The sequence below is a fragment of the Euleptes europaea genome, chromosome 11, assembly GCF_029931775.1.
Source record: "Euleptes europaea isolate rEulEur1 chromosome 11, rEulEur1.hap1, whole genome shotgun sequence".
Classification (NCBI taxonomy): Eukaryota; Metazoa; Chordata; class Lepidosauria; order Squamata; family Sphaerodactylidae; genus Euleptes; species Euleptes europaea.
This window is the reverse complement of record NC_079322.1, coordinates 39,735,092-39,807,180: the sequence shown is the minus strand read 5'-3', so window position 1 is coordinate 39,807,180 and position 72,089 is coordinate 39,735,092. Positions and strand designations below refer to the sequence as shown.

The 72,089-nt window shown below is 42.5% G+C and overlaps 2 protein-coding genes across 2 annotated transcripts; both read left to right on the top strand.

Moving 5' to 3' along the window:
- Positions 1-27,243: 27,243 nt before the first annotated feature.
- LOC130484318 (beta-chimaerin) lies at positions 27,244-56,731 on the top strand. Its single transcript, XM_056857239.1, has 7 exons — positions 27,244-27,892; positions 40,455-40,539; positions 44,948-45,121; positions 45,410-45,487; positions 51,405-51,542; positions 54,681-54,786; positions 56,132-56,731. The coding sequence occupies exons 1-7, from the start codon at positions 27,464-27,466 to the stop codon at positions 56,301-56,303; spliced, it is 1,182 nt and encodes a 393-aa protein (XP_056713217.1). The 5' UTR covers positions 27,244-27,463; the 3' UTR covers positions 56,304-56,731.
- An 11,515-nt stretch (positions 56,732-68,246) lies between these two features.
- Positions 68,247-68,621, top strand: PRR15 (proline rich 15). The gene has a single exon (XM_056857242.1). The coding sequence runs from the start codon at positions 68,247-68,249 to the stop codon at positions 68,619-68,621; it is 375 nt and encodes a 124-aa protein (XP_056713220.1).
- Positions 68,622-72,089: the final 3,468 nt, after the last annotated feature.

Here is a 72,089-nt window from a genome sequence, read left to right as displayed (position 1 = left end):
TCATAAGCTCTGTAACAGTGTCAGGCAGAAGGGATTTCACAAATCCTTATGTATGCATCTTGTCAACAAGCAGAAGCAACAAAGTTAGCCAGTGTCTTTCTTATTGCTAAGGACGGCAATCGTTCATTCATTTGACTCCTTCTCACCACTATGAATGGCTGAGGCACTGACCGAAGGGAGAAAGCATACCTTATTTATTTATTTGATGCAGTGACCTGTCATTTGAATGCTGATGCATGCCATAGATAGTTGACAAGATTGCTAGTCACAGTATCCTGGAAAGTCTCAGTTGATCAATGAAATAATGAATTATGGTCTTCCAAAATGTCTGTGAAAATGGAAACTTGATTTCCCAGGAAGATCTTTTTTTGTGTGTGATCACTAAGAGAGATGGCAAGAAAGAGCTAACTGTCTCTTGAACATAAAAAATAGGACCAACAAGTCCTAGGGCATGAGACAGTATGCTAACATTTGTTATCATTGGGCAGTTCACCTGGAAGAAGTATGATTACTGCTTACAAATTGCCCATATCATTAAGATGTAGATAAAGGCTATGAGGGTAGATGACACAACTCACGAGGTACAGCTCTTGTAGCATGGTGGGATTTTAAGTTATCTTTCCTAGCTATTTAAAAAAGCCTTTATTACTGGATCACTTTGGAACCTGTTGGTAAAGGAAAGAAAGCAAAATAATGAGCACTGAATACTGAATACGCTGACATAAATATTAAAAATCTCAAACAAGATTTATAAGATCACATACTATCTTCTTATGTTTGTTTAAAATGCATTCTAAAAATCTAAGCTGCACAGTATCTGTCGCCACAACTGGGCTGTCCTTTTATCATATGAAATGATGTACTCAACAAACAAGGAAATCTTCATTGAACTCTGGTTTCCATAGAGTTAATGAACCTGGCATCTGCCTGGTTAATCTGTTATTAATCTTGAATGACCTTACTAAGAACTTACTACAAGATTTGAAGTGGGAAGCAGGATTTTCTAATCTGAATACAGAATTTTCATGCTCACCACATAGGTGTTGCAGCATAAAAAATAATAGCAGTACTCTCATAAAAATCTGGACATTGTTGTATACTGTGCTACTGTAACCATTTATCTCCTAGGTTTTCTTTTCTAGACCTAAAAATCCATCTACTGAATCTGTTTCAATAGTGCAATATCCAGTTACTGGCAGCCCTGAGTCAACCAATTACCCTGGAGGGCCAACAAACAGGGCATAAAGTCCAAGGCATTCCCTGATGTTGCCTTCTAGCACTGGTGTTCAGAGATGTACAGATTTTTTTTACATCAGCCAAATCAAATGATGCCTCAGTTTGAGAGACTCTTGTGTTGTTGTTTGCAAGGAAAACTTTCAGATTTTCCTGATTTAACTGATTTATGTGTTTACCTAAGGATTGAGCAAATGTTTCAATCCTGCTCCTTTTGGATAACAGAACAACAAACAGATTATTCAGTATTTGCTTCCCTGCCAGAAATACAATATCTTGTTTATATTAAGCATTACAGTATTACCAATCTGTACAGCAAAGAACATTAACTGAAGTATTTGCGATGTAAAAGCATCCTTTAGGGCAAATCTAGATGAATCAGTTTAAAAAATTGACAGCTCATAGTAAAATGTAATCAACAGGAAGTAGTTTTAACATTTAATATTCCTGTTTAGTAGTTGATGTATCAGATACTAGAAAATAATCTAGTAAAAGGACATATAACTGGCCAAACAGAACACTGAGACTAAGTAGATAAGTTTGAGGAATCAGAGTTCAAATATGCATAACAACAAATCCTTGGAATGTCTTTTACTATATGCTTATGTTTTAACCAATAATTAGAGACCTTGGAATATTCTCAACTCCACTGAAAGAGTCCACAATTTGGTTTGTTAAAGGGATACTAATCTATGGGCTGTGGTAGTCTTCTTTCCTCTTCTTCATATCTAGATACTTTGAAAGCATAAAACCTGACTGCAGTGCATGAAGGGTATATAAAACTATGAAATCCAGTATTAGTAAGAAATTTACATCAGATATCAGGAAGGTATGGATTCATACAGGAGACTGAAAAACAACTATTTTTTTACAAGCACCTCCTGAGTTGGTAGCTTTTGAACAAAACCCTAATGAAAAGGAACTTGAACCACTCTGGTTTCCTGTTGTGCTTCCTTACTATATCACCTCTTCCCTTCCCAGGACAAGAGAAGGTCTTTCTTTTGGCTTGTACCCAATTTATGCAGCTTCAGAAACTCAGCTTCCGATAATCTATCAGATACCGACGACACACCATCACCTCAAAGGAAAAAACTCGCTTTCCACTTCAGCACAGAAGATGCTACAAGGATCCGCACTAAAGGGGTTAATGAGAGTCCCTGGGTTAAAATTTGCAATGCTTTCAGAATGTAAGAACTAAACGTCAGGTCCAGCGCAAAACAACACAGCAATATTCTTCATCAGAGTAATATTCCTGGAATTAAATAAGAAAGAGGGTAATATAAATTCACACAGAGAGAAAGGGAGAGGGAGAGAAAGAAAACACATGAAGCTGTCTTGGAATACTGTGTAAAGTTCTGGTCACCACACCTAAAAAAGGATATTACAGAGCTTGAAAAGGTGCAGAAAAGAGCAACCAAAATGATTAGGGGACTAGAGCAACTGTCCTAGGGGAAGCGGTTAGGACGCTTAGGGCTGTTTAGCTTGGAAAGAAGGCAGCTAAGGGGAGACATGATAGAGGTCTCTAAAATTATGCATGGTTTGGAGAGAGTGGACAGGGAGAAGTTTTTATCCCCCTCCCATAATACTAGAACACAGGGTCATCTGCTAAAGCTGGAGGGCGAGAGATTCAAAACAGATAAAAGGAAGTATTTTTTCACACAACGCATAGTTAAATTGTGGAACTCCCTGCCCCAGGATGTGGTGATAGCTGCCAGCTTGGAGGGCTTTAAGAGGGGAGTGGACATATTCATGGAGGAGAGGGGTATTCATGGCTATTAGTTAGAATGGATACTAGTCATGCTGCATACCTATTCTCTCTAGTATCAGAGGAGCATGCCTATTATTTTGGGTGCGGTGGAACACAGGCAGGATGGTGCTGCTGCAGTCGTCTTGTTTGTGGCTTCCTAGAGGCACCTGGTTGGCCACTGTGTGAACAGACTTCTGGACTTGATGGGCCTTGGTCTGATCCAGCAGGGCCTTTCTTATTTTCTTATGTCTTCAGTACTGTCTATTCAGACTGGCAGTGGCACTTCAAGTGGAGGTCTTTCACATCACCCTATTACCTGATTCTTAACTAGAGATGCTGGGGTTGAACCTTGGGACCTTCTGCATGCCAAGTAGATTCTCTATCATAGAGCCATATCCCCTCCCGCAATAAGGGTTGCCACCCCGTTGTTGGCAACCTGTGGGAGGTTTCTGGGGGCAGGGACATTCAAACGTCTGGCACAAAACTGGAAGGGAAGTCATCACATTGGGATAAAACCATAGTGTTTCAGGAGAATCCCAGAACCTTGCCCTGACATGATGACGTCACTTTCTGTTTTGCACTAAAGGTGACATTGCATGTCAAAGTGACACATATCTTTCCCTCCCCCCATTTCCCTGCTCTACTCTCTCCAGTGACAGTGAGGGACTGAGGCTGAAGCAAGAGATTTGGCAGCCCTAAGTAAAGTTTATGTTGTCCAAACTGCATAGTCGAAGATAAATGTCCAGAATAGCAGATTCCAGTATAGGAACGTCCTGTGCAAATTTTAGTGTCCATGTAAATTAATTTGAGGCCTGGTAAAAGAGTTCACAGCCCCCGCATTCAGTTTGCTCTGTGCACGGCAGCATGATTCTTTCCCCACCTACGGCTTTGCCTGGTCCATCTGCATGACAACCAGCCACCCGCATGTGGGTTTATTTCAACTGGATATATACGTGTGCTTGACAAGGTCTGCACACGTTGGTCCTTCATTTTTATTGGTCCTTCAGCAAATTAAGTTAAAAAAAACAATGCTAGAAAGAGAATGGCTTTTAAAAAATACCTTACATTATTGAAATCGAATGTGGTACATGGGTCCTAATTCATATGTGTGTGGCACTTCCAGTGCAATCCTAAGTAGAATTACAATTCGTAGACTTCAAAGGGCTTAGAAGGAAGTAACACTGCTTAGGATGGCACTGTACATTTTCAACAGTTGATGGACCATGATTCAGCTAAACCTTTAGTGTTGTTTTTGAGAAATATGGACAATATTGATCCCTCCCCCTTTTCTTTATTGAATGACTAGAGCTTCATCACAGCCAAATCATTTCATTCATCCCATGAAGTCTCTTAAAAAATGCCCTGGTTTAAAAAAAATGTTGAAAATTCACGATATAGCACTCTTATTTATCAAAAGAAAAAGCCCTTAATGAAATAAGTGTATTGAATAAATTTTATTTGAAACATCTATTATTATAATAGCAGGGCTCTGTATTTCACAGTTCTAGCGCAACACATCTGTAGTATTGTATGGGGTACAATATTTGGTACTCCATGTCCCTTGGTTGTTGTTTTTTAAGCAGCTACAATTCAGCCCTGGTTTCATAGTTTAAAATCCTGTGAGAGATAAAACATGCTCTATAATCTCTCCCACTGAAAAAGTAGGATGTGAAAATATAACACTGGCTGGATTGTGGTAGCAAAGATAGGTTTAAGAGTATGTGGGCAATACCTAGTAAAATCTTAGGAGGTGACCGGGGTAAATGTAAAGCCTAGTGTTCAGCAGGGGTTAGGATTTCTGAACTCCTTTGCTTTTTTTTTTTAAAGCTAAACAAATTGCACAGAATGAGCGGACATATGATGCACGTTTGCACTGATTATGCTTCTGTTTCTTTTCTCTTCTCTTGCTATGATACCTAAGGTGACAATGTTTTTGATTTGCTTTTCTTATTTTGTGAATGTTTTATGCAACCATGATTAAAGATACCTGACTTTTGAATTGTACATTTTACAACCTTGAAGAAAATGTTTGGTTTGGGGGAGGATTTTTTTGTTTCAAATGCCTCTCTCACAAGGTTATTTGTAGTCACTGTGGTCCAAATTACAGTGATATATGGAAATCTGTGATGTGTGATTTATTGCAGTTATTAAAGTTTCAGTAATAAGTAGGGTTATCAAGTGCCCGTCAATCCACCAGCCTGCCCGCCGACCACCTGAGGGCCGGCGGGCAATGCGTGCCCGCACGCCACGCCCACATCACTTTCGGTTTTACCCAGAAGTGATGCAAACACTCTAGCAACCTCCGCCGAAACTCTGTGGAAACCATAGAGTTAGCTCTAGAGCAGAATCCCACAAATGATGTTCTTTTTGGTGCTTTGTATCCATGTTAACCCTACTAGATTTTATTTTCTTGTACATGTCTTTTTTAAATATTGTATTTCTTTGTGGACGATGTTTTGTGAAGGCCTATATCCATATACAAATAAATTTACTATGGAAACCATAGAGTTTTGGCAGAGATTGATAGAGCATCCGCATCACTTCTGGGTAAAACCGGACGTGATGTGGGCGCGTCAGCGGGTCGCGCACTGCTGAAGAGCTCCTGCCGGTGGAGCAAAGAGACCTGGTAAGCCTAGTAATAAATGTGGGGGCCACAATCTAGATTGGGATGGGGGGGAATGTAGGATGTTTAAGGGCAGAAAATTGGCATGGGAGAAATGAGTTAAACCTGTGATACTCACTCAGTGGCTCAGGAGACATATGTGGCTCTTTGAGATGCCTCTTGTCACTCTTCAGAACACTGTTCCCCAGTGGGGAACCTGCCCCATGTTTTAGGAAAGTGGGCAAGGCCCTTACCCGGTGGGGTTTGTGCTTGGCGGAGGTAATTTCTGCCAAGTATCCTCCTATGATCATAAGCTGTTTCTGAAAGCTGTTTCTACTCCTTGGTAGTCCTAACGGTAATGCCTCCCTGTCTCTTCTGAAGCACCTCCTGATTCATGAGGTGAAGGAAAACCAGGACTGGCCCTTTACTTTAGAGAGGAGATGCTCTGGGGAATGGGGATGGACCAAATGAATCCCAGGAAACATATTGTGAGAACCATAGCACAGGCACCCTGTTCGGGATCACTGGTCTACATTATGATGCATATGACACAAAAGTACAAGGAGGGAAGCAGGAAAACAAAGTAAATTTAGACTCTTAGTTATCTTGCATAAAAGTTACATAATGACCTGGTGTTATTACTGTGGAATGATATTTCTGGGCAAACAGGAGCCCAATTGCAGTTAGCGTCAATGAGGCAGGGGGAGGGGACCTCGCTGCCTCATCTGCCTCTTGGATGCAATCTGGAGAATGGCTACTGCAGGAGATAGTTCAAGGAGGGGTGGAGCGGTTATTGCATGCTTTTCAGTTCCTGTTCATTGTCTTCTCTGGAGCCAAGTGACCATTTTCCAAAGAGTTAATGGGGAAAGTCTGCCTAGTTCCAACCTGCATCACGTTGATCACTCATCATGGATTGCTGCATGCGTAACGATTGGTACTTTTTTGAGGAAATAAATTTGCATCTGTCAAAACATCTTAAGATCAACAATCAACACGGATGAAATAAAAATAACAAACTCTGTCTCTGACCTCATTGATGAAAGTCTTCCCTTGCAAGAATACAAATTCCTAGGTTTTTCATAGAGACAACAACCTTTTTTGGAAGGGAAGCAGGATGGATGAGAATCCAGTGATTCCTGTTACATATTCCTACATTTTGCAGGCTGTCATATAGACAAGAAGCACTCAAATGCAATACAAAGCAGATCACTGAAGCCTTACTACATTTACCAAAGTATAATAACACAGTGTAGATGTGTAGCAAGCAGACAGAGTTCCAAATTCATGGTAAAAACTTGTACATGACCTGAGAGACAGTGCAATCCCAAGCAGTTACACCCTTCTAATGAATGCACTGTTTAAATGTGGACTGTAAGACACTGATCCATAACTCCTAGAACAAATTTCAGTCTCTTCCATGGACTTAAGATGCCATGTGGTAGTGGCATAAAAACCCATAAAGAACCCTCTAAATAAATAAACTTGCACCAGTTCTTTGAAGTACGTCCTGCTTGTATTGTAGTTGAGGTTTGTGTTTTGTTTTGTTTTGTTTTACTGTTAGGCTTAATGGAGTAATAATGGAGAGATACTTCAACTGATTATGTTTGTATTGATTATGCTTGTATTGATTGTATTGATCAGGCTTGTAGTTGAGGTTTGTTTTTGTTTTGTTTTACTGTTACGCTTAACGGAGTAATAATGGAGATTATGTAAGTAATAAACTGATTATGTTTAGGAAGCAGCTAAAATCATAAAGCATTTGAGATATAGCAAAAAAAAATGTTTGGATACAGTCATAAGAAACAATTGGTACAACTGTTTGTCCCGATCTAAATATTGTTGTGTAGCTGGCTGCAAAGATTCTACACCTGAGAGATAAGGAACTATGAGGCCTACGCCTACCCCACTGGGAGCAGACTGCTGGGTATTCTTTCATTGTGGGGCCCTAATTCATGGCAGTCTGCAGTATAGGAGCGTAATCCACAGCAATCACAAGAGATTTGTCTTTGTAAGCATTTTTATGATACAATGATGCTGTTTTTCATTCTGACCTGTTTTTATTCATGGGAATTCATTGTTTTTTGTATACTTTTTCTTTTATTTTTATGCGTACTTTTTCTTTTTTATTTACATTGTTTTATTATTTACATTATTTTATTATTTATAGCCAACTTTTCTCACTGAGACTCAAAGTGGATAATGTAGTGCAAGTTGAATACAATCCAAAAATTTGCAGAAGTTATGGTTCTCTCAGTTTACAAATTAGACAACAGATTTATTTGGCATACCCTTTCATAAGAATACTACATGTGTTCTCATGCATTATGTGTACTCATGCATTATCATTTTTCATCATGGGAGTCACCTGGAAATGCACTCCCATGAGCAAACCCATACTATGTGTTCAATGCCAACCTTGGAACTCAAGCTCAGATCTCACCGAACTGTCAAATGTTAGGATAATGTGCTGCGTATTCTTTACTTCATAGGACAAGAAGTGAAATATTAATCTTTTAGTTTAATGTGTCAAAGTAAGTTCAACTTTTGAAAACTTAATTGTTCACATTATTTTAGACAACTGGGTCTTTACAGGGTTCTGATTTACATTTCTCTGCTTCACTGACTATGCAAATTTCAGTAATTCTTTGAACGCGGGACATAAATTTCCAGAGCATTGTTTTCTGTTAAGAGAGTAACTGATCACTTTGTATGTCCCTGTTTGATCTCTAAGGCTCTTTTGAGCTGATTTCCTTTCAAGCACTTGTCTGACTCTGCAAAACCTGGATCATGAGAAGCTGTGTGCCCTTCCATTTGGAAGCCTTTCTCTGACAATAGCCTCAATATGAAATTTACGGCCCTCTAGGGCATAAAGCTACCCGGATCTTTTGAAATTTGGGATGTTAGGTAAGAACCGTTTCCCTAGGCCAAAGAAAACCTGCTTCTTGATACTTAGGGTTGCCAGCCTCCAGGTACTAGCTGGAGATGTCCTGCTATTACAACTGATCTCCAGCTGTTAGAGATCAGTTCACCTCGAGAAAATGGCTGCGCTGGCAATTGGATTTTAAGGCATTAAAGTCCCTCCCCTCCCCAAATCCTGCCCTCCTCAGGGTCCGCCCCAAAAGCATCCTGCCAGTGGCGAAAAGGGATCTGGCAACCCTATTGATACTTCTTACAATTGTAAATTCTTATCAGTTACTATCTTAGGTAAGTGTGCCCAGGTACATGTTCTTTAAATTAAAATACATTTGAGTATGGGAATATGATCAATTTGATACCAGTGTACTGAAACTGAAATCCACCATTTAGCTTTCATAACAGGTCAACCTGACAAACCTCTTAATGCAAATCAGATGAATCTGAAAAATATCACACTGAATCTCACAAGAGTTAACATACGGAAGGGTTTCTACTCAGTTACTTTGTTATTGGTCTCTGTACAGGATATATAATTCAAGGCCTTTTTATCATGGTGGTTTAAAGAGGCACATTTGTCACAGCAGTTGCAAAATTTTGCTGTTGTATTAAAATTACTATGCTTAAAATGGAGATAAGTGAGATTTGAAGGGTGAAAACATACTATTTTCTAAACATTTTATCTAGACTAAGGCTGTTGTTAAAATGCATATGATGTTGGTGTCTATCACGTTCTAGAATGTTAATTCATTTGTGTGAACACAATTCACAGTGTTTCCTTCATGCTGTGTAAGTTCCCTATTAATTCCTTTGATCATAAGTATGTTCCCTCCTTGTTAAAGTGCTATCTCCCCAACAACTGAGAGTTTTAAGACCTTCCAGCTGGGACCCGTATATTGCATAGGTTGCAGACAGGGTATGACTCTGATGATTCCTGTTTCTAGTAATGTTTAGATTAGATCTGTCTTTCTAAAGCCCTTGGAAAACAGAAACGAAACCACAAAATGGCTGTAATTCACACAAGACCTCACAAGACATAGCTCTGCTCTTACTCATGCGCGGATGTCAGAGTAAGCATTTCATCTTGTTCCAAGACCTACTTTCAGAGCTGGGATGCTTTTTTTTTAACAGAACAAATGTATTCTGAAGAAGGCTATGGATATGTTTAACATTTGATGTTCAAGAGATCTTGATCGAAGAACTGATACAGTATGTCCTGTGAAAGCTTGATGTGTGTCAGGACTGGGGTCTTTACCCAGTCCATGTCAAATCACCAAGCAGGATCCAGAGTCATAAAAAAAGCTCACAGGTCACTATTGAGAAAGAACCTGAGATGCACCGAGTCACTAGACAGTAGCCGAGCTCACAGGGAAAATTAGAGTCAGGAATCAAGACAGAAGGGCAGCTGGTTAGTGCATTAGGACAAAGTAAGATTGACAGTTCATAAAACCGGAATCTCCAGCTTTGCTGCTGCAGGGAGCCAGTGGGCTGTGTCTGTGTGGGAGGAACTTCTCTGAGGCTCAGAGTTCCTTATAGCCCTCAGGAATTAACATGTTTGTAGCCTCCATGCCTCACTTCATGGTTCTACAGATCTTCTGATCTGGTTCAAGCCCCAGTACACAGAAGATACAGTACATCTCAAAACAAATTCTTCATCAAGAAAGTGCCTGATCATATGAACTGCTACACCATGTAAAATCTATTACAAATTTATTGCACTCTTCCTCTGTAGAGGCAGAGAATTGTGGTTCTCTTTCCATTTTACCTGCACAATAGCCCCATGAGGTAGAGTTGACTGAGAGAGACTAACTGGTCCTGTCAGCTTCATGGCTGAATGCAGTATTAAACCTGGCTGTGCATTTACATTTAGCTTCATCCCCAATTTCCACAGTAGCATCCTCATTCTGGTTGCTTCTAGCAGCTAGTCACACTCTGTATAGAAGGGGGGAAAGTAGGTAGCTGTGTTGGTCCATAACAACCCCCCCAAACACCCATGTAGTACCTTTTATTAAGACCAACCAAGTGTTTTACAAGTTCTCCATCTCTCTCTCTCTCTCTCTCTTCATCAGGGTGGATGTTAAAAAACAAAATGGGGGTGGGAGGGTCAGATAATTTAAAGGCCTCTTTGTCTGCATTCTGTGGAGGATACTTTGCTGGGCACAGAGTATAAGCTGGTATCAGATTTCACCCAGAACATGCCAGGAGGATCCACCATGTAGGAATCTCTGTGGGCATGACCCAGCAAATTGGACTGCTTTTAATTGTAAGGGATGGATTAGGGACTTGCTTAATAATGAGACCATGTTAAGTACCTTTTTAGAATACATATACATTGAAAAGTGACTGTAAAACTGTTCAGAAAAGGCTTAGATGCCTTTGTCTCTGTAAACCAAGCTTTATCTGTGTGTGCTAACGTCGTCTTTCGACATTAGAATTAATTCTATAAATCTGGCAAAATAAATTCTAGGCAGGATAGTGATGTCACTCCCTCGGTTCTCTCCATTGCCTTTTAAATCCCCCCTTTTTTTGTATTGAGAGCAGCCATCTGTTCCTCTTTGAACAATCATGGAAGCAGCTGTGCGCGTTGTGCCCTCGATAACAAAAGGCTCCACTTCATACCGAAGGGTAGCGGGCTCGAGGTTGCCGGGAGTTCTAAGGATGCTCAGGGTCAATTGACACCTGATGCCGTGCAGCACAGAGACAGCGCTAGGATTAGATGGCATCTGTGTTTCTCTTTGTATACTTCTTTTAGCAGCCAAGAGGTTCCATGGGGGGAGAGGGGAGAAAAAAAACCAAAAGCAAGTATTTGAATAGAACTCGTGTTTAAATTGAAAGCATAGTAAGCGGCCCTTAAAAGCTACCTGTAGCTCCTAACCCTTCTGAATCATCCAAACACACACAGTCCTAAAGTGGAATCTCAGCCCTTCAACCATTTGACTGTGGTGTTAAAAGCAGATGTACTAAGTAGAGATGTTAAGCCAAAGGTAGCCCCTCTCCCAAATGTGGGGCACTGTTTTGCTCCACCTAGGAGTCATTGAGAACACTGGATTATAATGTGTGACATGGCAATTTCTATATAAATAATAGAAGGATGTTTTTCAAATGGTTGTTTTTTTAGCTACTATGGCTGTAAGGATTGCAGGGGCTCGCTGGGGAAGGGGGGGGGGAGGCAGGACTTAAAGCATGAATTGGCAATGTATCAGCCTGGAAGGTTGGATCCTTCCCAACCCTGGCATCAGTGTTCCCCTGCCTCCACCCCCCTTTGCAGATTGGCTGGGGAAGATCTGAATGGACCTAGAAGCAAAGAAGCCTAGCTGAGGCCCTGAGATTAAGGGCTCTGATATAATAGTGCTTTTAATTGTTCTACAATATATGTACAGTTTATACCCATCACTTACAATGCTGCATTCACATGCATAGCTCCTTTGCTTAATTGCAGCACAGTGTAATCTATGCCTTTAACCCATGCAAAAAGGGCAAGTCCTTTGCTTCTCCAGTCTCACTTTTACATCAGGCCACAGAAATCTTTCTTTGGGTTCAAACTGATTTCTTTATCTCCTTTACTCAGCTCTCAAGAAAGTCTGTACAAGCATTCATGTGTGCTTATTTCTCCTCATGACATTTGTATAGGTTTCCTTCTCCCATCTGCCATGGATCAAACATACTCTCCTATTTTTTTAAAAGCATTCTTCATTTCAGATCTGCTGAAAGTAGTAAGCGGAAATCATGAGATCTGAAAATATAGGACAGGGAAGATTTCAGCCCTGAGGAAGCAAAAGTATGTTTTTTCGGCCTTTCTTCAAGCCATGGGACAAGGGGAAAAATCTAATTTTCAGTATTAAAACAGGCACCAGCAAGCCACATGGAAATTCATATTAGGCTGCTGGATCCTATGATAGCCTATCTGTAACAGAAAGTTATTCATTATATAGCTCATTCAGAAGTAGTTTACGTCACATAAATCCCTTTTCTTTGTCTTGTGATGTTAAAAATTCACTCCCCTTAAACTACCTTGCTTGGAGGGGAATTCTCATGGCACTATTTGTTATTAGTTCCAGAGAACGCCAAAACAGGCTTTCCATTCTGGCAGCTCTGCCTAAAGTTGCTTATACAATACTTTCAGAGGTCAGCAGATGCCGAAAAGCGGTTGGTGGCTCAGAACATAACTGCTATTTATGTCTGACTCTGTGATTTCTGGGAAATGTCTCAGAAAATGATCACCCTCCTCATTTGGTCATAATCCCATAGAGACTGGATCTTATGTGCTTTCAGTGGCATTAACTTTGGCATGCCAAGTTTGAAAGGAGTCTGGAGTATTTAGCAGGATAGTTGACTTGAGACTCCTCTTGAAGGAAGCTTAATCCTCACTATACACTGTACCAAAATAACATAGAGCCCTGAAAAGGGGCTGGGCCCGGGGAGCCAACATTCTAGAGGAGGAGCTGCCAAGTCTCCTGTGGATGACTGTTTTATCCCTCTTTCCTCCATGAAGCTCAGGGTGATGTACATGGCTCTTCCTTCTTCCATTTTATCTTCACAAGGGCCTAGTCAGTTTTACTAACCACTATATCCCACTGGCTCTGCAATAGCCCATTGTTACATCTGCCACTTCAGTCACACTCTGTCCTGCCTTTTGGTTGGCAATTGGGAGGATCCCAATTCATCTGTCAAGAAATTCAGGGCTGATCCCCAGCATGCAGCAAATTAATAAGAATAAGAATCTCAGCTGTGGAAGTGCACATATTACACTGAACTGTAACTGAAGCAGCTTGCAGTTTTCCAAGCATGTGTCTTACAGTGTGACAGCACCAAACCTCTGGAAGTGTTATGATCCTTGGGAAAGAGAAATGAGAATTAGCTTGTGACCTATAAAACCGCTGGGAAGGCAAAGCTTGGCAAATTGTTCTGGTGCCTTCTAGACTCTGGGGGTATATTACAAAGCATGGATTTGATCACCAAGGCCTTGCAACAATTAAGATGACACATTTACTGTTTGACTATTCTTTTTTTTTTTACTAATAAAATCCTAACTAGTTTTAGAATGACGTTTTCCACAGCAACTAACAATGCTAGCCTAAGCAGGTCTACTCAGAATCCTACTCAGATCTATCCAATGGAACTTACTCTCAGGAAAGTGTTCTCAGGATTGCACTGTGAGTTTACATCTTCAATGCATTTTTATTCCAGCTAGCACCTGGAGGTTGGCAAGCCTAATCAATGGACCTCCCTCCCTCATTGTTTAAATTGAGAAATAGCCGTTGTAGGTGAGTGATTCAGATTGGAGCCTACTGGAGAAAATATACAGGCACCGTTATAAAGACCTGTATATTTTCCCCAGCAGGTCTAACAGTAACCCTGGGAAATAGATTGAAACTGTGAAAAAAAGGGAGCAGATAATTTAATTAAAAAAAAATTCCCCTGCACTGCTGCCAAATCAGGTTAGCCCACGGCTGTTATTTGCTAGGAAAAAACAGAAGGCAGTCTATTTACTGACATCCCTGCATCTTGTCTAGTATGACCCTCAGTTTTGGCCAAGGTCATTGTTCATATTTCTCTGGTTGTCTTCCAGTGGGATGTTTACCAGAAATGCATATTCTGTAGAGAATTTTCATGTGTCAGTTTTTGCTCATCCAGGTAATATGTAATACAGTTCTACCATAACTAAAGTAATATATAAAGTGTAAGCCATTGCCTTATTTTGATTGCTGTAGGCAATAAAAAAACATTTATTCCCCAACTTTCCTTGTGGTTCAAGGCAGCTCATTGTAATTTGGTTGTGTGTGTGTGTGGGGGGGGTAAACTTTCCTGATAGAATGTGGCCTGACTTTTTTGATCCACACATCTGGATTGTGTTTACTGAGACCATGTTACTTCTTTCTATTCTCTTGTTTTATTTGTTTTTTTCCTATGAATTGTCATATAATCACAAGTCCCTTTCAGACATTACAACAATGTATACTAGGAGCCAATCAGATATGCATGGTCACATTTTATGTGAATAGAGCAATGAGTGGAGAGAAGTTTGGAGAGAAGCATATACATGTGGAAAAACCACATGTCCAGTTCACACAAAATGGCAATTATGTATCTTGGGAGCACATTCTCCCTTTGGTGGGCTCCCGATAAATGTGGTCGTAAATGTCTGAAATGGATTATTGACTCTTATAGGTGTGTTTACATCCAGATACCTGGATAGCAGATACAGAAACATCTGGACTGTAAAGATTTAATCCAAACTAATTTGAACATTTCCATCAATTCCCCCTGCTCAGATTCCCTTCATGTGTTCCTTGAAATCCCCAGTCCTTCAAGAGCAGCATTTCACAAAGATCAGTGGGGTGTGGTGGAAGAGGGGACAGGGGACAGCTTCATTGCATGGCTAGAAAATTTAGTTTGGATCCAATCTTAACCCACGTATCATGACTTCAGAGTATAAGGACAGGCTGTAACAATAAGAAAGCTCTTAATCTTAAAGTTGCACAAATGCCTTCCTTTATTTCTTATATTTCCTACTCCCTGTGTTTACTTTTTGTTATTATTTCTTGTTTCTTCTTGAGGAACAGTCTGGATTATCTGCAACATGTGACATAGGCATGAGGCATCCTGGTTAGGTGAGAATGGGGCTGATCTATGTTGGCACTATTGAGATATAACAGCTAACCACCATTTACAGCTACAATTTACAGTTTGTGGGCATTCTTGGGTTTCCCATGGTGTTTGTTCCCCCATGGCAAAATTATTGCTGAAAACATAGCTTCAAACCAGGATTCCAAACCACAGTCATTCAGATAACAGCAAACTATGATCTGAATCATGCCATTGCCTTCCAAACCACTAACTTTTAAGTCAATTAGAATCCACGTTATTTATCTAGCATGCAGGGGAAATGGGGGAGGGGGGAGAGATCCCATAATTTAACCACTCTTTGGCCTACTTGATAAGGTGGTTCAGATATACTAAAAAGTAAACCAACCCACATTAAACAATACATAAGGAGTGCAATGCCATCACGAATTGATGATACATTATGTGATTGTGACAATAATCAGAGAAACTATATTAAATGAATGCTGTACACAATACCATTCCTTCTCATATAATAGCTGATAATTTATTTCAGGAACAGTACTTCCTCAGGGCAAGGTGTGAGGTAGAAGAACAGGTTCAGTTCTAGAAATTATAAACAAATGTGAGAAGAGGAAACACAATTCACTTCTTCCCTTGTTTCCCTCCCCCCCTCATTTAGAACATCTACAACCATTCTTCATTGAGTAGATCCAGATCTCCCAGGTTGCTGTTAGTCACTCAAGTGCAGCTGCTGTACAGCCTTGGAATCTCTCAGGGTGGCCTTGGGTTTATCAAGTCCTTTGTATTGCAGATAGATAACCATCAGTAAAATGGGAATAATAGTCATGCAGTTCTCAAAAGCTATCATGAGAAAGAATGAAGCATGGCTCGTAGAGCAATAAAATTAACATGGTTTTAGAAGAAGTACAATGCAGGGGTTTTTTAAGTACAATACAGAAAAAGTAAAATTTGAGGCCTTAAAAGAGGATCCCATGGATTAAGGATAATTGAGTAATGAGAATCAGAACTATACACACACAGAGAGATAGAAGGTATGGGAAAAAGAGCTACATAAATATATATACACAGAATTATATTGCAATACAAAATACATAGACTCATCATCATAGTCAGACAAAGGTCATCATGACCACATTGGGGCAACTGGGATTGGATTGGAAAGGATCACCGGGAAAGTAGGAGGAAAGGAGATGAGACAAGGGAAATAAATAGGCTAGGCCTGCTGTTACTGTGTTAATCTACCAGCTGCTCAGAACTCACCATATAGGGCAGGCAGAGTGACACCATATGCGCCTCCTTCAAATCCATCTCCAAGACCTATTTTTGTTGTAATAAATTAGCCAAGATAAGGACCAATACAGGCAGTAATGAGCATACGTCAAAATTGTCATGAACATTCATTATGAATTGCAAATTAGAATCATGTGTAGTACACCAATCCAAACCCAAAAGATATTACTCCTCAAAGACTGCATACCATGATTGCCAACCTCCAGGTGGGACCTGGAGATGTTCTGGAATTACAACTGATCTCCAGACTAGAGAGATAGGTTCTCTTGGAGAAATAGCAGCTTTGGAGGGTGGCCTGTTTGGTATTATACCCTGCTGAGGTCCCTTCCTTCCTCAACACCTTCCTCAGATTCTAAACTTTTTTTTGCTATGGGGTGAACTCTATTCTTCTACCCCATCTTTATTCATCAGAGGCCACACATTCTTGCTTCTGAATTGAATTTAGATTGTCTCTAGGGTTACCAGGTATTTCCTGGCAACCGGTGGGGGGATTTACAGGCAGCAAGTACAGCCTGAGGCCTCCAGCAGCCAAAATGCAATGATGTCATTTCTGGCGTGCACCTCAGCAGGATATAATGCCATAAAAGGAACCCTCCAAAGCAGCCATTTTCTCTAGAGGTTCTGATTTCTGCCATCTGAAAACCGGTTGTAATCCTGGGAGATCTCCAGGTTGGCAACCCAAGTCAGGATTGCACTGATAGTAACCTAAACCAACACATAACCATTGTGTCTTTTATTTTCTCCTTTCAACACCACAAATCAGCTTTCACCCTTTTATCTGGCTCTGAGTTCTGAAGACTTTTATTTATTGCAAGTAAACGCTCACATTTTCCTTGCAATTCACGTGGATCTTTAAAAGTTCATATAGCTTTAAACTATTTCCTGAGCTATGATGAAAGTTGAACTACAGTACACTGGAGGATTGTACTGATTCCATACGTAGAATATTTTAGCCACCCACTTCTCCTGTTATCAAACCTCCAAGAGACTTTGATTTTTCTAGTCCTTTATCTTCAGCTTGTGTAATTTTATCCTGTTGATAGGCATGCATCTAATTCAGTTAAGATCATTTAAAAAAAAATTCAATTTAAAATACAATGTAGAATCCATGGATCTGAAATAAAGCTCTACACCCAGCTCTCTTACAGCTCTATTGCACGCCTTCGTAGGTTCATTTGAAAAAGAGGATAATCCTAAAATGTAAAATGTGTATGTGTGTGTTAAGTGCCGTCAAGTCGCATCCGACTCATGGCGACCCTATAAAATACAAACTCTTTTTTAATTATATTTATTCAATAAAATTAATAACAGCAAAAACAAAACATATAGAAAAACATATAGCAGTCTTCATAATTTAAAATACAATATATATCTATATGTAAACTTAAGAAAACACACCCTGAATTTCTATATTACAGCTTCACGGTTTAGTCCTCTATAAAATAGCTAGACTGTCATCGCGGAAAGTTGTCCTTTCCCACCCTTGATTATAAGATTTTCCATTTTATTTACAGTTCATAACCATAGCTCGTCTAGGTTCATTGTATCACCATTTTTCTGATATATTGGTAATTTAATTAATACATGTATTTCTTTTACTTTAACCAACCATTCATCTATCTTTGGAATCGTTTTTTGTTTCCAATGCCTGGCAATAGTCATTTTAGCAGCAGTTATCATGTGTAACCCCATACATAGTTTATCTTTAGTTTGGTTAGGGGCTAAATTTAACAAAAGTATCTCAGGTTTACATGGGATATCATCTCCATTCCAACAGACAGATATTTCACTATTTCAGTCCAGAACATTATAGCTCTCTCACACTTCCAAAATACAAACATTTATTCAGTTATCCAGAATTCCTTGTTCATGATATTTATTGTGTGTCTCCAGCCATCTACCCTCAGGCAAATGTAAACATATTAAATTATCACTTCAGTTTCTATAAACTTGTGATAATCTTAATGTTTTGCTGGTCGTTCACATCAATGAGATTGCATCATAAATGAAAGTACAGTTCAAAAGCCACCACTTTCTTATACATTTTATATTATTATTTTATTTTAAATTTATTTATTTAAAATATTTATATGCCACCTTTCCACCCAAATAGGGTCCCCAAAGTGACAAACATGGCATTAAAGGTTTTAAAACATCAGAAGCATTCTCATATAACATGTAAACATACACCACGTAACTAGGGAGGAGGGACAATAAATGTTTACTGTGGTTATTCCAAATGAGACAGAAAAGTGTTCACCTACTGGTGGAAGACGATGGCCATGAGACACAGATGAATCTAGTATGATTGCTACTATTAAATAACTATTGCTTTTATACATGATTTCCAAGATTCATTTGAAGGAATAAAAGGCTGTATAAAGTTTACCGTAATATGCTGAGACAAAAGTAGAATGAAGGGGAGGAGAGAGAGTCACTTGAGGTGAGGCTTAGCATCACAAAGACAGGATTACTCCTCCAGAGTGTCTGTTGGTAGAAAGTGCCAAGTTGCAGACGACTTATGGAAACCACATAGCATTTTCAAGGCAAGAGATGAACAGAGGTGCTATGCCTTTGCCTGCCTCTGCATTGCAACCCTGTACTTCCTTGGTGGTCTCCCACCTAAATATTAGCCAGAGCCAGCTCTGCTTAGCTTCCAAGGTCTGACAAGACTGGGTTAGCCTGAGCCAGCCAGGTCAGTGGCAGAGTGTCTGTTGTTGATGGTTTAAACCAAAGTATTTGGTTAACCTCACATAGCATGAGTCATCTTCCTTATCCAGAAATCTGTATATAAAGGCTCTGGGATTTAAATTAACTTGTGTGAACCTGCCTTGAATCATACTGTTGGCCTATCAAGGTCAGTATTATTTACTCTTGACTGGCAGTGGTTCTCCAAGTCCTCCACCTTTCATATTACGAACCACCTGATTCTTTTAACTGGAGGTGCCAAGGATTGAACCATGGATGTTCTCCATGCAAAGTGGGTGCTCTACCATGCCTTTCCATGGGCAGCCCATTCCTGAAGGGTGCGCTGTGGCCATAAGCGGCACAGCAGCAGCACCTCCACAGAGGCTTCTTGGCCTCCGAAAGTAAAAATAAAACAATTTAAAATGTAAAGTGGGGGAAATGCCCCATAGAAAACAGCGAGGTTACACCACCAAAAATGGTGGTGTAGCAACACTGCAACTGGAGGGAGCGTTCCCAGGGCGAAAGGGATTAGGATGCTGCCTAAAGGCAGCTCCACACACACACACCCCGGAACACCCCCAAATGCCTCCCAGGACACTGGCTTGGGGTCTTGCGCCACTGGCAATGCCAGGGGGCAGCACCAGTGGCTGAGCCCTGCGCAGCAGCATGGCATCCTGGGACTGGCGTGAATGCCCCCCATGCCAGCGTAAAGGCCCCTTATCCCAAGATAAATGGCCACATATGCCGGCGTGGGGTCACACGGGCTCCTATGCCAATTCGCCCACTCTTCAGGATTGCGGTCAAAGACTAATAGGATCCGTTCCTTAAATTCTCTAAACATCATTTACTAAAACAATTTAAAATTCAGATTGATGTGCCCAAATGGAAGGTCGAACTGCAATGGAATAGCACTGGTGTTTTCAAAGCACTAATGGCATCCATATATATTCAGTTCAAATTATTCACCCAAGACCATAAACCTCCCATTGACATTTCACATTAAGGAAAGGTCACACACAGATTTTTTATCAATAATTTTCAGCTTGCTGAATGTTCACAAGATATATAGCAACAAAAAAGCATTACCTTAGACTAAAATGCCCAAGGTATTTTACCCTCTCCCGCTTCATCATGCAGTCGTTCCACATTGCTGGGAAAATTGTGCAAGTAATGATATTGTGTGGATGGGTCCAGTCGCATGGATTTTTCAGAACAGGCCCAAGATAGTTTGGAACCAGAGACAGAAAACCCACCACCTGGTCCTCACCAAAACTGTTGGTGAAAGTAAATCTAGCCCTAATGCCTTTATAAATCACCATTTCTGTGCCCGCATTACACCATACTTGAATAGTGCAATCCTAACCAGAGTTACACTGGTCTAAGCCCATTGACTTCAAGGGCTTTAGCAGGGTGGAACTGTGTTTATGATTGCACTGTAAAATCCTAACAGCTCCACATGTGCACATAGTCCAAAAATAGATTTTTCAATAGTAATCATGAGGGGATAACCAGTTCGCTTTCTTACTACAACCAAAATATTAAACTAGGGCTGCCCCCCAAACATGAAGAAACAATCGAGAAATGCCATGTTCCTTCTGACTCTAGCCCACAGTCCAGGCCAGACCTTGACCATCTTTCTCCCTTCATCATATCTCAACAACACGCCAGGATACTCCCCTTTGCATCTCTGTCATCTGGCTGAACATCAGACATCAATTTTAAATTGACCCAATGTTATTACATTTAACATAAAAAAGTAATGAAATGATATAAGCAACATTGGCTCTTGGAACACTTTAATAACTGTATTGTACTCACAATACTGAGAACAATGTCGTGCTGTTGACATGTTTTCCTGATATGTATGTCGTAGAATAGTATAAATAGCATTTCTCTTTCACACACACACCAGTTGTTCCTCCACAACTGACACTCAGATCTTTCCTTCATCTCATTTTTTTTACATTTAACCCTCCCCCTATTAAAAACCACCCAAGAGCCAGCAAAGTATAGTGCTTAAGGGTTGTACTAGGCTAGTCAGTTTCTTTCCACCTAACCTACCCCAGAAAGTTGTTGTGAGGAAAGATAGTGCTGTAAGCTGCTTTGGGTCCCCACTGGGGAGAAAAGCAAGATCTAAATATCTTAAATAAATAGGTTTTGCTTCAGCATCAAGACTCACCTGATCCCTTGTGTTCACTGGATTTCATCCTTGCAGAGCAACTCAGATCCCACAGAACAACAACAAATGAACACATCCCTTCCTTTCCTCCTTACGACAGTGGAAGACCTTTATCTCTCAGACCCTAGAGAGCCACTGCTATTCAGTAGACAATATTGACATTGATAGGCCTTTGGCGACTTCATGTGAAGTGTAGGAATGCACCCAGGGAATGTGTGTGAAGGCCCGCATACTAATGTATCAAAAGAGTAGCTTTGTTACAGGGGTGGGGGAGAGAAAGCACATTGACCACTGTTGGGTGGGAGAGATGCTGTGTATGCCAAGCTCCCATACAAGTGGGATTTCTCATTCACTCAGATGAATGGAGCAGATTCATAGACGTGTGTATGATGATTCCCCCATTGAATTGAATGGCTAACACCTTACATTGACAGGTTCTCTGATATGTGCAGTAGAGCTTCAGTGGTGGCAGGAATCTCTCATGTGGGCAACAGAATTTCCTTGTATTTTAAGAATTAACTAGTTAATTTTGGAATAGCCATTTGTGCACATAGTGCTTTACTAAGTAACATAAGCAAAGAAGGCAGAGCCCATTCAAATATAAATTTTCACAGCTAGACAGGACGACCAAAAGAGGGACGAGAAGGGAGAAGAAAGGAAGTGTAATCATATGCCTCTCTTTATTCTACTCCTTATGTAATGGAATTTATAGAGGCTAAACTGGAAATTGAGTCTTGAATTATCTGGTTGATGGAAGAATTAAGCAAAGAGGCATCTATGGCTTGTAGAAACACTCTAAATATAGAGAGATTCTATCTTTGGCTTACAGTTTTTAGCCTTTTGGACATTTGTTACAAGCTAAAAATCTTCTCAGCTGCTACAAGCCTAAGCCATTACGTAAGAGACACATTAAACTTTGTGGGAGAATACTGTGCACTCCAAGATCTACAGTAGGATTCACAATCCAGTGTCTTGGACTTCAAGTGGAATTCTAAGGACTCTAACTTGAAAGTTCCACTGAAATGAGTAAACATACTGCTAGGATAAACAAGTTGTGCAGTCGCGTAACGCTGAACTCTGGGTTTAGATGAGTAGCTTCCTTGCCCTGAATCACAGGACTCTGCCCTTTTCACAGTTTCAAGAGGTATAGGGGACACGATGAATAGCACTTTTCCTCTGCTGCTAATTCATTTGCTCCCTCTGCCCAAACTGTCCCAAAGTGAACGGGGCCTTAAAAATAGATAGATCTCTGAAATGACAGCGGAGAGGAAAGTAGGGTTGGCAATGTGAATCTCATAGTACATAGCTCCTATGCTTCCTAAATGTGTTTGTGACTGAAGCCCACTAATTTTGCTTTGTCCGCACCCCTTCAATTGATGCTTAGTTGTTCTCACTCTGAGAGGGAGGGCATCTGGAGAGACGGGTGACTCCCTTCCTGTGGTCAGGGTAGGCAGGATCTGATAGGCATGGGGCCGTCAAGTTTGCTATTATAGAGAGTAACAATTGCCCCAATCAAGCAAGGCAGAAAAATGTACAGAAAAAAGGTTTCTATACATAAGGTCACTTTCGATGGAGATTCAAATCTTGAAAAGAGATCTGTATCACAATGTTCATCTGAGTCTCCAGTGAGCTGGCTAGAGATGATGCAGAGGTGGGGGTGTACATACCTATCCAGGAACACTAGAACAACTAGAGCAGGGTTTCAGAAGAAGAGTTAGTTTTCATATGCCGACTTTCTTTACCTTTTAAAGAGAATCAAACCAGTTCCCCTCCCCACAACAGCCACCTTGTGAGGTAGGTGGGGCTGAGAGAGTTTGGAGCAAACTGTGACTAGCCCAAGGTCACCCATGTGACCCAGTGTGACCCAGCATAAGTTAACCTATAGAACACTTTAATGTGGTGAGGTTTGTGTGTGTCAGCAAAGCTGAGAGCAATATTGTAAGGGGCCTAGTTGATTAGTTTGAAATGTGGTGTTGGAGGAGAGTTTTATGGATACTGTGGGTCACTAAAAAGACAAATTAGTGGGTTTTAGAGCAAATCATGCCTGAACTCTCCCTAGAAGCTACAATGACTAAACTGAAGCTATCGTACTTTGGTCACATTATGAGAAGACAGGGGTCACTGGAAAAGACAATAATGCTAGGAAAAGTTGAAGGCAGCAGGAAAAGAGGAAGACCCAACATGAGATGGATTGACTCTATAAAAGAAACCACGGCTCATACTGCAAGACCTGAGCAACGCTGTTAATGATAGGACGTTTTGGAGGGTCCCCATAGGTCAGAAGCAACTTGAAGGCACTTAACCCAAATACAAATGTTGTGAACCTTTCTATACAGATCGTTTCCTTATAGAAAACCTTATAACCTGACTGCCAAAAATGACTGAGAAAGCAATATAGCTGAGTGAATTTTATTCAGATTTCAATGCAAGTGAAAGATGTCAATCGTCTCTCTGTTTGGTATCTGAAGAAGTGAGCTGTAACTCATGAAAGCTCATACCCTGCCAGAAATTTTCTTATTCTATACAGTGCTACTGGATTCTTGCTCTTTTCTCTCTGTTTATCAGAGACACACCTTTCTTTCCCTGCTTTGAGGCACATGTTTTAATGATGCTACAAAAGAGGCTGCAGCTTTGTTTGAGATATCTCTCCTTGAGATAACGCTGTCAGGGATTAAAAGTAAACATTCTAAAATTAACACACACTATAATTCCAGAGATCTCATATATGACATTCAAATGTGACTTATGCAATAGATTTTTTAAAAAACATTCAAATGTGATTAATACAAGTGCCAGTGGATTACTAGGGAATTAACCTCTTACTTTCAGTTCAATGTTGCTAACATATAAGTTACACAATAAAAATGTATATGTTCCAAGAATCTGGGAGAGGTGCGGGGTAGAAATCAAATCAAATAATAAATAAATAAATATACAGATGCTTAGCAAGCTATCCGCAATTTTGAATTGTACTTATATTTTTCCAGTCTGACATTTCAAATTCAAATTATACTTACGAGATGTAACAGGATTAGCATTTGGAACAAAAAGAAATTGGGTTGGATCCTATCAGCTTTTCTGCAGATACAAGAGGTTGGAAGGGCTCCTTTTGACCCTTGAAAAGACTATGCCAGGTATCATGGGACCCCCATACACAAATAGCCATCCAGTGTGGAGGGGAATGGCTATGATTATCCATCCTTTTTCTTGTACTAGTAGAAAATCTGGTAAAATCCAACCCTCTTTTCTTCCACAGGATATCCATTTAATTCTGCTCACTGAGGTACTAATGTACATAATTTGTTTGTCCTTCTGAAAGTCATGAAGAACAGAATCTGTCTCTTATTCTGTGCTAACATGATGTTGGAAGACAGTTGTTGGGAGGGGCTGAATACTTGTAACACTGAAACTACCACCTGTTCTGTAACACTGACCAATTAAAGGCTGATCCAAAAGTACAGGAAAAGAAGATTTTTGAGGCTCTGATTCCTGAACTGGAGAGAAGACATGATGAATTAACACCCTGATGAGTATTCACAGGATAGCACTAACCATCAGACCCCAGGGAAATCAATATATGTTTAAAATTAATAGTAGCAGTCAGCCATTCCATCATCTGGAAAAAATAATGTATTTATTCACTGAGAATGCAGCAGTAGAATTTTATTTTTAAATGAGGAGAGGAAAATGTGGGAGAAGAGTAGAATTCTGATATTTACCTGGAGGCTTAAATAAAGTCAACAACGTTCTGAAAGCAACTGGTCATGCAATTTACAGAACTTGAGAAATGCTGTTTCTAAATAAGGCAGTATATGGAATTGCACACCCCGGTCTAGGTGAAGTTGGCCATCTGTCTCTGCAGGTTTTTAAATCAGGGCAGGATCGTTCATCTAAAGGTAAAGATAAAGGTCCCCTGTGCAAGCACCGGGTCATTCCTGACCCATGGGGTGACGTCACATCCCGACGTTTACTAGGCAGACTTAGTTTGCGGGGTGGTTTGCCAGTGCCTTCCTCAGTCATCTTCCCTTTACCCCCAGCAAGCTGGGTACTCATTTGACCAACCTCAGAAGGATGGAAGGCTGAGTCAATCTTGAGCCGGCTACCTGAAACCGACTTCCGTCGGGATCAAACTCAGGTCGTGAGCAGAGCTTGAACTGCAGTACTGCAGCTTACCACTCTGTGCCACTGGGCTCCTATGATTCATCTACAGTACACTAAGGCAATATTAATTATGTACTTCTTGTCTGCTTTCCTATTATAAAATTATGCTAATATGTGTCTCAAGGATGTTTAACCAGTAGAAACAGCAGAATAGAAACTGAGGGAAGGGTTTAAGATTCATTAATATTTTCCATATTATACAGACAGAGCGTACAATGTTTATATATTTCTTACTTGACAAATGTGAGAACAAGAACTAGATATTCAAGCCACATACAGAGCTTCATTCCACTCACATATATGGAGTAGCTCATACTAATAAGGATTCTTTACATCCATCCCACATTCTGTTTTAGTGCCACTAGTGTTGATACCTGTCAGAAGTGTTCTGGAACCATACCTGTAATAACTTTTGTGATGTGTAGGAAAGTGTTTCTGCATGCAAGTATAGGGTTGCCAATCTGGAGATTTCCCACTAGTACAACTGATCTCCAGGCTACAGAGCTCCCCTGGAGAAAATGGCCACTCTGGCAATTGGGCTCTATGGCCTTGAAGTCCCTCCCCTCTCCAAACCCCACCCTCCTCAGACTCCACCCTCAAAATCTCCAGGTATTTCCCAACTTGGAGCAGACAACCCTATGCAAGTATGTGTTTAGACAACCAACATAGTTTAAGGGCTACTAGTATAGTGCAATCACTGGTAATTGCTTCTGCAACTGCAACAGATTTAGCCCTCCTTGTGATTGTACAGAATAACTATTCTACAAGTGCTGACATAAGACAACCACTTAAATTTCCCCACCACACCATTCCCTTGTTGTCAGTGGTATTTGATCATGCATATGGGTCAGTCTCATAAGGAAGCTGCCAAGAAACGTTTGTATGTGGCAGGGACTCCATGTAAGTTATAAGGCACCTATGAGACCCAGGTCCTTACACTGTGACACCATGGTACTTTCCTGGGAGAGCTCCTTGCCTGTCCTCTGCCCCTCTTTAGTGGTGCCACCACAGATGTTCAGGGAGTGGTACTGCAGTTGCCAGCTCAGCTGAAGTCAGGCAACGCAAGGCTTTTTAAAAAGATGCTCATTCTGGCCTGAGCATTGTGAGCCCAGATGGTACATTGGCCTTTGCTTGACTGCTTCCTACTCCCTAGCATTCCTCCAGACTGTTAATATAGAAGTGACAAAGAGTGGGTATCACTGTGTTAACATAAACATTCCTCCATATGGATCAGCCCAATTGAGTCTCCATGTACAGTTGGCCAATCTATGTGAAGAACCAGAGATTGCTGTTAGAGTCCTTACATGTAGACATGCCACACATCTCCGTTTCTCAGTGGTCTTTACATGACTGCCAAAACATCTCGATTGGGGGGGGGGGTGCAGCTGCAAACAAATAAGAGAGGGAAATCATCAGTCACCCGCCTGTCATATAACATGTATTGGGCTGGATGAGTCCTTATGACCCTGCAACTCTTGAATCACTGGTGGGATTCCACGTAATTTTCCTATGACGATCAAATTATAGGTTGGGCCTGCCATTTGCATCTGGTACTGAGATGATGGGATTACTTCATGCATTCTAAACTGGAACTCTCCCAAAAACATCCTTAATTTAATGCATTGCAAATATCGAGGGCTAATCCTTCAAGTGCTACCAGCTTTTTGCTTGCACAGGATATGAAAAAAAGAAGAATTTTTTTAGCCCTGTAAGATTAAACAATCATTGGGATTTAAAAGCTTAATCTGCTTGGTGTTTGTACTGGAACAGCTCACAAGTCCCCAGCTCTGAGTGCAATTGGATGCAACATCAGAGTCATTTATAGAGGAAAGGGGGGGGGAGCTCCCAAGTAGAAGTGATCTATCCTTTGAAATTTGTTGTGGCGTGAAGCTGTAAAGCTGTGCCGCTGCCTATATTTCTTCGGCGTCTGGCAGGATACCACTGCTTGGGGGTGGGAGGGAGCCAGAGAAAGGAGAGCTGTGCGGTACATGAATCCGGGCTATTGTTTCAGACACACGTCTGTCTTAAAGAAGTACCACAAAGCGGGCCGTTACTGATTCAGATGCAGAAGCTCCTTCCCTCACACAAGACAGCCCATTCAAGTCACATGCCAGAGGTCTCGGCAGAATGGGCTGCAGCTGCTTCGAATCTGCTGTCTAACATTAGAAGCAGTTGGACAAACCTGACAGCAGCCAGCCTGCCAGGATCAGAGGAAGACAGGCAAAAGATCTGGGAACCGAGCACTATGTTTGCTGAGGAGCTGTGGCTTGAAAATGAGAAAACCTGTGCGATAGTTCACAAGTCTAAGCGAGGGAGGAAGCGCCAGGAGCTGCTGGCAGTGGCACTGGGGGTGAAGATGGGTGTCAAGGGGGCACTCTTATGGCAACCTCTGAAACTCTTTGCCTATTCACAGATCACCTCTTTGGTCAGGAGAGCAGCATTAACACAAAACGACAACCATTTCAACTATGAGAAAGCACACAATTTTAAGGTAAGAACGTACATTGACTGTGTCTGCTTTAAAAGTTGTGGTTCCCTCTCCCCAGTTTTTTTTTTTTACCGGCTTGTTGTTCTTACTGTTGTGTGTGCGTTTTGTATCACTTTCTTGGAGAAGTAACATTCATGGGTATTATATTTTCGGGGGGTGGAAATGTATGAAACCCTGTGATACAAGGATGTGGTGGTGCTAGAAAGTGCCATCAAGTCGCAGCTGACTTATGGTGACCCTGTAGGGTATTCAAGGCAAGAAATAAAGAGAGGTGGTTTGCCATTGCATGTCTCTGCGTAGCAAACCTGGTATTCCTTGGTGGTCTCCCATCCAAATACCAACCAGGGCCGACCCTGTTTAGCTTCTGAGATCTGGTGAGATCAGGCTAGCCTGGGCCATCCAGGTCAAGGTAATACAAGGACAGGGCTCCTATATGTAGGGTGGAAGGTGAAAAGAAACCTCAAAAGAAAAGCACTAAGTTGCTAAAGCTTAAATAAACATAGAATTTGGAATCAGCATATTGAAACATTCAACGATGAGACTAGCAAACCAAAGCATACTTACTTGTAAATAAGTCTAAGTAAAACCAATGAGACTGGCTTCTGAGTAAGCATGGTTAGGATTACATTGTAAAATGTGTCCCACAGACTGCAGCCTGAATCTGGTTTCCCGACCAGTTGCTTTGATTCATATTTCCTGTATCTTTTGATTCATGCCCTTATTTTAACACTAGGCACATACTGAGACTAACAAAAATGCCTGTGCCCAGGTCATCATTTTACCTATGAAGAGAGCTTTTTTTTTGCTCCCTTTATAACTGTGGCATCCCTAAGCATCTATTAACAAGAATCCAGAGTTCTGGAATGGCACTGTGCAATAGCTTTTGTTTGGGTTGCATGTGCCAAGGAAACACTTCAGGAATCCCGCTGAGCTCCTTCTGCCTTCACTTGTCAATAGTTAAGCTGCCAGCTTCCACAGGTTTAATATCTAAAAAGAAGATATTTCCCCCCACCCCCGCCCCGAGGCAGTGTTTGGGACCAGTGTATGTACGTGGAGGAAGTGATTCATCCTTAGCAACTTAACTTCCAGGCATCTTGCTCTTTTGTGGGAAGAACTGTCTTTGTCCCAGATTCAGACACTCTGTAACTACCATTGTTAATACCGCCGAGCTCCTGTTTGATATGGAGAACATCCCTCTGTGTTCATACGTCTTCTGCACATAATCCCTTGCATCTACCCCCACCCCAAATGGGCTTTACCAAAATCTTATAATGGGTTGTGATTTCCACTGCATAAAACCAAGTCTTCCTAAAGCCAGTTATGAGTGTTACTTACAAAAGAAAAGCAAGGATCTGCGTCGAGGGGGAGGAGGGTTGTGCGCTGCTGAGCACAGCCTATCTCTAGAGGCAGATGGCAGCGACTGTGGAGTAAACTATGTTGTATATACAAGGCATGTAAGCTTGGGGATTGTCGAAAAGGTTTGTAATATTGGTCTGCCCTTGCCTAATGTAAAGAGGGGGCTAAAATTATTTATAATTCCTTAGCGACTGGCTCTTCCCCCACACACACACACTTTGATCATTACTGTTCTTTGATCTGAATGGGATGCATTCGTATTGAAATGTGTGGAGGGGTTGAACTATATATTTCGAAGTAACCATTGCCCAAATCATAAAAGCCAAATGCTTCTCCAAAGGGAAAAGGGATGCTCTCTTCTGAAGCATTCTCTGAGCTTGCAAATTTCCCTGTAATCATCATTTTATATAAAAAAAATGGTTTGACTTTAGTCAGAAAGATATTTTCTCATGACTTGGGGCATATTTTCCACATTGACCTATACATTCTTTCTTTCCTCTTCAAAATTCCCCTTGTTTGGTCTTTGATTTAAAACTGGAAGTATGCCCAGAACCTTTATTTGCTCACTCTAGCCATTCTGCTTGCCCTCTTGCTTCCTGTTTGAAAAGAGCTATAATTTAACTGGTAAATCACATTATTCTTTTTCTAAACTTTAAATGCATGATTAGAAAACTGGATTTTAAAGAAAGTACCCAGTGCAAGTTTCAAGAAATGCTCTGAAGATGTCAGATGACAAAGACAGCTGTATAATAGTTTCTTACAGAGCAAATAATTATCTTTCACCCCAAAATTGAGTATTATATCAGAAGCTCATACAAAAATGTAGTTACTGCTTAAAATGAAAATAAATTGGTGATCAGAGTGGAAAATGTTATCTCTTATTAGAGTTTTGTTCCATTTTTTCTCTAGGTATCTCAGGATACATACATATGGTCACTGCTCCTTTGCAAGTTATTTATTTAGGTATTTATACCTTGCCATCCGTGGGGGTACCGAAAGTGAGGTACCAAAAGGAACTTACAGCATCATTCTCCCCTTCTGCATTTTATTCGCCCAACAGCTATAGCCCTGCAAGATTGCTTAGGCTGAGAGAGATTGACTGGTCCAAAATCATCCAACAAGGTTTTATTGCAGAGTGGACATTTGAACCCGGGTCTCCCAAATAGTAATTTCACACGTCGTACCAGCTCACAATAACCTTGTGAAATAGATCAGACTGAGAGAGGGGGACTGGCCCCAAGCTCTTTCTGATTAGTCTTTCATTCTAACCCATTATATCTCAATGGCTCTTAAATTTACCTTAATTCAGGTATTGATTCAGTGTACATTGGATCAGGATTTTGCATAGATATAGATGTAGAACTAGATATAGAACTTCTGGCACACATAGGTTTGACATAAATGGCTTCACCTCCAATTCAACAGATAGGTATGCGTGTACATGGAGCCTTTCATGGGACCATTTAAAAAAAATGCTATATGTCCTTCAACCGCCTTTTTAGAATGGTTGAGGCTACATTGCTTTTGATGGCAAAGATCTCATTTTGGAAGTGTAGCTGTAAGAAAATGGTTCCTGCTGATTTACAGTCAGTTGGGTTAGGCACTTATCATAAGAACATAAGAAGAGCCCTGCTGGATCAGACCAGACTAGTGGATCATCTAGTCCAGCATCCTGTCTCACACAGTGGTTGACCAGTTCCTCTGGAAGTCCAACAATAGCGCATGGAGGCTGAGGCCTTCCCTAATGTTGCCTCCTGGCACTGGCAGTCAGAGGTTGACTGCCTCTGAACATGGAGGTTCCCTTTAGTCACCATGGCTAGTAGTCACTGACAGACCTATCCTCCATGAACTTGTCTAATCCTCTTTTAAAGCTGTCTATGCCTGTGGCTATAACTACATCCTCTAGAGGTAAATTCCTCATTTCAATCACTCTCTGTGTAAAGAAATGTGAGATTCTAAACCCGTGTACTTGTACCATGCATTCATGAATACAATATGGAATAAGTGATAAAACAGAATCCTAAATAGTTTACTTACAATCATTCTACTATGAAAGTTAGCAAAAGTATGTTGTTACTTTGTAGAAATACAAAGAGGTGTTTAGGCCGTTTGTTCTGGAAGATGTTAAAAATAGTGTGCTATAGAAATAAAGGCATATGGTGGGGGTGAGAGTTCATGACATAGTCCTCATCAGAATGTGTGGCATGTGCTTTTAACAAGAAATGCACATTTAAAAAAAATGCTTGGAACTTTACCCCCTCTTGGGACAAAGCGACTCAAAGATCACATTTCTAAAAATAACTAAATACAGAATCTGATCTTGACTAAATATTTTTTTAAAAGAAAGAAGTCCAGTGCAGAAATCTAGTCAAAGCAAATCTAAGTTCTGCATTCCATTTTTTCAGTCTTTTAAAAAAATTAAATGGTTTGCTCACAAAATTTTGGTTTGACTGTCATGTGGGGCAGTGATGTGGTACAGAGGGAAACTGGGCAAGACAAGGTGAGAAAGATGGTTGTATCCAACCCTTGGATTTGTCTTTCTTGAACATCAGCCAGCTATGCCACATAGGCTACAATCCTAAAAGGGGGGGGGGGCAAAGGTCCTTAGGAACTGATGTGACCCCACAGCAACTTAAGTGCCCAGTTAACCTAGGATAAGGGGCACTTACACCATCATGCCCTGACCTGGATGGCCCAGGCTAGCCTGATCTCGTCAGATCTCAGAAGCTAAGCAGGATCAGCCCTGGTTAGTATTTGGATGGGAGACCACCAAGGAATACCAGGGTGCTGTGCAGAGGAAGGCACTGGCAAACCACCTCTGTTAGTTTCTTGCCATGAAAACCCCAAAAGGGGTCGCCATAAGTCGGCTGCGACTTGACGGCAGTTTACACACACACACACACACACACACACACACACCATCATGGGTGGCATCCATGCCCCTGCCTGGAAGTGATGCAGTAGTGGGGGGCACCAGCGCTGTCTCCTGGCAGCATTCCAGTGATGCAAGTCCCTGAACTGGCATCCTGGAAGGCATTCCTGAGGGCAGAGCTGCCTTTAGGCGGCTTCCTAATCCCTTCTCTTCCCCCCCCCCCACAAATGCCCCTTCTCACAGCAGTGTAGCTATGCCACCTTTTTTGGTGGTGTAGCCACGTTGATTTCAATGGGGGATTTGGGGGTAAGTTTTATTCTTTTATTGTATTTTTCGTTTCGCTGATGGGAATCCTCTGTGGCTGCAGCATGGCTGCGCCACTCCTGGCCACAGTTGAACTCTCCCCCCCAATTAGGATTGGGCTGATAGAATCCTTTTTGTGAAACAGAGGTGTTATGTTTATGTTGTTATGTGGGGGTGATAGAAAAGGTAAAAATCGTGCAGGGCATGCCCAAATCTTTGGGCATGGCTAAAGTTTCTCTTTGTATGCTGGATATAATTTTTGTCTTACAACTCTCAATACAATGTATAAGTATTCCTTATAATAAAGGAAATAGGGTTTTTTTTGAGTGAGCAATTAAATTGTGAAATTCACTGCCAGTGGACATAGTGATGACCAAGGTGGTTAGACAACTTCACAGAGGATAGGTCCACCAATAGCTAGCTGCCATTGTGAGGATAAGGAACTTTCATATGTAGAGGTAGTGAACATCTAGGATGCCACATGAGGGTAAGGTCTTTGCTTCTATGCCCTTTTTGTTGGCTCTCCAGACAACTGGTTGACCACAGTTTGAAACAGGAGGCTGGACTAGATGGGCCACTGATCTGATCCAGCTAGGCTGTTCTTATGTTCTCATAAAACTTGCTGTGTAGCTGCATATTTATAAGTAAACACAGTTGAATAGTCTTCCATACCAGTCTATTTTGGCTATCTTTAATTTTAGCCATTTAAATATTGGTTCAGAACAAACTTTGAAAACTAACCCAAGAAGGTAGAGCCTTACAGCACATTCCTGAGATTCGGCGTGGGGGAACGGTGGGTAGGAGGCACAGCTGTGCCACCTCCTAAAGCCATTCCCCGCACGCCAAAAAAAAAAAACACACACACACATCTTTAAGCGGCGCTTGTTTTTGTAAAACGGGGCCTTTTCGCCCCATAGAGAAAAGCGAGGTTGTACCTGCTAAAAAGCAGGCACAGCCTCGCTCTTCCTCACTCCGGCGTTCATGGGGCAAAAGGGGACAGGAAGCTGCCTAGCGGCAGCTCCTCCCCCCAACCCACCCCAAGAACGCCTCCCGGGATGCCGGCACGGCCTTCTACACTGGTGGGACGCTGGCAGAAGGCCCTGTTGGTGTCCTGGAGCGGCACTGCCATGGCAGTGCCTGGCGACCACTAGGGCCACTAACGCCAGCATAAGTAGCCCAGACACCGGCGCCGCGCCTTCCTGGCCTCCTAAGGGCTTTTGCCCTTAGAGCTCAGGAATGCACTGTTAGTTTCAGGTAGCCTTAAAAGATGAGCTTCCATCCACTCACCAAACAGAATTTCACAGAAAAAATCCATTTACATATCCAACACTTTCTTTTTATCAGAGACTACCAACATTCTTTCAGAGTAGCTTCTGCATTTCTGCATTTGTAGTTTCAGATGGAAAATGGTCATGTTCAGAACTGTCTTAAATAGGAGCAGTTGTATCATGTTAATTTTCAGAGTCAATGAGAATTAAGTCTGCAACTCAGATTCTTAAGCTGTAGAGAAATAATTCCTGCTTCCTGTTAATGCAGGAAAAGAGCAGGAATAATCGGCAACAGTTTCATAAATAATCTGCTACAAAATTACTACTTTATATGATGTCACAAACAGACCCAAAATATCCTAGTGATTAATGTGGAACCATTTAAGAAGATTAGGAAATGCAACAGTTTTAATAGCAAACTCAAATACATTTAATGTCTATAACCATTTGGCTGGTGAAGCTAAAAATTCTGAGAATCTAAAGCTTGAGGCTGACTATGGGCACACATGTCCCATCATTTAGTCAATCAAACATCAAGTATTTACTTGTACATTTAAAACAAACATCAAAGTTCAACCCTCCCCCCAATACAGCTTACATATAGCTTGGCACTGCAGACAGCAATAGAGATAGTCACTTCAGTTGTAAATCATAAGTAAGCAATAAGTCATGAAGCAATACATCAAGTTATTTGCATGTAGTATGAATCACCCCTGAATATCAGCTAAATATTACAGTTTTGCATTATGAAGTAAATAGATCTATAACCATAAAGTGGAGACTGGATAGTAAATCTGATAGGGCTCAGATGTCGCTATTATCAGCATCAGAAAAACAATATAATGCCCTAATATAGGAACGCCTGTGTGTACAGATAAGCATTTGTTCATACACAGGGAAACCATTTATAGAGATGGAGCAAGCCAATTGCATATGCAAAAGAAAGCAGGCGCAGGTCCATTTTGTAACTTTTGGTGTCATTGGGGGGTAGGAGATCTCAGTGCACACATTGTGAAGGGGTGGCAAAGATTGGTGCATGTACATGGACAACTGGATTTTTGCACTTGATAAACTGTGGTAGTAGCACTTATCCTAGACTTGAACACATTATTTAAAAATGCCATAAACTTTCCTTCAAAAATAATTCACAATGAGTCATAAAATCAGACTATTACAGTTAGTAAAAGGAATCCAAAATGAGTATTTATACACCTGAATGGTTAGTAGAGGTCCACAATGCAAATGGTTATTATAATGTAAGTGGTTTCGTTTCAAATAAGATCACTGAGAGGTCATGAGTAATTCAACTAATAAATAGAGAGAAAGAAGATGAAAGAGAGAAAGGTGTATCAACTAAAAAAAAAAATCACCATTCCAAGTGACAGAGCCTCCAAGCTTTTCACAGCTGGGTGGTCTATCCTAGTCCTCTTCTGTAGATGATGGAATCATCTGCTTTGTTTCGCCAAATATGTCCACAGCTCACCTCACAGAAAAGATGCCTCCTGCATTTATTTTTACATTTTCCCTATCACTTTTCTAATATACGTAGATATTGGGTATGGAGTCACCATATTTTTAAAAAATGCATTCAAGTCACAGCTGACTTATGGAAACCCTAGCGTAGGGTTTTCAAGGCAAGAGATGTTCAGAGGTGGTTTGCCATTCCTTGCCTCCACGTCACAACCCTGGTATTCCTTGGAGGTTTCCCATCCAAATACTTGCCAGGGTCGACCCTGCTTAGCTTATGAGATCTGACAAGATGAGGCTAGCCTGGGCTATCCAGATCAGGGCATTCATCAGATCACCTAGTTTATCTGCTATTTCTGCCTTAATTGTGAACAACAACATGGGAAAGATGTATCTGATAACTTTATGCCAGATCAGAAGTCTTAACGATATAGCACACGTGATTAGACAATATCAACCAAGAATAACAATTGTAAAATTGATTTTAAATGTTAGTAAAGATACAATTCGTGTTACGGATTTGGTGTTACGGATACCATGGACTGCCAAAAAAACAAATCAGTGGGTTATAGATCAAATCAAGCCTGATTGGACCCTAGAAGCTAAAATGACTAAACTGAGGCTATCGTACTTTGGTCACATTATGAGAAGACAAGAGTCACTGGAAAAGACAGCCATGCTAGGAAAAGTTGAGGGCAGCAGGAAAAGAGGAAGACCCAACAAGAGATGGACTGACTCAATAAAGGAAGCCACAGCCCTCAATTTGCAAGACCTGAGCAAGGCTGTCAAAGATGGGACATTTTGGACAACATTGATTCATAGAGTCGCCATGAGTTGGAAGCAACTTGACGGCACTTAACACACACACACTCAAAGATATAATTACAGTTCTATCCAGTCCACTAAATGCTTAGATGTGTGCAACTATTCTTAGGATGGCACTATTAGATTATCATATGTTCAGATCATCAGATTATGTAATGAGAAGCATTCAGTTTGCCATTTAGTGGTGGGGTAAACATAAAAGTTAAATATGTATCTGTAAATGCAGGTCTGCATCAGACAATTTCTACCAAACACGTTCATTATGGGATGGATCTATGACATCTAAGGCAAGGATATCACTCCAGAGAAACAAATCTTGCTGGGGTTAAAGAATCTTGAACACATGAAGCTGCCTTATACTGAATCAGACCTTTGGTCCATCAAATTTGGTATTATATACTCAGACTGACAGCGGCTCTCTAGGGCCTCAATTAGAGATCTTTCACATCATCTACTTGCTTCATCCCTTTAATTGGAGATGCAGGGATTGAACCCGGGTCCTTCTGCATGCCAAGCAGATGCTCTACAAACTGAGCCACAGCCCCTACTCCAGAGCAGTTAGGGAGTTGTTGAATCCATCCCTAACAGCACATTCCTGACCTTTAAGGGCGAAAGCCCTTAGGAGGCCAGGAAGGGGCCATGCCGACGTTTGGGCCCCTGCGCCGGTGCCCAGGCTACTTACGCCTCGCTATTCTCTATGGGCGAAAAGCCCTGTTTAAAATTGGGGCGAAAAGCCCCATTTGAAATTGTAAAAGCCACAAAAAGGCTTTTTAAATGTTTTCAGCGTGCTGGGAATTGCTTAGGAGATCCCATGGCGGTGCCTCCTCCCTGCCATCCTCGCACGCCGCCAGCTCAGGAATGCGCTGTGAATCTGTATGATACCAATTCAAAATATAAAAGATTAACCGTGCAATCCTGTGCACAGTTACCCCGGTCTACACCCATTGATAGGGTTGCCATCTCTGAGTTGGGAAATTTGGGGTGGGGCCTGGGGAGGGGAGGGGCCTTAGCTGGTCATAATGCCATAAAGTCCGCCCTACAAAGCATCCATTTTCTCCAGGGGGATTGATTTCTGTCATCCAGAGATCGGTTGCAATTCCAAGAGCTCCCCAGGCACCACCTGCAGGGTGGCAAGCTACTCGTTGACCTCAGTGGATTGAAGTAACTCTGCGTGATTACTCTGTACACTTTTCAAATCCTGCTCGTGTTCTAATTTTCAAAAGACTTCTGAATTATTGGCTTCATCAGTGCAAGTATTCCAGTCTGCGGAACAGGCACGGCATCTGTCCTCATCACACTTCTCCATAACATTGCTTATACTGAGATTAGTAGGAAAATGGCACTTACTGTGTTTTTTCTTGAATAAGGATCTGTTTAAATTTTGTGGTCTGTATAAAACAAGTTTACTTATTTAACTTGAGGGTAAGGAGACAGAAATAGTTTGCCCATATCTGTAGTTGATTCAAACTTGCAAAAGTCAGATAATTGCCCAAACATTGCCTGGAAGGCATACACAAACCTCTCATTATTCCTTTTGAGTCAAGATTACAATAATCCCCTTGACTCTAGTTTAGAGATTGCAATGTATGTGTTGGGTGGGTAGTCATATAAAATATCATGCAACAGTCCCATCATAATTGTGTTTCACTAGGGGCGAAAACACATGGTCGCTTTAGCCGCCTTTATTCCCTGTTTCAGCCAAGATTCAGCCAGGATCGAAAGCAAGCGTTTTCGCCAAACGTGCGTTCGATCCTGGCTGAATGAATCCTGGCTGAAACAGGGAATAAAGGAGGCTAAAGCGACCATGCGTTTTCGCCCTAGGACTAATTCAATATTCAAACCTATTTGTAGGACACATATTGACCAAATATTGTCCTAATGTAATATAGAAGGATGATACCAATATAGGAACCACATGCATACACAAAATATTTATTTTAAAGTTACAGCTCTGTGGTTATGAGAGATTTTCAAAGTATTTCAAACCATGAAGGAACTAATTTTTATACCAAGACAGACTTGGTCTCTGGGTATGTAAACTATAGAAAAGAGGGTTATGTTCTTGCAATAAGGTTGCTAACCTCCAGGTGGAGTCTTCCAGGAATTTCAACGGCTCTCCAGCCTACAGAGAACTGTTCCCCTAGAGCAGAGGTTCTCAAACCTTTTTAGTCATGGAGCACTTTTCAGGAGAGAAATTTGTCACGGAGCACTAATTTTCACCGAGCACCTATATACTAAACCAAACAATAGTAGTATTTTTCTTTCCAATCTCTTCATGGAGCATGAGGAGGTGTTTCATGGAGCACCAAGTGCTCCACGGAGCACAGTTTGGGAACCTCTGCCCTAGAGTAAATGATATATTTGGCAAGTGGGCTCTATGGCATCACATCATCATTGAGCTCCTTCCCCTCCTCAGATTCTGTCCTCTCCAGGGACCACCCCCAAAGCTCCAGAAATTACCCAAGCCAGAGTTGGCAACCGTATCTGTATTTATGGAAGATACAAGGCTCAAAATGTGTCAACATATTTTCATAAGTATTGGCCGGCACCACTTCAGATTTTTCCCAACTATTTTGCCTAAAACAACAAGCCAGTTGCATTAACAATACTGGAAGCTTGGCATCAGGAAGTAACATGATTTGAGAGCAATACTTAGAAGTAAATTCTATTTTATACAATGTGGCTTACTCTCAGGAAAGAATTTTAGAATTGCCATGAGGAAAATAATCAGATTCTTTTTCTAATCGATTCTTTTTTCCTAATCTTCTGATAAAGGTTTCAGGATCATACTCTTCTGTTTTGCCTTTAATATAGTGCATCAAAAGGGTTTTCTGAAATTCAATGGGTTGTTTGTTTCTGTAAGTAAAAGACATTTCAGTCCTGTCTGTAGCCTGGTACCACAATCTGAAACGGATAGTGGCTGTCATCCAGAGTCCTGTGTACAGAGCCCTCCAGTTCTGTTCTATGAGAATGCAGAGCAGGGATTGTCTGGACATTGGTCTCACCAAAGAGACTGGAAGTACCCACCAAAGGGGGCATCACAGAGGCTCTGGACCCTAACCATTATATGAACATAAAGGCCAGTATACATTTTAACCCATCACAGTATGAGGCTAGTTGGTTGGATTCAACCATGCAGCAGATTTGTGTAGGAATGAAGCAGTAAAATCCTGGGGTGGTCAAATAGATAGTATCGCTTCAGACTGCAGCTAATAGATCACTTGTTGAATGCTTGCTACGAAACAAACTCTCCATAGAAAATGTGTGCAATAGAAAGAGGGGGTTCTCTCTTTCTCTCTCAGAAATCCTATGCATTTTTATTTGAATGTTATTATATGGGGAATCATTTTGAAAACAGTATTCCCAACACACACTCTAAAGTGCTACATTTACTCTACCAGATATCCCCCATGCCACCACAAGCATCCAAGGCAAGCTGACCAAGCCATGTGTGAGCTGATGTACACCAGTGCCTGCCTCACCCAAGGCTGGCATCAACATACCCTGCTGTATGGGCCTGCTGTAGGGTTGCCAGCCTCTGGGTACTAGGTGGAGATCTTCTGCTATTACAACTGATCTCCAGCCGATAGAAATCAGTTCCCCTGGAGAAAATGGCCACTTTGGCAATTGGAATCTATGGCATTGACATCCCCAAACCCCTTTTCAGCCCTTTTCAGGCTCCGCCCCAAAAACCTCCTGCCGGTGGCAAAGAGGGACTTGGCAACCCTAGCCTGCTGCCAAAGCTCATGGCTTCTGGTGGGGCCCACTGCCCACCAGCATGTGTGACCTGCTGCCTGCCCCACTTGCAAACCTTCTTGCCATCCATGCTTCCACCTGCACATGCTGCCTAGCGCTACCGGGGGAACAGTGTGTGGGTTATGCATGTGGCCAGAAGCACAGGTAGTGGAAGGGTTCACAAGCAAGCAGGCAGTAGTCGACAGTGGGGGAAGGGCACAGGAAGGGGATGCAAGAAGCCCCTCCCCCAAAAAACCTGGAACCAGCTCCAACCTCACCACTCTCTAAGCCATCACCATGTACAGACATGGCCATTTGTGATAAGTAAACTGGCTCTAAGTTCCACTAAAATTCAATGGAATTTTTTCTGTACTGTGTTTTCAGCATGAGATAGAGAACTAGTGATACTTTCACTGTGCACTTCCCCAGCATACATGAAACAATAAGCCCATTAAGGATAAAGTTTAATGGATTTATTTCAGTGTCTTGGCTCTTGGCGTGTAACTTGGTTCTGTTTGATTTATCCCCTGTGAAATGGAGAGAAACACAAGTCCCAGTTCCATTTTCTCTTTACTGCCCTCAGCTTTTGGAATACGACTGGCTGTGCATGAGGAAGACTTTCTCTGAACTGAGCCTTTGTTCGTTATCTCTTTCTTCTCCTTGTTCCATCTGTCAAGCCATCTGCCTCCCGATGATCCTGAAGGGTGTTTTTTTTCTCTCCTTTTCTTCTGTATTACAGGTCCACACATTCCGAGGCCCACATTGGTGTGAATACTGTGCCAACTTCATGTGGGGACTCATTGCTCAGGGAGTCAGGTGTTCAGGTAATCTTAAACGCCGTACTAGCCCAATTCTTTTGAAAAATAACAATGTAAACCTCTTTGATGAGTGATTTAACAGGACATGATATACTTTAAAGGCCCCTCAAAATTAGCCCAAAAAATGTTAAACTTTGCACATAATAACTAGGTAGCATGAGAAATCACTTGTTTAAAGTAGCCAAAAAAAGACTGGCATTTCACTCAAAATGAAGCCAGTATTACTTAATTATTTTATTTTTATGACTGCTTGGCCAGGTTAAGACTGGGATCAGGTGAAGAAAGTGCTACCTTTTGCTATAGGAAATGCCAGCTTCGTTTTTTTGAGAATGAAGAGTGTGCAAAGAATACCGAACTCCATTATAGACCATCAACTGAACCAATAGCCCAGCAATTCAAGTGCTAATCTGGATCCTATTTCTTATCAGCACTGATTTTCTCCTTATGGTCCTTGATGTACTTTGGCTTTCGGCAATAAACATGGCATACCATTTGCCAATAGATTTGCCAACTGTCACACACACACCCCACCCCAAATGGGGGGAAAAAACACTGTCTTGCCTTTCTCTTATTGCTTTAAGAGACGTTTGGCATGCTTTCCGTGGCAGATCAAACTTCTGTTAAAGTTCTATTGTTCAAAATCAGCAAACCTAATTTCCAAGGATAGCACTCTGGGGGGCAGCATTTTCTTCTCCCAGCACACTTAGGGGACACATTGGGCATAAAAGATGGATGGAGGTTCTGATGTCACAGGAAACAGCCACGAAGGATTGCAGCAGTATCATAATGAAGTGCTAAAGAGAGCTAGGGCTAACAGCTTCACATTAGACTTTGGGAGCCTTAGCTACTAAGATGTATGGACTGGACAAAGGGGCAGTGAACATCTTGGAACCTAGCAGTAGGGATGAAGAAAACGTGGGAAGCAATGGAGGCTCAGCTACAATTTAACATGGCACAGGGCTTTTATGACCAGGAACGGCAGGATTTGAGATGGGGTAGGGTTGCCAAACTCCAGGTGGGGCCTGAAGATCTCCCAGAATTACAACATGTCCAGAGTGCAGAGTGTAGTTCCCCTGGAGAAACTGGCTTCCTTGGAGGGTGGACTCTATGGCATTATACTCTGCTGATGTCCCTCTCCTCCACAAACACTGTCCTTCCCAGGCTTTGCCTCCAAAATCTCCAGGTATTTCCCAATGCAGAGTTGGCAACCCTAGATGGAGATCTCTAAGGCAATACAATGCCTAAATCGTATGTTTTTTGCTTGTACCATCATGCACTCACTAAGGCTGCATTCAGACATCATACTTAACCTCAGTCATGTAATACTGCCCCTGAACTTAGTTTGTTGCCAGGCTCAGGTATGTGCTTCCTTCTTCCCATTCCCTTCTTGCACAGTTAAAAATGACTCCAGTTATCTGTGATGTGCAAATATAGGCATGAGGATTAACCAGAGGAAAAACTAACTCTCATTACTCCACACACCTGCATTCATATGTCATGGGTAAGCAGAATCAGTTTTTAACTGGGATTCTTTGCATAGGACGGGAAAGGCTGGGTTTGTGCACATTTTAACTTTTTGAATGCTGCCTAATAATGTCTTTTTTTAAAATGCACTGGCCTAAAGCTTATGTATTCTTGCTGCCTTGGCACTTTTACAAAATAAGATATATACTTGCATAAATAAAAGAAAAAACGATAGCAGGCCACAATCTATAGACTTCTAAACTATTCCCATATTATTTATCCCACAAAATCAGTCACATTGCATTAGCCAAGTAGTTTATTCAAGGTAATGCCTTCTGTTCTCATTGAAAATTAGTACAATAGCAGAGAAGTAGAAATGAAATTTTTTACATGTTAACCAGTTATGGTGAAGAGTTGGGTTTGGCCTCCATAGAGAGGAATAACTGAATCCTTTTATTCTCATCACCACAATGTCCTGTCAAGCAACCACCCCCTCAGAAAACGCTTCCATATTTCCACAACAAACTGAGCTAAAAGAATGACCTTTACTGTCAGTAGGGATTTTGACAGATATACCAGATGATGCCATTGTGTGATTGTGGCTATATATCACTTTATACCATTTAAGGTTCTGGGGCTCAGATACAGCTGCCCTTAAAATCCTTGTTTTGAGAAAGATGAGCACTTGTCGTGGATGGCACTCTGCATATGCTCAAAGGCACTTTTTATTTATATAATGCCACATTTTTCAAGGTTGAATCCTAGCACTGCAACAGGTTCCTGAACTAAGTCCAAGTGAGCTTTTACCTGTAAGCAAGCCCCAAATGTAACAAAAGATGTGTGCTTACACCATATGTTATATGTCCCCCCCCTGTCCAACAGCAAAGGTGAAATCTAAAAAAATTACTAAAGGCTTGCTACATAAGAACTTATGGAACAGTTGTATATGTAAATATAATATGCAGCACTGGATTTTTTTCATATTATTTTAAGTTTTTAGTCTATGAAAAAGTCTGTTTGTTTAGTTCAGAGCTTAACGTTCTGCTTCATTAGAATACCGACATTTAACTCTAAGCAGACGAACAAGTTTTTAACTGCACAGGAAATGTTTAGTGAGAACACTAAATAATAAAGGGAGTATCTTAAGTACAGCTGGCTGGGTTTGTCTAGATTTCACTGAACAATAATGCATTATGTGGTAGTTTCTGTCTGACCGAGTCTAGTAAGCCAAATAGATTTAGTTAAAGGCACAGAGGTAATTTACTTGTGGATATCAAATAACTATTTTTAGATTAATGGGTGGCATCACTTTGGCTTGCAAGAATCCCCCCTCGAACAGCAGCCATGCATAACAACATTTCCTAAGCTTATATTCGACTGTGATCTTCAGCACAGGTCTCCAGACAGTCAAAGGAGAAACCTGGTGGAGGCACATAAATATAAGCTAGTTATGGCTTCAGAGTGCAGTTTGAATTTTCTTTAATGTTTTCAGGTACAAACAAACTTTTACTGTCTAGCCACTAGGTTGGATCCTGTCACACACAGGGTTCCACCCTTTTTCTAAGAGTCAAACTAAATGGTACAAAGTCTGCTCATTATCAGAGACAGGCCTAACAATCGGGTACTCTGTTCTCCCGCAGAGGTAGAGTTAAACCACTCTGCCACGCTACCAGGCAGAGCTACCCTTCCAACTGCGTGCTTCCTTACTGAGGCAGACCAAAAAACAATCACTGCACTCGCCAGGAGGCAGATCTGAACTGTCTCCTGCTGGGCTTCCCTCCAACATCCATCCCCCTCTGAAAGGTGATTGGATGCTGGAGCAGTACTTCCATAGGGTCAGCTCCCATAGGCTCATCCTCCTGTCCGTCACAGTCATATAAACATGCCTGATTGCTAAGTCTTTCAGTAGAAGTCCTTGGTGGCTACCTCTGTAGTGGTGACCTGGTTATGGTATTTCCCTCCTTTATAGATTCACCTGATGCCTATTCTGATAGCATTCAGGTTCCAGGTGAAAATCGTTAGTTTTGCAATCATGATATTGGCTTATATGAATGATACTGCTCTTTTTCTTGGTCATTATAGTGGGTTTTTTTATCCTGATATTTGTGTTTTTCGTTTATTCTAAGTATTCCTGATGGATTTATTATAATATTTTTGACAATGTATGGGCCACCCTAAGGACTGTTGTTGACAGGAGGAGAAGCAAACATATTTTTAAAATATGTTGACACTTTTAGAAATGCTTCCATACAGAAAAAAACACATGGAGTTATAATGCTTAACACAAGGACTGGCCTAGACGTTGCAGACCGTCACTGTCTCCATGCCAGTCACTGCTAGAGATTTATGTACATGTTTGGTATGACACTTTAATGAGTATATGTTCATTAGAAAAATGTAGTATACTGTTTATGCATGAATTGGTTTGCATCCATTTATGCTTTATTTTGGGTAATAATAGTCAATTCGTAGGGTTATCAACGACAGCTAGGGAAATGCCTGGAGATTTGGGGGAGATGCCTGGGGGGTGTTTGGGGAGGGGAGAGAACTCAGTAGGAATGTGATGCCGTAGAGTCAACCCCCCGAAGCTGCCATTTTCTTCAGCGAAACGGATCCCTGTATTCTGGAGATCAGTTGTAATTCTAGGAGAACTCCGGGCTCCACCTGGAGTTTGGTAACTTTGTTGATTCAGCCTTAACAATTTTCCAGTTTATGTTAGTAAACAATCTTGTGTTATTACAAACATGTAAATTTTCCCATTTTTATATTTTGTTTGTTATTCTACTTAGGTTATTTTTATTATAGAACCATCATTTGGTATGGTGCTTTACATGGTAGTTTATTTGAAGGGGAGTGTAATTATGTCCTAGATTGTATCATTCTGTTGATTTTCTTTCTTTTCAAAGGGAAGTTATAGTAATTCCAACTAATACTAATGCTTCCTTTACAGACTGTGGTTTGAATGTACACAAACAGTGTTCAAAATATGTTCCCAATGACTGTCAACCAGACCTCAAAAGGATCAAAAGAGTCTACTGCTGTGACCTCACTACACTAGTGAAGGCCCACAATACACAGAGACCCATGGTAGTGGACATCTGCATTCGCGAAATTGAAGCAAGAGGTATTTAAGAGTTTTTAAAGTTTTGATTAAATATTTATCTATTTCTTTATTAAGAAAAGTTTTATGTCACCTCTCCAGTGCTCAAAGGGGCTAACAAAATAAAACATAGCTTACTGTGAAATATGTATGTGGCAGATCCCAGGGTGCTATTAAATCATGGCAGTACAGCAAGTAATTGATATTATTTCATTGGGTTAGCAGCTCATGTGAAAAAAGGGAAGTAAGCTTAGATAGACTAAAATCATATCTACAGACTTAAATGGAAGTTGATGGTATTCTGCCTTGCAGGTTTGAAATCGGAAGGAATTTATAGAGTCTCAGGGTTCACTGATCATATTGAAGATGTTAAAATGGCCTTTGATCGAGGTATGTATGCTTTAGTTTTGGAAAGTACCTTAAATGCCCTGTTGGTTTGTCTATATACCCTGAGTTCATTAGCATAACCAATTATTTTATTGTGCAGCCAGTAAAAGAAACAGCTGTTTTGCTCCCATTGATGGCATACTTTCCTGGTATTTTATTACTTATCAATTAGCATTTATCATCTATAGTAAATCATTTGCGTGTATTGCAAATACAAGGAATAAAGTTAGATAATACCATAAATGTATACACCATGTGGATTAATTTTCATAGATGCCCATGATGGCAGCACATGAGTCTCTAGAGCTATGATAATGGTTGCATGGGGTGGAGGAGAGGGAATCACAATTTCTTATCAACAATCAAGCATGGTCTGAGTGCTGGGAAAAGGATATTTCACTGGATCTGAGCTACAAACACTAAACTTCAAAAAATAATTCATGCCAAAGGCCAAATCCGTTGGCCTGGGGGGTCTGTGAGCAGTGATGCTGGTGACAGCTCTAACAAAATTTTGTCTTGGAATTTTTCCTGAGGCGAATACACTGCTATTGCCTGACACAGATAACGATGGTTGGCTGTTATGGCAACAGTTGATATTAGATCTGGAATAATGATTACTGTAAGTCATTTTGAGTACAACCATTAAAGCTTTTACCATGAAAAGGTCCATCAAAATCTATGTACTACATATCCCCTTGCTACATATAGGGAGCTCTTTATGTATGAATTTCTCCACACATAATCTCTCCACACAGTCTGAAATTTACAATGTCAGGAGGGCATTATCTTTTGCACCCTTGATTCTGCCCCATTGTCTGTAAGACAAGCAAGGGTAGAAATGATATTGGATTAGCTTTAAAGTGGAAATCAGATGATTTGTCTGTTAAAACCACTGGGTCACTATGGCTGTTACCGCACTAGGTATTCCCAGCGATGTATCAAGAGTTTGGAAATGTTATAAAAAACATCGCTTTAAAAGGGTTTTTGGATACTACGGCTAAAAAATGGTTGGAAGACGTCTTCACAGCTAAAGGGGCCAAACAAAGTGCGAACAGTATTTTTTATAACAGTTTCAAACTCTTAATACATTGGTGGGAATACATAGAAAGTGCGAACAGTATTTTTTATAACATTTCCAAACGCTTAATACATCGCTGGGAATACTGTATCAGCCATAGTTTTAGTAAGAATGTGAGGAATAATGTTTGCTTATTTCTATAGTGAATGAATATGGATGCTGGAGAGCAACAGTTCCTCACTGTGCTGTTATTGTTGACCAGTTCTGTTCCTGCTCCTATAAAACATTCATTGTACCACTTGTTCATAGAGCTTTCATTGTGCTTTTATTTGTCCTGCTTGGCACAACACAGTTCATATATAACAGTGTGAAGAAGGATTCACACAACCTGTATTTTCTGCTAGGAGGGTGCTTTGATTTGTTTTTGCAGTTACCTCAGAGTGGTGATCCATCTGCATCCTCATGTTGTTAGTGGTTCATCATGCTTTCTCTGACTATGCCCCAAACCAAACTCTTCTGTTTGTTGTTAAAAAATAAGTTTACTGAAGTTATATTGACTTACCCTCTCAAAATACATTGAGTTGTACAAAAGCCTGAGATGCAGCCACATAAGGAGGTCAGGAAATCACATATAGTAGCTGCTGATGGTTAAACCCCTTCCCCTGCGGCCACTCCATCAGCCCACTGGAGCAGCTATTTGCCCAGTTTGTATGTTTCCCAATAAAACAGGGCAAGAAAAATAGTATACGGTGCCACTGTTCTGATCCAAAATGAGCTACTAGTAGTGGGCTACTAGTAGTGGGCTACCAGTAGCTTGCCAGATGTTGAAAAGCAGCTTATGCAGCCCCCAGAAGACCCAAGAAAAGATCACAAGAGAAACTGCTCTTGCAAGTGGCAAAGACCCAGGAAGGCTGAATCAAGTGACCTAACTCAGAAGTCATTCTCATTACTAGAGCTGTACTAGAGTTTCTGCACAGTGTGCAGCTACACAGACACCAGCTTCCATGCAGTAGCCTCTAAGTTGCCCTGACCTGGATGGCCCAAGCTAGCCCGATCTCACTAGATCTCAGAAGCTAAGCAAGGTTGTGAAACCACCAAGGCTAAGCATGGATGTGAAACCACCAAGGAAATCCAGGGTTAATAGGCAGAGGCAGGGGGTGACAAACAACCTCTGATCATCTCTTGCCTTGAAGACCCCACAGGGTCACCATAAGTTGGCTGCAACTTGATGGCACTTTCCACCACAGCTCCTAAGTTATGTCAGTTAGCTAAAATACTGGTATGAATAGTAACCTCAAAGGCAGAGTGGAGCTTGGACTAATCACCTCATTCATTCCAGCAGCTTTGTCCTAATCAATTCCCCCACTAACCCTCCTCCTCATCTACATTGTAAGCTTTTTCTAGTTTAAAAAGAAGTGTTCAATTCAGAACATGGTGCTGAATCAGAAGGTGCTTGTGTATTTCCCTTGCCTTTCCTATAGCTCAAGGTGGCTAGCGTGGTGTAGTGGTTAAGAGCGGCAGACTCTAATCTAGTGAACCAGGTTAGGTTCCCCATTCCTCTACATGAAGCCTGCTGGGTGACCTTGGGCTAGTCATAGTTCTCGCCAAACTCTCTCAGCCCCCACCTACTTCACAAGGTGCCTGTTGTGGGGAGGGAAAGGGAGGGTGATTGTAAGCTTGTTTGAGACTCCTTAAAAAGGTAGATAACAAGTGGGGTATGAAAACCAACTCTTCTTTCTGGCCTAGCACCAAATTGGGTAGTGTCTTGTTTGAGACTCCTTAAAAAGGTAGATAACAAGTGGGGTATGAAAACCAACTCTTCTTTCTGGCCTAGCACCAAATTGGGTAGTGTCTTGGAGCCGACTATTTACTGCAATTCCCCAACCCTGGCCACCCTTGGCATGCAATAACCATCTCGTGATCCTTATACTATGATGACCTTAGCATACAATTAAACACACGGAGTGGAATGGAAATGGCCACAACTTTATTGGTTATAGCATCAGGCATTGGCGTTGCATAGGGGCTGAATCCAAGGCATCGGCCTGACCCACCTGCCGACCGATGCATCCTACTCCCAGCCCATCTGCTGGGAGTAGCCTGAGATGGCAGTATGTGGGACCTACTTGGGCAGAAACCTGCTGTGTGGTCCCCTGCCACTTGGCAGGAGGCCACCACCCTGACAGCCCCCGACTAAGCATGTCCCATCCTGACAGCCCCTGACTGGGCATGTCCCTATTCCAGGCCTCCCCCAAAACCCCTTATTGGTCCCCAGAATAAGGAACAGGGGGCACACAGGCCTCCTTTTCCTCCAAAATGGATCCAGCCCCATGCCAAAACCACCAAAAGTTGTGACAAATTAACACGAAGTTGACATAACAACTGAACAGCCCAAGTATACGGAGGGAGGACGGGACAAATTAGGAAGCAGACTCAGCTGGGTGAGGGGAACAGCTTCTTAAATACATAGCTGGAGGAGCTGACTGCAAAAGCTCAGGTCTGAGCCTTCCTGCTGGCCCTTCCCCTATTGAGCCAGGGCCTGAATGGTCCATATGAAATATAGGGCGGGCCAGGAAGGTATGCAGCAGGGCAGGAAAAGTTCCAGCTGGAGTTAGAAATGCTATGGCTCCTTCTCCAGCTTCTCCCCCCCAGCAGCCATTTTGTGTCAGCATGCTAGCTGCCCATCTGAGCCATCGCCTCACCGGACAAGCCCCTGAACCTTGTGCCAGCTCCCAACCCTCCCCAGCGCATGCCAGAAAACTGGGCTCATAGGTGAATCTGAGCCTTGCTTCTTTTTACAAATTCAATTGGTTACAATACTGTCAAAATTTCTCAAGCCAGTTAATGTATAGTGATCTCCAGCAATACCGGTTTTCAGAACAAGCAATCCTTTTGGCGTATCCACTTGCATTTTGTAACACATATTAATCAACAAAGGAGATAAATCAACAATATTGTTTCTTAACAGCCTTCTTAAGGTTTTTTAAAGGGAAAAATGGGGTCAATCCAAATGAATAATATATATAATATTCTAGCTACCTTCTAGCTGTCTCTTCTCATATGTTTTGCTTGTAGCAAGTTACCGGAAAAGAGATAAGGATTAACTTAATTTAATTTAAAGCTCTCCTCTAATACTGTTTTCTATGCTACCCTATTAATGCATTTTTACTTAGTAAACTAGTAACTTTGTCATCAAACAAAGGCTAGGATAATGAACACAACACTCTGCACTACCATGTCTGGATGAATATGGATGCAGCTGCAGATTTCCCCCAAACAAAAAAAGCTTTTGCTTTCACTGTAGCACTTTAGTGCTCATTGTACTACAATTAAATAGAGCTGTCCAAACAATGTTTTATAATACTAATGCTACCATGCCAAGTACGTGAGGATAAATATGAGGCTGGCTGGGGCAGAATAAACATTGTGATGGTAGAAGTGTACTGTATTAGAGTAAATGCTAATATATGGTTTCATATCGCTTTGCTGCTTCACATAGGCTTGTTTTAAAGATTTGCTCTCCAATCCTAAGAAGTAAATTGACTTTGATACAAAACAGTTCTGTGTATGATTGAGATGTTAACTTTTTGTTCCTTCATTCATACCTGTAGCTTCTGTTTCAGTTGCAATGTTGTGAATATATATTTTGTAGACAACAGACCTTCAAAAGTATAGGTTTTAGAGGTTTATCTACAGAGCTTCTAAAACTCTGACCTACTAAACAGTTTAAAAGAATTACAAAACATTACTGCTGTCATTTTATAAGCAGAATAAAAGGCTCTATCATATACGGGAGGGAATAACTATACATTACGTTTATCAGTGCTTTCTCAAATAGGAACGAAAGGAGGCAGTGAGCTCCTAAGAAAGCAAGGCTTAGCTTGGTGGAAAGTGAAGGTATTTTTTTAAAGGGAATATTCTGATCCACTACAATGCAACAGAGGACCACCTACTCACTGAATAAATATTGCCACTTTGGTTGTTCTGGAATAGCCCCCAACTGCTGTAATGGCTCTAGGGGCTGCCAAGAGCACAAGTTCCTGCACTTGTATCAATATAGCAGCAACACCGTTGTTGGAGTTTCAGGGAATGCAGTGAAGGGACAAGAGCCAGCTGATGAGATAAAAAAGGTAAAGGTAAAGGTCCCCTGTGCAAGCACCCGGTCATTCTTGACCCATGGGGTGATGTCACATCCCGACGTTTTCTAGGCAGACTTTTGTTTTCGGGGTGGTTTGCCAGTGCCTTCCCCAGTCATCTTCCCTTTACCCCCAGCAAGCTGGGTACTCATTTGACTGACCTCAGAAGGATAGAAGGCTGAGTCAACCTTGAGCCAGCTACCCGAAACCAACTTTCATCGGGATCGAACTCAGATCGTGAGCAAAGCTTTGTACTGCATTACTACAGCTTACCACTCTGTGCCATGGGGCTCCAAGCTGATGAGATAGGCTGAGCCAAAATCAAGAAAGTTGATGATAGGCTACATAAGTCAGCTGTGACTTGACTGTGTACGCGCACACACACACTACAGCTTTCCACAGAGGTCACCAGACACACACCACACCTGAAAAACTATTCACAGTGGGTAGCTGTGTTAGTCTGTCTGCAGTAGTAGAAAAGAGCAAGAGTCCAGTAGCACCTTAAAGACTAACAAAGTATTTTCTGGCAGGGTATGAGGTTTCGTGAGCCACAGCTCACTTCTTCAGATAAAGATATCTGAAGAAGTGAGCTGTGGCTCACGAAAGCTCATACCCTGCCAGAAAATATTTTTGTTAGTCTTTAAGGTGCTACTGGACTCTTGCTCTTTTCTACTACTGAAAAACTATGTTTGAAGAAATATCTGCCATGTCTAACATTGATGAAAACAAAACAAGGGCCTTTTAATTTGTTCTCCTCCTTTTCTAGATGGTGACAAGGTAGATGTCTCTGCCAACCTCTATCCAGACATAAACATCATTGCTGGAGCACTGAAGCTGTATTTCAGAGACTTACCGATTCCTGTAATCACCTATGATACTTATTCCAAGTTTATAGAGGCAGCAAGTAAGTACTGAGACATACTATTTCTTTCGTTTATTAATTTGTTATGGGAAGTTTTCTATCAAACAAATCTTGTCTTTATCAAATAATGGCATCAGGTAGGTGACACATCATTTAAGAAAGCACTTTCCTAGGAGTAAGCCCCACTGAGGAGACTTCAGGAAGATTCTGAGTAAACTTGCTTAAGATTGCATTGTGTACCCTTGGGTTACACCTGTGATGCAGAGAAGTATCACCTGAACCCTGAAGCAGAAAAACCACATGAGCTTAGCACCAGAGGCTACAACTAACACAGTTCTTTTACCAGTAGAGAGACTGGTGAAGTAAACAAAATACATGTCCAGTGCCACTAGACTTCTGTTTTGTTTTGCTACAGTAGACTATCGCTGCTACCATTCTGGAATTCTCACAGGCAGAAGGGGGCCTTAGGAGGAATCTTATGCTCTCTTGAGGTTTATTCCCTCACCTTCTAAAAGTGAAGTGTTATGCTTGCACAATTAGATAATTAAAGTAACACATTCCCATTGGACAGCACCAAATGAATAACCCCACCTCTTCCTTCTGAGTCCCTACCACTGAGAATAGGGTCTGAGCAAACCATACTTGCCTGAATAAAGCCATTGATCTAATCAATGTTTCCTATGATTGGCTGTGAATGGTGCTCCCTAAGGTGAGGATATACATCTCTTCTTCTTTCTTTGAGTTGTGAGAAAATGGGAGAAGGTGGGTCTTCTGACATATATAGTCCAGGTTGTTTCACTAGGTGATAATCCTATAACGGACCCCTTTAATTTTGGTCTAAATGGCTCTGCTCAATGGATGTTTTGCATATGGCTAGAGGGGGATGAAGGAGGTGAGGCAAACAGGCTCATGGATGACTGGGAATACCCATCACCAGACTGCTTTCTGTTTATGACTGTGTGGTTGGTGTTCTAGTCTTTTGCTTCTAAAATCATTATATCCAAGGAACTACACGCAAGACAAATCTTGCAGAATGAGACTTCACTGCCCGTTCCCTTTCACTACAGTCTACTGAGTCACTTCCCCCAAAAGTTTTTCTTGGAAGTCTTTCAGTGGGAGGGTGGATTGGCCAAACCATATACCCCTTTCCATTAGTGGAAAATAATGGTGGGATAAAAGCCATTGTTGTGGCCATAATATCCAAAAGCAAAAGTTTGCTTTCTACTGTTTACATGACATTTGCCTGTTGTTGGACTGGAATCTATACCTAGTTTTTTATTGGGTTGCTTGTTGCCACTGAGCAACCAGGTAGCTCCTGGTGCTGTTTCCTGCAAGGTCTCCCACCTTTCCACAAATGGTCCTCAAGAGGCCTTCAAAAACATTACATTCATTAAATTCCACTCAAGAGGCAGTGTTGTGCAGTGGTAAGAGTGTCTGACAAGGATCTGGGAGAGCCAGGTTTTAATGCCCACTCAACCATGGAATCTTACTGGGAGCCTTGAATCAGTGACACTTTCTTAGCCTAACCTACATTGTAGGGTTGTTGTGAGAATAACATGGAGGAGTGGAGCCTGATGCAAGCCTCTTTGGGACCCAGTTGTGGAGAAAAGCAACAAAAGGAGTGGTTGTCTGCAGACTGTCTTTGTTTTATCTTGCCTAGGAATTTCTGGTGTTAATATATGGTGGATCTTGATTATATTGCTCATTGATCAAAGGCTACCAACATTCAGACTGCGCTATTAGTTATTAGTAAGTGTAGTGGTTGTCAGATAGGCTCTCTGCCGGCCCCGGATAAGAAACAAGATGGTTCCCCCCACGGACAAAATGGAGTTTTTTGTGCACTCCATTCCTCCCCCTTTTGCACCCGGTCTCCTGACCAAGATCTGCACCTCAATGGAGACCCGCCCGAGTAATCGCTGATCTGATACCGGGTCCCGCAAAACAATGCCGGGAGCCCGGGAAGATCAGCCAGTTAACGCATGCATTTATTTCCTGTATGCGTTGCCTTAAGTCGTTACTGGTAGTTCATTTCTGTATTGTTTCTTTGTTTCTATAACCTAATCAACCCCATTGTATTTACCCTATATATGTACCGATACTCCCCCATGTCTGTATTCTAGCCTTATGTTTCTATGATCTGCTGAACTCACTGTCTTGCTGAAATAAAACTTTTAACTCGCTGCACCGTCTGGAGGAAAGTCTTTATTACCAGGAACACAACGTGTTGCTGAGACCTGACAGTGGTTAAGAGAAGTGGTTTGGAGCGGTGAAGTCTGATCTGGAGAACTGGGTTTGATTCCCCACTCCTCCACATGAAGCCAGCTGGGTGACCTTGGCTAGTCGCACTATCTCAGCCCCACCTACCTCACAGGGTGTCTGTAGTGGAGAGGGGAAGGGAAGATGATTGAAAGCCAGTTTGATTCTTCCTGAAGTGGTAGAGAAAGTCAGCATATAAAAACCAACTCTTCTTCTTCTCCTTCAGCATGCTGTAGAAAGTCATTCAAGAACTACTGTTAAAATTACATTTTATACATTACATTTGTTTATCCCAATATTCCTATAAGGAATTTAAAGTGTGCACATAGTTTGTCCCTCCCTGTTTCATGTTGCCAGAAACCCTGTGAGATAGATTAAATTAAGGAAGAATGAATATCCCAAACTACCCAGCAAGCTTCACTGAGGAGTGGAAATCTGAACCACATTTGCCAAAACCCTTGTATAAAATGGCTCTCTTTCAACATATGTCATTTTAATTTAATAATTCTAATCTTAGATTGGTTCTTGTAGGTTATCCGGGCTGTGTGACCGTGGTCTTAGTATTTTCTTTCCTGACGTTTCGCCAGCAGCTGTGGTGAAGATGCCTGCCACAGCTGCTGGCGAAATGTCAGGAAATAAAATACCAAGACCACAGTCACACAGCCCAGATAACCTACAAGAACCAATGAACTCTGACCGTGAAAGCCTTCGACAATATTCTAATCTTAGATAATTGAACATCTTAACTTAGTGCACAGAAATTAAAAATGCTTTTCTATGAGTATACAAAGCAGAGTAAACTTCATCAAGAAAGTCTTTTACAATTCTAAAACTCTTCAGGTATGAATCTGGATTTTTTTTAAAAAAAAAACATCTGTTTTATTTACTTCAGAGTTTATATAAATCTTGTATTGTGTTACACAGGAATCTCCAATCCTGATGAAAGGTTAGAAGCAGTCCATGAAGTCTTGATGCTACTTCCTGCTGCACACTATGAGACTCTCAGATATTTGATGATTCATCTCAAAAAGTAAGTTATCGTCTCTGTAAAATTAACTATTGTCCATCTGCCTTGTCTGTATAGAAGTGTGCTACAGAACGTGTTTAAACTGTTATGATGTTTTTGGAGATATCCCAAGGCGCTTCGCCAGCTCTAGTGGGTTACTCCTAGTGGTTGCCACTAGTGGGCCTCCTCTCACTCACTCTCAGACTAGCCTCTGTAGAGCCACAAAACCAACAGCCCGCTTCAGAAGCACTCAGGGTCCCCCCCCCCCATCTCTTGCAAGGCATCTGGGGACTTCTGCTCTCAGACCTGCGCCCCATCATTTTGGTCATAGCTCTTTCCCTCACCAACTCCTATTGGCTCTTCCGGCCACCATTTCATCATCATGGCAACTGGTATCTCCTGGCATTGTGAGTTGGTCAGCTTGTATCCCCCCACACTTGCCTCAAACCCTAGGTAATGAAAACAGGGCCCTGGCCAGTTAGAGAATAGACCAGGTCTGTAGTCCAGGGTACTTCAAGTTCTTCCCCAACACCTTCATCACAGAATAAATGTCTCCCTAGCAACCTTGTGTCTACAAACCTCCTGTGATATGGCCCCATGTGTTAAATAAGTTCAGATAAAATTTTACTTCTAAGTCATGAATGTATAAACAAACGAACAATATTGTGTGACAAAGAATGTTAAAGATCACAATTAACTCTGGTTCAAATTTACAGTGAGCTCGCACTATTATTTTTGGAGTTAGTTTGTTGCTGTAATTATACTGATAATTCAGTCAACCAAATGTCCAAATCCAGTAATTCTCTGAGGCAAGATGGATTCTTCACTTGGAGTTCCTTGCTCATAAGGGCTTCTCCATTCATTTCATTCTGTATCAATTCAAAGAGTGTTCACAAAGCCACTGTCTCCACTAAAGCAAATTTGGTAGCTTCATAGGTATGTTGGAGCAGAGGTTCCCAAACTGTGCTCCAAGGAGCACTTGGTGCTCCGCGAAACATCTCCTAGTGCTCCATGAAGAGATTGGAAAGAAAAATACCACTGTCATTCGGCTTAGTATATAGGTGCTAGGTGAAAATTAGAGCTCTGTGACGAATTTCTTTCCTGAAAAGTGCTCCATGACTCAAAAGGTTTGGGAAACTCTGTATTAGAGCATGCATGGTCTTCATTAATTAAAAATCATTTCAAGGGGGTTTGACAGTTGACAGTTATGCTGGCTGATGCTTTATAGTAACTATTCATCACAAACCTTGCTATTATGGTGGCAGAAGCACTATATGTCATTATTCACCCATAAAGCAAATATAGCTTTATAACATGAAAATGCTGCCAGCCCCCCTAATAAAGATATTACTTTTTTCTTCCTATTTAGGATTACTATGAATGAAAAAGATAATTTTATGAATGCTGAAAATCTGGGAATAGTATTTGGGCCTACCCTAATGAGACCCCCTGAGGACAGCACCCTTGCTACTCTCAACGACATGCGGTACCAGAAGCTGATTGTGCAAATATTAATAGAAAATGAAGATGTTTTGTTTTAGACAAATGAAGGAATAAATTCATAGCCATCTGCTGTGAAAGTCTAAGTTTAAAGAAAAACAAATTCCCAGAAGATCAAGAAAAATGGGTAGCACTTCATTTTCTGCAGTGTTGCAGATAAACGCCAAAACATTTAGTAAAGTGTATGTCTCATAGACATATACCTCTTTTTTATTATTATTTAAGAGAGAACAAAGGTCAGAAAAAATCCTCTTGCCTTGTATCCTTTGCCTTGCTTCCAGCGTGTATCTGTGTTGAAAGGTGACAGACTGTTCTAATATTAACTTATTAAAGGACACAAACTTCATGTGGTTATTTAGATCACTAAAGCAAAAAGGTACTTTTAACCTGATCCCCATAGTACTGTTGCTGGCATGATTCCTATTTAAAGAACAGGGTCAGCAAAGCAGTTTGTAGGATTGAAGACCTACACCCAAACCAGCAAAAGGAAACTAGGCATGGAAATAGGTGTCAACATATTGCTCACCCTTCCATATTTGCTACTGCCAATTCAAGAGAGTGATGAGGGAGGTGCACATCTGCAGCTGATGAGTGTACCAACACTCAGATTTATCAGTGCAGTCTGCTCTGACATTCATGATCTAAATCCAAGCAGTTAACACTTTCAAAGGTGAAATTTCACTTACCTGGTTGGTCAGAATTCTTGTGTATAATTGCAGATACACACCTCACTGCTAGCGTTGCCAGGTGCCCGCTGGTGGCGGGCAAACCCCCGGCAATTTACCTCTCTGCCCGCTGACCACCTGAGGGTCGGCGGGCAAACGTGCACGCGCGCGTCACTTCCGGTTTAGAAACGAAAGTTCCACCTCGCGAGGGGCGTTATACCTCTTAGTTTGAGTGGTAAAGGGCCGCTTTACCACTCAAACTAAGAGGTAAAGGCCCCTTGCGAGGCGGCACTTCCGGTTCTAAACCAGAAGTGGCATGCGCGCACACGCTTTCCTGACAAGAGCCTCCCACCGGAGGAGGGACCTGGCAACCCTACTCACTGCTTCATGTAAAAAGCTCTACATCATATTATTATGTGAAAAGTCAACACAGTGACATTTGTTTCTCTATGATGGCCATAGGTTAGAGTTCTAGCCATGCACTCATATTTTCCATTTTCCTCTGTGCATACTGAATATCGCCCTTTTATAGAAAAGAAAAGTAAATTTGCAATAGCTGGGTTGCAGCAACCTCTCATGCTCTGACAAAGCTCCACAGAAGCAGGGGCTTCCCAGTTCTCTGCTATGAACTGTAGAATGCTTTTCATGCATGACAGGAAATTCCTTCTGTATGGGAGGGCATGCCCATTCATAAAAAAGATTGAAAAGGCAACACAGGATTTTTGATCTTGGCCATTATATTTAGGGTCAGGATGTTTGTCAGTATTAGTTGTATCAGGATATACAATTTCTTTCTATTTAAGGCATAATTATATATGCCTAAAGTGAAACAAACCAGTTTTAAAAATATATTTACCTTATTTAGCTGCAAAAAATGTCTTTTTATTTTAGTGAAGTATAATCCAATGCGGTGCATTGAAGATTTTCCATGTATTCCTCTTCAGCATTATTACAATGTCACATCAAAAACATTTACCACTAGTGCAGTATTATCCTGATATAGCTCTTTCATTGCAAATGTTTTTAAGAAAACTTCATTTCTCAAGCATATCTCTAAAATTCTTTGGCTTACATTATATTCTAGAAATCAGAATTCTATACTCTTAGTAGTGTGGTATTTTGGAGCAATTTCGGTATTATCTTCATCCTTACCTCCAAAAAGAGAGACACGGGAGGGTTTGCCCCCCACCATGTTTTTGTATTAGAATCATCTACTACACGTAACATTTGTTTCTTGGAACACAATAATGTCTAAAAGATGTGATGCCAGGATATTGGATATTTTCTGGCCTTGCTGAAAGTTAGCACTTATTTGGAGTTCTTTTTTATTTTTTGAAAGCCAAGTTACATTACTTTGCTTTTGTATTTATAAAAGTAAACTTGTTGATAATTAAGTATTTCTCTTCAGTGTCTTTGGGAAAATATGTTAATAAAGGAGATAGAGAATTGGTATATTACCAAATCTCCTGGGTATTTTTGCCTGTTCTTTCCAGAGGTTGACCTCATTATCTAATCTAATGCAGTTAATTCCTAATATTAGACTTTTTCTCTTCATGAGATTTTGTATAAATATTTCAAACACAAGATAGTAGATAGTTTATTACAAAAGTGGATTTTCAATATGAAAAGCTCTAATAAGCTTTTTTCTTGATTTGTACAAATCAGTTTTTAAAACTCAGTTATGCTGTTTTCTGAATTATTTCAGGGAGCATAGGTTTCTGTTCAAATTGAAAAAAAGTATGTAAATTTGATAATTAAAACAAATGAAGACAAAAAGGGGCCCAGGAAAAAAATGTATATTAGTCTTTGCATAGGGTCACCAAGGGCTAGAGAGACAGATTCAAGCTGCAGGCCAGGTGTTAATGAGGTCCGATTTGCTGGTACAATACTACTAGAGATTCTCCTAAACTGTACAGTTTTAATTGTTGTAGGTCATGAACTAAATACTGTCATTTAAAATGGTATGCAAATGGTTTTATTTTGTGAAGTGACATATGCTTTGTAATTTATGGTAGTGTAAATGGAAAGGGGGAAAATCCCATTAAATGTGTTGAGTCCTTGTCTGTAATTGTCACTGCTAACAACCCCCAACCTTCCTGGTTTCGCTACAGTTTTTGTATATTTGTTTTTATAATTGCATATATTTTTATATAGCAAATTTTCTTTACAAAATACAGCTTTGCATCTTGCAGCTCCAATGAAAACTAAGGTATAGGGGAAGGTGTTAAGTGTCGTCAAGGTGTTAAGTTCTGACTCATGGCAACCCTATGAATCAAAGTCCTCCAAAATGTCCTATCATTAACAGCCTTACTCAGGACTTGCAAACTGCCAAGGCTTCCTTTATAGAGTCAAACCATCTCATGATGAGTCTTCCTCTTTTCCTGCTGCCTTCAACTTTTCCTAGCATTATTATTTTTTCTAGTGAGTCTTGTCTTCTCATAATGTGACCAAAATACTATAGCCTCAGTTTAGTCATTTTAGCTTCTAGGGAGAGTTCAGGCTTGATTTGATCTAGAACTCACTTATTTGTCTTTTTGGCAGTCCACGGTATCTTTCTCCTTCACCACCACCACATTTCAAAGGAATCTACTTTTTTCCTGTCAGTTTTCACACCCATACATGGTAATAGGGAATACTATGGCAGGAATTAATTTGAACTTTGTTGACAGTGACACATCCTTACACTTAAGAATCTTTTCTAGCGCCTTCATGGCTGCCCTTCCCAGTCTCAATCTCCTTCTGATTTCTTGGCTTCAGTCTCCCTTTTGGTTGATGACGAAACCAAGGAATAGAAAGTCTTGAAAGGTATAAGTACTTCAGATCAGGAAACAATTTTCCACCAGGCCAGATTGGCCAGGGATCCTAGTTACCTGGTGGTGTTAAATACATTCTCCCTTTGCCCCCCCAAAAAAACTTTTATGTAAAACTCACATAGGGAAGAAAAGCTGTTATCTGGTCAAGAAATGCGGTCTTTTTATTTTCCTTTCTCTTTGTATGGTTGTGTGTGTGTTTAAACACATAACTTAAGCTTTCAAGTATCTGAATAACAAAACATGGTATTCCTGACCAACTATACTGCAGAAATTTCCTATTATACAAAAATAGGATAGTTTTGAGATGGGGAGATCTAGATACAGTGATGTGGCATGTTATGCACATCCCAAGATGTACTCCAAAAATCTACACTTGGATGCGGCAGTGATCCCAGCAGATAACGTAAGTTTCTGTCTAAAACAAATTCACCACCATCACCCTGTGGCTTGCATCTCCTAAGTACCAAAAAAGCTATGGCATTGGTATTGACCACTTCTGTGTTTGTGAAAGTATCTATCATCTTACTTAATACAATGGGGCCATGTAGGTCATGTTGTGGACTTACTCTAATTCCTACCCTGACAAAACACACGTCAGGTGTGCCTTTCTTGTATTTTCTGCTGCATCACCCAACCTTAAACCCATTACAATCTAGGAGTCAAAGGTAAATGAATCAAGACTTTGAAAAGAGCCATTAATAGAACAGGGCATCTTTCCCTTTAACTAATTTGTTATTATATAAACACTTAACTTCAAAGAAGTCTATGTGAAATTTTGCAACAGATTTGTGCTGAACTTTCAAGTTCAGAAAGGTCTGCAGTGTCCTTTTAACATTACCTAGATCAATACACACAATACACACAATGACCACAATTCCCTACTACAAATGCATAGCTTGTTTTCCTACGCACACAGTTCTAAAATCCCATTGGATGCCTGTGGGCTCACATAGATGAGAAGCTTCAGTCAGATGAAGCCTCAATTTGGTTTAGGGCTGTGCAGCTGTGCAAAAGATGGTTTAACTCTTTATTCCACTAAGTTCACTATTCAGAACCATCCCCACTGCTTTGCTATTAGCATTTTAAAGGATAAAAATATGTTTTCCTTTTAAAACTCTAATAGCAAAGTGGAAGAACATATTTCAAAGAGAGAAACCAAGCTGAAGTCAAAGAGTTTAACACCCTTTTCCTGCATGGCCTTGAGGTAAACTGAGGGTTAATAAGCCTACAATTTACATTTTATGCATAAATGAACCAGGGAGCTGTGGTCATCATCATATCTGCTTTAGCACTAAACAAATCTGTTTATTGTGAGGTGTTTGTGGGAAGGAGCTACAGATCATGAGCTGGTCCAGGCTAAGATTGATGGTGAAGTGGAAGCCATTATAGTTCTAGTAGAATATCTCCTTCCCCAGTTCAGATTATTAAAATGTCATCAATTAGTATCAAGTAAAGGGAAGGAGCTTGGGGACAGGTGCTGAAGAAGAGTTGTTTTAAATCTACTATAAATGGTTCTTGTAGGTTATCTGGGCTGTGTAACTGTGGTCTTGGAATTTTCTTTCCTGACGTTTCGCCAGCAGCTGTGGCAGGCATCTTCAGAGTAGTAGTCAATATAAATGTGTTGGCAGCCATGGAACCACAGGGTTCTCACAGAAAGGATATTGATTTGAAGATCAAAGCTGATATTGTATGTAAAGACAAAGTCACAAAACTCGACAGCCAGATGTGCCACAGCTTCATCTGTGATGACACTGTTGATGGTTTATAACCCATCCTTGTCTGTAATGTTGCTGTTTACGAATTCCAAAGAATGGTGTTTCTGGAAGGTCACCAATTGACTGCTGTTTTCTCAGGAAGTCTGTCTTATTTCACAAGTAATACCTCAGAGCACTAGTGTATATATATCTCCCAGCCAAATATTTCTGCCAAAATGGGCTCTGGCAGTTTTTTTAAGATATACATATACATGGCTACACGAATACCCCCTTGCTCCATCAGTTCCCCAGTGCCTGAGATCTGACACAATATGAAAAACATTGGCCACTTTGCTCCTCATATTAGGTAATTTCCCATGTCAAATAAACTCTGTGGAATATTAGCTGCATATATTACATCGTGGCTACTTTATCACATTTATAAATACTTCATAGCATTTTAACATAACCATCTTGAACCTCAAGGAAAAGCAGAGTATAAATGTTTTAATAAATAAATGAACAACAATGAAGCTCTTAAAGGCTGTGGTGGACTTAAACCAGGTTGAGCTGGTTTCAAATCCTTTCTTTGCCATGAAGCCCACTGGATGGTTTTATTATCATCACTATCCCTTAACCCAACCTATTTCACAGGGTTGTTGTTAAGCAAGTATGCTGCACTGACTCTGAAGATGACACAGTTGCCATTTGTGGGGCTCGGATACAGTGAATCGGCACCAGGTAACAACTATGTGCAATCCCCATCCTAGGGTTAACCACTAGGGTTGCTAACTTCCAGGTGGTAGCTGGAGATCTCCTGCTGTTACAACTGATCTCCAAACAACAGAGATCAGTTCACCTGGAGAAAATGGCCAGCTTGGTAGGTGGACTCTATGGCATTATACCCCATTGAAGCCCCTCCCCAAACCCTGCTCTTCTCAGACCCCACCCCCCCAAAAAAAATCTCCAGGTATTTTCCAACCCGGAGCGGGCAACCCTGGTTATTACACAGATGGTATCCAAACTGCAAACTTAAGTGACAAGGAATAGACTAAAGAGCCAGTGTGGTGTAGTGGTTAAGAGCAGTGGACTCTAATCTGGTGAACCAGGTTTGTTTCCCCACACATGAAGTCTGCGGGGCCACCTTGGGCTAGTCACAGTTCTCTCTAAACTTTCTCAGCCCCACCTACCTCACAAGGTGTCTGCTATGGGGAGAGGAAGGAAAAGCGATCGTAAGCCGGTTTGAGACTCCTTAAAAGGTAGCTAAAATCAGGGCCATGAAAACCAACTCTTCTGCTAAAACAATGAACAACAGAAAGATCTGTAGTTTGCAAATGGCAAAATAAGCCAGGCTATTTATACAGCCTTGGAGAGCTGCTCTGCCTGGCACCCTCTCCTTCTCCCTGCCAACAGAATGGTCACATGGGCAGCAAGACTGGCAGAGGTGGAAAGAACCCATGACAGCACTACAAGGAAACCAGCCCAGGAGGAAGGAAGGAAGCCAAGTCGCCCTGCATGGCCGGCATCCAAACTGAACTGGCCCAGACCAAAAAAAAAAGTTGTGCCCTGCCATCTGCAGCTCCCCTTGCCTATTGATTTTATACCGTGCTGCCGCTTCTCCCCCTCCCGGGCCAATCCTTGCGAGGCGGCAATCCCATGGGAACCAATCACCATCAGGAAGGGGAAGAAAGGGCGGACGGGGGGGGGTTCTCTCAAGAGCTCACCTACACACCTGCTTCCTTGTTCTCCCGGCGCCAGGTACGCAGGTCGGACCTTGGGAGAAAGTGAGTCGGGCGGGTGACATTTGCAAAGAAAACAACAACAAAAGTGGGGAGGGAGAGAGAGAGAAGCGCTTCCCTCCGAGGGCCGCTGCCTTGGCCCGGCTGCTTCCAGTAGCCCCTGGAGACGGCCGAGGCTAAGCCGGCCCGAGGCAGAGGAGACGCCCGAGGCGCAAAGTTGGAGCGGCTCTGAGGAAGGGGCGGGCGCGAGTCCCGGGCTGGTTCTTCTCCGCGTGCAGCCTGTTGCTGCGGCAGCCGGCCGTCCCCGGGAAGAAGCCCAGGCGGCGCGGCGGACGGAGGGGGCTCCTGCGGCCGACAGGTGGGTGAGAGACTGAGCGCGCGCGGCCGGGCGCCCTCCCTCTGCACGCTTCTCTCCCCGACGCCCCCCGGGGGAGGCCGGCGCGCGCCCGGGGGTCTCCTTCGCCCCCGGCCCCGGCGCCTTCCGCGAGCGTCAGCGAAGGAAGGGATTGATGGGCGCCGGGAAAGTTCCTCCCCCAGGAGGAGAAAAGGGCAAGAGTCCAGTTGCACCTTCAAGACTAACCAAAATATGTTCTGGTAGGGTAGGAGCTTCGTGAGCCACAGCTCACTTTCGTGTGGCTCACGAAAGCTCCTACCCTACCAGAACATATTTTGGTTAGTCTTGAAGGTGCAACTGGACTCTTGCCCTTTTCTCCTCCTGCAGACAGACTAACACGGCTACCCACTGTGATTTTTCCTCCACCAGGGTTGGGTTTTTTTTGGGGGGGGGCTGAAATCGTTCAGCATCCCCTTTGCTGACAACTTAGGGGGGGCTTGAGTCAATAAACAAGTATGATTTGCGGCTAGTATGCCGGATGAAAGGGGGGGGGGCTTGAGTCGAGCCGGGCTTCTACCTAGAGTCGTCCCGTTGACGACGAGGAGCTTGCCTTAGGGATGCTGTAGTGGAAGCGGGGCTCAGTTTGCAGTCGTTGGCTTCCTGCCCCCCAGGGCCGCTGGTGGGATGGGCGGCACGCGGGGCTCCTGTCCGCTGGGCGGCCGGGTGGCGGGTAGAAATCCGGCCGGGGCGGCTTTTTCCAGCAAGCCCCGAAGGGTGCGCCACGCAGTAGCTTTCTGAACCGGGGCTCTTCGGGAAACTTTCCCCGGTTCGCTGTATTTTAACTTTCCAACGGGCCAAGTGACACCGGTGAGGCTACCGGATGAGCAGGAGCAGGAGAAATTAAGAGAACTTTTCTTCCGCTGTCCCTGGTGCACCTGCCTGGTTTGCTTGCAAAGCACAGGTGCTTCAAAGGCCCTCTAGCTATGCCTGCCTGCCTGCCTGGTGTGCCCAGGGAAGCAAAATGCTGCTCCCTCAACATCCCAGCAGTGAGAATTTCGCCATCGCTATTAAATAACAGGATCTCTCTGCGGCTAGTTCCAAAGGCCACTCTGTCTCTTTTCCTTTTACCCACCTCTATAAACAAAGCTGCCTCGCTCTGTTCCATGTGTTCCATGCAGCTCAGCGATCCCACCTGTACTTCAATACTGGCATCTGTGTTGGTGAAATCCTGTCCCCGTTCCCATATCGCTCTGTATCCTTCAACACAGCAAGGGGTGCCTGGCTTCACAACCCTGGCAGGAAGCCCTTCAAAAGGGATATTCTAGTCTTCAGTACAGACCTGAGGATGTAATCCTTTTTTTAAAAAGCCTGGCTATCAGGATTAAAAAAAACAAACTACCAATTTTTGTTCTTATGAAAGTTTGTGTGAAGTTTCACAATCTTGTAAGAGGCACAGGAGCTATTTGTTTTTGACTCATAACAACACATTAAAGTGCACTCACAGAACCGATCATAGTGTGTGCAACTGCATGGAAGAGAATCGCTTAAGACAGTAGCTCACCTCTGTGAGCACAAAACTGAAGTGGATGACAGTTTTAAGAGCCAAACTTGCAGAACAGGGCTAAAGAACACCTGACAGTTCCCCGAACTGAAGGCAGACTTCCAATACTTGACTCCTAACAAATTAAGACTCATTATTCATTTCATATACCCATGATAGCTCAATAGGGTATTTATGATCAAAGGCATGTTACCACTGGGTTTTTTAACAGCTCAGGGAGACAATCAAGGATGATCACTTTGCTTCTGAAGCATTGGCCCAACTCTCGTTGGAACGAGACACAGCTCTGATTCAGCAAAGCAAATGTAACATGCTATCTGATCTGCATAAGTACAAGCAAATAGCATGACAGAGCTGGAATATCTCTTACCAGAGATGTTTGCAGGCTGTCAAGAACTATATTTCTAATCAATGTAGAAAGCTCAAGAATGGGAACTATCTCTGTGCCACCTGTTACAGGGGACATAATGAAACTAACCCAGAGGATATTTGGGGCCATTTATGCATGGGAGGTTTTGCCTTGGATTTGCTGTCCTCTAGATGCCCATTTTCCCCATCCAAATTCTTAAAAAATCACAAATAAGCCCCAATGTAGAGTTTCGAGAATTTGGATGGGAAAAATACGCATCTATAGAGAGGCAAATTCAAGGCAAATCCTTCCATGCATAAATGGCCTGTGTTTTTAATTTGATTCAGATTATGTTCCCCATAAAAGCTTTTGCTATTAACCTGGCTTTTAGAGCAGCCCTATGCCTGTTTGCATGAGTAGGCCCCTATAAGACTTAGTGCCTAGCGAGTCTAGGATTGCAGCCTTCGATATTTAGTCTAAAACTGAAGTACTTCGTTTCGACAGTTGTGCTGTGCGTGACAGGCCAATGCAAAATTCCCAGTCCAGAAAATTAACTTTTTAATCTCATTCCGCTAACTCAGAGACATGGTTATGGACATCTCTGCAAGTGTTCCGTTCTAGCTGGTCTTATCAAGAGATACTGCTGGGTCAGAAAACCAGATACTTCTGGGTCAGGTACTGGAAATACCACGAGCCTGTATTTAAATCTCCTAACCAAAAAAAAGGCCATTCATGAATTGTGCTAAGCAACTATTGCTAATGACTTCACTAGGAGCCCCGTGGCGCAGAGTGGTAAGTTACAGTACTGCAGTCCCAGCTCTGTTCATGACCTGAGTTCGATCCCAACTGAAGTTGGTTTCAGGTAGCCGGCTCAAGGTTGACTCAGCCTTCCATCCTTCCGAGGTGGGTAAAATGAGTTCCCAGCTTGCTGGGGGTAAAGGGATGACTGGCACTGGCAAACCACCCCGTAAAACAAAGTCTGCCTAGTAAACATCAGGATGTGACGTCACATCATGGGTCAGGAATGACCAGGTGCTTGCACAGCAGACCTTTACCTTTTAATGACTTCACTAGTACAAAAGGAGACAATGCAGCGTGGAAAGGTTTTAACCTCCAACACTCCAGATGAATTTAAGTTTATATAGTTTATATAGTTTTTCAAGTGTTGTGATTTTAGGAATGGAAACAAGTCTTTTTTCCCCCTATTAAACTACTGACAAGACATTTTTGTGCAACACAGTGAGCAACGATAGTGGGAATGTGACTGTGAACCATCTACCCCTGAGAACAGCTGCATCCATTAGTGAAGTGCAAGAATAAGACCTGTAAACCTTAGCTTTCAGGTTCCTCTGTTTAGCAGCAAAAAATCCAGCTCATCCATGCACCTAGAAATTGAATTCAGTTTGCAACAAAACCCCTTCTTGTTGGTGACTGGCTTGCCCCAAGAGACAGTGCCAATTCATCCGAAACAGAGCCAGATTTACACACAACCTAAGTAAACATCAATTTAGGCCTCATAAGAACATAAGAAATTATGAAGGCCTCGAATTATGAAGGACTTCTAAAAAATTTTAAAATCCAAAATTTCTAGTGTGACCTTTTTTGAATAACGCTATGAGCCCTCGTAAACTTGACATAGTTTAGGGCCTCAGAATGCCTTTATCCAGCTCTGTACTCTTGACTCCTTTTAACTGGCAGGCTTGGCCAAGCAAGCAGCTTTTTGTTCTTTCATCATCTTTTTGTTCTTTCAGGATCCCTCCTTGGGGAATCTTAAAGCCGCTTCGGGCTCTGTTTTCTTCCTTGCTTTTACTGAACGGTTTGCGAAGGGCCTGAAGTGTAAAAGCAAAGCACTACTAGGCTGCACTTACACTTGAAAAGTTAAGAACATAAGAACGGCCAGCTGGATCAGACCAAGGCCCATCAAGTCCAGCAGTCTGTTCACACAGTGGCCAACCAGGTGCCTCTAGGAAGCCGCCAAACAAGATGACTGCAGTAGCAGCATCCTGCCTGTGTTCCAAAGCACCTAATATAATAGGCATGCTCCTGGAGAGAATAGGCATGCATCATGACTAGCATCCATTTTTACTAGCAGCCATGGATAGCCCTATCCTCCATGAACACGTCCACTCCCCTCTTAAAGCCTTCCAACTTGTCACGACCAAGAAAGTGCTTCTGGGGAGAAGCCTGGGGACTGGATCCCGAGAGGTTGAAACCCAGTGCATCAAAGGTAAAAAGAGTCAGGAGGAAAGGAGATGCCCACCAACAGGCCGCGCAGTGACCTGTGCAAAGCATCTGGAGGGGAGGTTTTGTTTTTAAGAGGCGCCCAGGTCCAATCTCGTCTGCTATCTGCCCTCTGGGCCAAGGAAGCCCCATTCCCAGCGACAGCTCTTGTTCGGCTTCTGGCGCCTTGAAGCATGAAAGGCCCGGTGGCCTGTTTGCCTGGAGTAGTAGAAAAGGGCAAGAGTTCAGCAGCAACTTCAAGACTAACAAGGATATTTTCTGGTAGGGTATGAGCTTTCGTGAGCCACACGAAAGTGAGCTGTGGCTCACGAAGCTCCTACCCTACCAGAAAATATTTTGGTTAGTCTTGAAGGTGCTGCTGGACTCTTGCCCTTTTCTACTCCTGCAGACAGACTAACACAGCTACCCACTGTGAATTTGTTTCCCTGGAGTATTGGGGTGGGGGGCACCTCCCAGGTCTGCTGGCCCTCGGGGAAGGGGGGGCTCCTGCTGCGCCCAGGCCGGGCTGGCTCCAAAGTCGCCCAAGCTCAACGCGCCTCGTTGCTTTTTTCCCCTTCCTACAGGACCCTGGCCCTGCCCGCGCCGAAGATGGCCGAGGCCGCGGCCGCCCCCTCGAGCGGGCCCGGCGCCAAAGGCAGCTCGTCGGGCCCCTGGTGGAAAGCGCTGACCTCCCGCAAAAAGCCCCCCGAAGCGCCCGGCGCTCCCCGCCCGCCGCCGCCGCCCGACCCCTCGGAGCCGCCCTGCGCCCCGCCCGACCCCTGGGCCTCGCTGGAGAAGCAGCCGCCCCCCGTGAGCAGCGGCAGCCGCAGGAACCTCAAGGTCTCCCGCTCGGGCCGCTTCAAGGAGAAGCGCAAGGCTCGCGCCACGCTGCTGGCCGCCGACAGCCCCCAGCAGCTGTTCCAGGGCGGCGGCGGCGGCGGTGCCAGCCCCGCGCGCCCCGGAGAGGAGACGCCGGGCCCCTGAGCGCCCCCTGGGGGAGGCGCCTCCCCTCTCCTTTGCCCCTCGGGGGGCCCGGGCTGCATTGGAGGAGGAGCCGCTTCTTGCAGCAGCAGCAGCAGCAGCAGCAGCGCGCTTTGGAAAGGGTCGCCTGGGCTCCAGCCGGAGAGGGCTGCGCGCGCGCCTAGGGGGACCCGCGCGAGTCTTCCGCGGAGGGGAATCCTCCCCTTTCCCCGTCTCGCTTCTGGAGGAGGACGACGGGGAGGGGGCCCCGCGCCTCGGCCTCCTGTTCCAAGGGGGGGGGCGGCGACGGCTCCGGAGCAATACGGGCGCGCAACGCGAGCTCCGCTCGGGACCCAAAGGCGCAAGCGAGCCTCCGTCCCGCTCCTTTCCCAGCACGCCCCCATGGCGTCAAAAGCCTGCGAAGAGGACCGCGCCCCCGAGAAGGTGGTCGCCGTGCCTTCTTGGCTCCCGCTTTCGGAGGGGGCGGGGGATTGGGTCGGGCTCGGGACGACGTCGGTGCTGATGCTGGGACGGTGGTCCGAGGGAACGAGGACGGTCGTCAGTCTCCGCTGGCGGGTGTGCGCGCCGCATCTCTCGAATCAGAGAGGCAGGCGTCCAGTTGCAAGTGCCGGTGGGGCAGCTCGGTTAGCCCGTTGTAGCGCAATAAATTGTTAAATTCTGCTTGTGGGTCCCCATCCGCTTCATTTCAAGCTTCTCGGATGGGTCGAGGAGTCCTGTCGCACAAATCACCACGGGTTTTTTTAAAAAGTGATTTGTGGCGTTCGGATAGACATTTTAAGTTGTCACGGGGACGGCTCACTTGAAGGAATCGTGCAAGGCCGCAGATGGGGAGAGGAGAGGAAAGTGTCAAAACCCTTGTCCTGGTAACCCCAAATACAGAACACTGCTCAAAGAGCATGACTCAGGGAGCAAAGGAGCTTGGCTGGTCTTATTTGTCTGGCTTTTGAGATTTTAGAATTCAAGGTCAAATGTTATTTCCCGAAAGTGAGCCCACGTGTAGCTTCCTGGAACACACGATCACAACAGCTGGTTTGAGAATCCCAACCTTCCTTTTCTTTAGCCGTTCTTCCCAAAGCAGAAGATTATTTTTCATGTGTCCCAGTTACTGTCAAAAAAAGGCTAGGTGGTAAATTTCTATGAACTAATCACCACAGTACCTGTTTGTTGTTGCTTTAAAAAAAAATACTGTGGTCTTTTCCTTGATGCCAAGGAGATCTTTTGTTGGTCACATATGCTTTTACTAGAATGCCTCCATTTGGAAGGAAGGGGATTGGAAGAGCTCTGTGTCCTATCTTATTTCAGGGCCAAAACCTTCTAGAGGCACCTGCAGATTTTTAACAATTGTGTTCCTGTTGGTAGAAACATCATGCAAGCCAGTAAATGAATCTGTCTGCTATTCAGTGAATTATAAAGGGGAGAGGAGGAGGGAGAAGTGAGGGATACTATACATCTTGCTCCCAAACCTAATCCCTTCAAAGATACGTTTTTTTAAAGGTAATTCTAATGTTGCTTCTCATCATTAGAAACAACTACTCAAGTTTGGATGCAAAATGAGTCATGAGTTGTGGTTTGTACCTTTAAGAAATAAACACGATCTGTTCTAATAATGTAGTTCTCAAGTAATTGATAGTTGGTCTAGAGAAACAGAACAAAAGGGGCCTAGCCTGAATACCTTTGGGTGAGATGCTAGCCACTGAAGGTGAACAGAGCTGTTCTGTCAGTTTAAGGCACTGAAAACAGCCCTGCAGCTCTAAATATTTAAATGGTTCCTGGAGCAGTACTGAAATTCATAGCAAGCCTTTATAAATACTGGTTTAAAAAATCCCAGAGGGTTGGATCCATCTCGTTTTTCCACCAGTGAAAAAGGGACGAAAGGTTCCTTTCTAGTCACCAGAAAGGCTATTAGGAATCCTAAGACCTGTGTAAACACACAAACACACGAAGCTGCCTTATACTGAATCAGACCCTCGGTCCATCAAAGTCAGTATTGTCTACTCAGACCGGCAGCGGCTCTCCAGGGTCTCAGGCAGAGATCTTTCACATCACCTACCTTCCTCGTCCTTTTAACTGGAGATGCCGGGGACTGAACCTGGGACCTTCTGCATGCCAAGCAGAGGCTCTACCACTGAGCCACGCCCCCTCCCCTCAACACCAGCCATCCACGTCCCCAAGAAAGCAACCCTTCCTCCCCCTTATGCCCAGCCCCAACCAGCTCCTGCGGCACCTTCTCACTGTGTGACTTTGTGGACAAAAGCCATGAGAAATGGGCTGTAATAAAGGGCAATGGCTCAAGATGGAATGAAAAAGCTGGCCAGATCCAACCTATAGTCTGGTAATGAAATGAAATCTATTTGCTTTAATGGGGGGATTGTTTGTTATCAAACTACTCAATAGTATCTAGTGTAACTAAAACACCTTTGGATGCCTTAAAAATTAACCTGTTGCTATCAAATCGAAGTTGACTCAAGAGAAACCGGTGCTTATGAATTCTACCTGGGTATGTTTATCCTGAAGAGGAGAAGACTGAGAGGTGATATGATAACCATCTTCAAGTACTTGAAGGGCTGTCATATAGATGGCGCTGAGTTGTTTTCTGTTGCCCCAGAAGGTCAGACCAGAACCAATGGGTTGAAATTAAATCAAAAGAGTTTGTCTAGACATTAGGAAGAATTTTCTAACAGTTAGAGCTGTTCCTCAGTGGAACAGGCTTCCTCAGGAGGTGGTAAACTCTCCTTCCCTGGAGGTTTTTAAGCAGAGGCTAGATGGTCATGTCAGCAATGCTGATTCTATGACCTTAGGCACATCATGAGAGGGAGGGCATCTTGGCCATCTTCTGGGCATGGAGTAGGGGTCGCTGGGAGTGTGTGGGGAGGTAGGTGTGCATTTCCTGCATTGTGCAGGGGGTTGACCCTGGTGGTACCTTCCAACTCTATGATTCTATTATTCTACCTGGAGGCATAGCTAGCAACTTGCAGGTACTGGGACTTCAAGCTTTACCAATCCCCTCCCTCGAAAAAGTCCAAACTCCAGGAGCAGCACAAAGTGTGGGAAGGCAGCCCATCACCGTTGCTATGCTATAGCTGTGTGAGATGTGTAATTGTGAACAGCCATGCCCAGCCAGCAGTCTGGGCTAGCCATTGCAGGACTTCAGCCGCAGGATGGGATCTAAGTATCACCAGGTGCTGGGGAACAGCATGCTGAGGGGAAGCTGTGATAGGGCAAATTCTGGTGGAGCAAGTGCTGAAACGTCTTTGCTGCAGTTGCTGCCTCAGTAGGCCATGTTGCAGGGAGGAGAGAAAACTGGAAACATCAAGGTTGCTCGTTTCGGGGTAAATGGCTGGGAAACTGCAGAAACTCTTGCTGGCTGTTGCTGTTCCTGCTTCCTTATTGGCTGTAGGCCAAACCACATGAGTTTGGAAATCCTCCAACATGTGGATTTGTAGCTCAAAAAGTAGCAGGTGAAGGAAGATG

Excerpts from the sequence above, each read along its gene's own strand:
- PRR15 (XM_056857242.1), top strand. The coding sequence starts at position 68,247 with ATGGCCGAGGCCGCGGCCGCCCCCTCGAGCGGGCCCGGCGCCAAAGGC.
- LOC130484318 (XM_056857239.1), top strand. The coding sequence starts at position 27,464 with ATGCAGAAGCTCCTTCCCTCACACAAGACAGCCCATTCAAGTCACATG. Across the intron at positions 45,488-51,404 it reads TAAAATGGCCTTTGATCGAG|ATGGTGACAAGGTAGATGTC; the intron begins GTATGTATGCTT and ends CTCCTTTTCTAG. Across the intron at positions 54,787-56,131 it reads TTGATGATTCATCTCAAAAA|GATTACTATGAATGAAAAAG; the intron begins GTAAGTTATCGT and ends CTTCCTATTTAG.